A 72,089-nucleotide genomic window follows, 5' to 3' on the forward strand; every position below is an offset into this window, starting at 1 on the left:
ACAATAAATTCACAGAAAGAAGCTCTATCTAATTTATAACAATTAATACTCTGGGTTAATTAACGGAAGCAAATAGTGGAAGCAAAATAATAGAAGCCAATCAAATATAGACAATAACACAGATATACCCAAGAAACCCTAGCTTAGGAAAAAACCTGCGACTATTGGATCGCCTATTCAGCCTAACAACAAACTTTCTCTTCCACAAATACAATAGAGTTTGCTACAACAAATTTACATATATAGAGCCCTACTGCTTTACTTAACAAGCAAGGAAAGAAACTTCCTTTACTTAGCAAGCAAGGAAAGAAACTTTCTTTCTTTGCTTTCTTTGGCTTTAAAACACATGAAATCACTCTTGCTTTATGCAACCTCACAAACTCACAATTATCCTATTTAAAGAATAAAGAACTACAATTGTTGCTAAACATCCAACTCGAGTTGCTTTAAAGCAACTCCACCTTCCAAGCTACATAGAAAAACAAAACAAAGAAATCAACACTCCCTCTTAGCAAGGAAGGTGTTCTACACAACACCTAGCTTATCCCTGAAGAACACAAACTTATTCTTCACCAAAGCCTTTATCAAAATGTCTGCTATTTGTTCTTCTGTAGGAATGTACTTGAAGTTTCACTATCCCCTTCTCCACACAATCTCTGACGAAGTGGTACTTGATCTCAATTTGCTTGGACTTGTCATGGAACACTGGATTCTCAAAAAGTTTGATGCAACTCTAATTATCACATTAAATGACTGTAGGATCTAGCTTCTGATCAAAGAGCCCAACTAGAAGTTTACAAAGCCCAATAGCCTCATATTTAGCCATACTAGCAGCCATACACTCAACCTCTGCAAAACTTTGTGCAACTAACTTTTGTTTCCTATTGTACCAAGAGACAACTCCTGATCCCAAATTGAAACTACACCCTGAAGTGCTCTTCATGTCAACTATGTTGCCTACCCAATCTACACCAATAAACCCCTCAAGCTTCACTCCATCCTGGTGAACATATTTCAGCCCAAAATCAACAGTGCCTTAGAGATATCTCAAGACATGCTTTGCAACTATCCAGTGCACACGTTTAGATTCCACCCTAAATTGACTGAGAGAGTTCACTGCAAAGAAAATGTCTGGCCTAGTGTTGACCAGATACATAAGAGAGCCTATCAACTATCTTTATAAAGTAGGGTCCACTACTTCTGATCTGGAAGTATCAATCTTCCTCCAATTTGTCACAAGTGGTGTTGACATGGGCTTGTAATTCTCCATCCTAAATCACTTCAAGCTATCAATTTAAGTATTTCCTATGTCCAAGGAAAATCTCTCCCTCTTTCTACCACAACTCCAATCCCAGAAAGTAGTGCATCAACCCCAAATCCTTCATCTCAAACTCTCCTGCAAGATCTCTCTTGCAATGTGATATGAGCTCCTTTGCATCTGTAAGAAATAAGTCAACATACAATAACAGTATGAGAAGTTCACCCTTCACCTAAACATAGTACAGGTTTAAAAAATAGTGAAAAGGAGATGCAATAATGTAGTCATTACTATGATGGGTGAAATTATGTTGGAACATCTTGTAGGAAGGCATAATGACAATCATATGGAAAACAAAAGTGTTCCCAGGCCCTACAATTCCTTTATGGAAAACCTATGGACTTCAAATGCCATGGCTAGGGCATTAACCAAAACACCAAGAAGAAAAGCTATTATCTTTTAAAAATAAGATCTGTTTGGAAAAGTTTAATCATATGGGAAAAAAGAATCAAATGAAGGGGATCAACTAGTAAATGCAATTCCCCATCCCACTTTCAACCCCTATTTTGTTGTATCAACAAGCAACATAACATAAACAGAAGTACAAACACAAGGTATATACATGTTGAGCCTATAGCCTTGGTTCACATTGTGCACCTCCACTTACATGCTAAAGTAGTAGTGTATTCGTTTCTAACTTATGTATGCTTTCTTATTTTGTATAATAATTGTAAACAATTATGTATTATTTATAAATTATATTAATAAAAATCAAAAAGCATCAAATAGTAGCTCTGACATATATATAATCTTATCACATTTTGTTTTTGACTTGCTGTTAGGGACCAAGTGTGCACCTCAACTTTATGCTTGTAGATATTTCAAATTATTCAATTTTGAACCGCAATTTACTTGTCAAGCCTTCTACTTAAAAATCATTTTCTAGTTCACATGGTTCAATATGACACTACTTCAATATCGATTTACATTAAGGTGTCGTAAATAGTCCATAAAATAAGTTTAATAGTTATATGATAAATCATGATTAATGATGCACTGATGTGATGTCACATAATTGTGGAACTAAATTATTATGATGCTTGATCATTGATCAATGTCAAATGCCAAAAGCAAACATTAAAATTTGAAATACTGATCATTGTTCTTTTTTCACAATTCTAAAGAAAATCATCACATCCAATTACTGAATTACAAAATGAATTACTTTGGTCCCGTGAGGACCCACAGGGCTAGGCATGGCCCCTACACAGACCATTCTATGAACCAGGACCCATTTCGCACCCGGACCCCATTCGAGGGTCTAAGGTGTGAACCCATGACATAGTTATAATTTAAAATAAGTCAAAGTCGTCATTATTCTGATCCACCATGAAGTTGCTTTGAGCACAAAACAACAATAATGCCGCCAGTAATAGCTTATGAGGACAATCCAAAGTGACTAATCTGCAAAATTTAAAATACACCCAAATCATCATTAATCTGATCCACCCCGGTGTTGCTTTGAGCACAAAACAAGAGGTAACAATAATCCCTATCCATTAAACAGAACCAGAGGCTTCAGAAAATCTGCATTTCGATTTTTTACAGGGTAATATGTTCAAGAACTCATTCTTGACACAATCACAAACTCAGAACAAATCAAGATTTCACTGCTGAGATCAGACAAGGCATCTCTCTTTTTGAATACCTTAAAGACCTGCCAAACACATCACATAAGGTTATATATTGGACTAATACTGAAGACAGACCAGAAATGTCTAAAACCAGAGTACATAACAATACATATGTCAATTTGCCAATAAGACCCAGCAGAAGCATCGAAAGGTTGAACTTTATTGAATTTGAAGGCCATATTTGCATTTATAAATGCATGTCATTTTTACATATCAAAGGAGGATCCTTTTCAAGAAAAATCTACATATTTGGCAGATTTCCTGAATCCAATCATTACTTGAGGTGAAAAGCCAATAGATATTCTTCCAAAGGTCTGTAAGTTCAAGCTGTCGCCATCAATTGTTGCTGCACACAAGCTTCATGTCCTGAGGTTTTTGCCAAGTGCACCTTAGCAATATAGATTTCAAGTTTTATACTTAGCCATCTAATTGAGACTAAGTAAACCACAGAAAAGCAAAGTGCAGGATTCTTCGTTCACATTGATCAAAATAAGCAATTCCAGCCATTTTCACTTATCGTGCCTGTATGAGGTGAACTTTAACTGGTTAGAGCATTTAACATCTCCAAGCCAAGAAAACTTCAAAAGATAACTTTGATGACTATGTTAGTCAAAACTGTACATATGAAACCTGCACAAAGAATGAGCAGTGACAAATCAGTGTACATTGTAAACCTAAAACCTGCATATAGTATTAAAGATTATTCCACATTATGTCTCAAAGCTAGTATAATAAATCTTGAAAGATTTCAATCCCACATCCATTTTTATTCAAAACATTCAAATTATCTCTAGAATTTGAAGACATCATTTACCAGATTGATACCATTCAAAAAACTAACATGAAATTAAATTTTAAGTCTAATTGGCGTAACAATAAAAATAAACAAGATGAAGCACATCAGCACTAACCACAACACACTTTAATTGTCCTGTGCCCCCAAAGCAGTATCTTTCATATCCATGGATTCAGGCGGCATATTTAAATCAAACGAAATGCCTCCATTATTTTCTCTCCCAGCATTATCTTCCCGAGAACGCTTTCTACTTGATAAAGAACAACTAAATACTGGTGAAGGATCTTGATCACTGTGTAACCTCTTTGACATTACTTCTGTACCTGCATGTCCATTATAATATAAAGAAATTGAAGAAATGGTTTCTAATATTCACTACCAACAATGCATACTGCACAAAAAAATAGCATTACAAAGCATTTATATTACTGTGATGAAAATCAAGATCGACGAGCTAACAGATTGCAATCAACATATTATTAACTATGAAACAAGACATGCTTTAGAATATAAAACTCAACTTGCAAGACTATACAATAACTTACCATGTATAACAGGGGTATGGCTGCAAATAAAATAAGCAACAATTTGATTCAGTAGAATATTTGCTATTTTCTTGCATTAACTGAAAGGATTTTCCTAAATAGATATTATATTTTCTGTGCTCTTTTGTTTGCTTTCAAAGACTCTTATAGATATTATATTTTCTGTGCTCTTTTGTTTGCTTTCAAAGACTCTTTGAAAGGGGCCCAAAACTATGAGATACATTTCAATGGACTGGAGAACATCTCAAATGGTTACTCATAATCCTTATGGAGTTTTAAGTTTAATTAAGTATATAGCATTGAACTCGGCTTCTCGTCTATTTGTAGAAATTTCAAATAACTTTTCCACTGGAGAACATCTCAAATGGTTACTCATAATCCCTATGGAGTTTTAAGTTTAATTAAGTATATAGCATTGAACTCGGCTTCTTGTCTATTTGTAGAAATTTCAAATAACTTTTCCAGGTTACTGTTCATTTTGTTATAGGTGTTAACATATATTTAGGACCCTATATTAGCCTGATTTAAAAATTTACATAGACCTCTTCCAATTTTAAGATTTGAGTCATCACAAAAATTAAACACAGTGCACCATTCCTACTGTGTCACTATCCCTAAAATTGAAGAAACGCATCTATACATTATTGAACGCCAGAAACCAAGGCAACCATTTCATTTTTTATCAATATATGATGATAATGACAAAACTGAGACAACCATCCTATAAACAAAAAAATCCATAATAACCATGACAACTAGAAGCAGGGAGGCAATGAGGCTAAGAATAGGGAATCAAGGGACCTGTGATTTTGCACGCCTTTGATATCCCAATGATATTGCATTTGTTTGTCAAGTTTATTGACCTTTCCTTGCTTAGGTTGTTTACTCAAGGATCGGTTGGAGTACCTCATACAACAGAGTAAGAGTGAGATATAGACTCAATTGTAATGTAAAATCTCTGCAGAAATGACATCTGAGAAAAGTGGAGAAGGCTAGTGTAACAAGAAGTTTTAAATGATACAAGTGATGAAAAGCTTTGAGACGGTAAAGATAAGAATGAAATATATAGGATAATTGTAATGCACCCTTTTAGGATATAGCTAATTTTGCCCAAAAATAAGAATCCAACAAATGCAACTCATTTACATATAGAATTCTATAGTAAAATTACAAAATTGTAATGCCAACTTACAGAAAATCCTAATTTAGTTCTTTTAAACAATATGTCAAAGCACTAAAATGAAGAATCTACGTCCATATTCAAAATAATCTATTGAAATCAAAGTGTACTAAAATCATTCATATCTATTTCATAGCTTATTCCTATTCTCGACCACATTAGGAATCTGATGGGAAAGCTTGATAGGACACCCAAGCGACTGTCATTCTCAACCCAACCCAAGGGCACACAATGAGCCTCCAAGTATTCAGCCCCTGTGCCATACAAGTATGGCACGGCCTTCAGACCATCAATCTCTGGGTGATGTGCTTGATGAGGGAAGACAAGTGCTGCTGCATCTTCCTATATAGCAGTTCACATTGATTCAGAACATGATTGCTTGATGGAAATCAGGTAATTAATTACTTATCCTATATTCCTTGATAGGACGTCAGTAGGTTATCTTCCTCTAACAAGCCCGAGGGAGCAGAATGAGCCTCCAAGTCATTAAGCCCCTTAGCCCACAAGTACGGCAGGACCTCCAGTCCATCCATCTCAAAGTGGCATACTTGATAAGGAAAGACCAGCACTGCTACATCTTCCTATCATTTTCCTTAATATTGTCTCACTCAGTTTAGTTTCTGAATTATTATCCAATTCAACTTGATTATTTCATTTCACTTGATTGTTAGATTATTGTGAGTGATCGATAATTGTATGAAATGATTGATTGAATGAACAAATTCCTTTGATTCTATGCTTTGAGGCGTTGGCGAGTAATGATTAAGTGGTTTTTTCTTAGGATTATTGATGACTGACGACATAATTAATGCTGGTTTGAAAAATTTGTGAATGATGATTGAATGAATCTTTGGATTCATGAGTGATGATTGATAAGTGTTCCTTGAATGCTTGAAATGACTTATGCTTTATTGGTGAAATTGTAATGTCCCCAGTTCAAAAAACAACAATAAACAGCACTTGGTTGTCCTTTCCTTCAATTACCCAAGAGGAAGTGTTGTCGTGTAATATTGCATGTGTTGTCTAAAATGTTGTTAATGTTAATCATGCTGTTGGTAGTTAGCATGACCCATGGGTAGGTAGTTGTGGTCATGAAGGTTCACGCCGCACCCCCTTGGAGGTTATATGTCCACTCCCTCAGATGGAAGAGTGCATCAGTAATAGCATCATTTATCATTATCATTCTGGTTGGTAACATTGTTGTCGATGTAAACTCTGATTGATAATAATGGAATAAGTGGCAGTTCTCTGATGTAAGAATTCAGTCCTTAGCTTGTTCTAACTTCTACTTCTGATGCAGCTTGAGTGAACTAATGTTATTTCTTGGCTGGAGGACTCAAACCCTTGAGTATCCCTGATTTCAGGGAGACATACAGGCTCTCCCTGGTGGGAAGGGTGTATTTTAGTGGAAGAACTACAGTTTGTGAAATCCTACCACATTGTTAATTCTGAGCTGCAAGTATTCATCAGGTTTAGAGGCCAAATTAGGGACAATATTAAGGTTGGAGATTCAAATCTGGGAACACTGGCTATTGCAAATCATTTATTTCTAAGTTTTTTGTGGAAGACTGTTAAAAAGCATCAATTTCAGACTTAATGTTGGTCAATTTGGGAGATTGTCGCCACTTTTGGAAGGTGAGCTAGCATTAAAAATATTTTCTGACCCAAATCTGGAAATATTTTTGTATCTCATCCGCACAATGTTTGATGGAAATGTCTAATTCATGGTTCAAAAAATTCTGGATAGAAGTAAGGGTTTTGGTTGAATTCTCTTAAGTTCAGAAATAATCTAAAATCCATATTGTTTTAGCTGCAAAAATCAGATTTGAAATATTGACCAGAATTCTGGGTTCGTCATTAAGATAATTATATGCAAATAAATTTCCAGATTTATGCCCAAGTGTGTAAAAGTTTTTCTTATCAGATTTGCCCTAGTTTGCAAACATTATTGTTTCCTTTTTAGTATTTCATTTGAGGATATTACAATGGTATCAGAGATGCAAGCCTTGGCAGCCTACTGGGTTTTGTTGCATGCAAGGAAAAAGTGGTCACAGACTGGAGAAATTTAAAGGATCAATGGCAGGTTCAGATCAGCCCCCATCATCAAGTGAAGACAAAGCAAAACAAATGTTTCTAGACATGATAAGACTGTTAAATGATAAGAGGTAATAAGAGGAGCAATAAATTGTGGGACCCAGTGTTAATAAAACTTCACAATAAAATGGAAAGCTGGAAGGGTAGATGGCTCTCTAATGCTGGTAGAACTGCCATGATTAAATCGGTCGTCTCTTCCATTCCCACCTATCAAATGTTCATTTTACCGCTGCTGTAACATCCCTTTTTTCCAAGGCTTAGCTAACAACTATCACATCATTGAAGACAATTACTATTTCATATTCATGAGCATAAGAAGGCAGATATAACAGCTATATTACATGATCAAATGAAAGAGGTTAACGTTCTTAATCAGTTTAACTGAAATATCGTAACTAATAATTGGAGTATGCATTCAACAAATATGATTAATATAATTGGCATCGTAACCAACTGTTACTTAGTGGAAGAGAGATTTTTTCTACTAATTAAGCTACCTTATTTTTCATAACCACACGTAGACAATTTCACAACTACTTTACATATTCAGATGGAAGAGAACCAATGACTATAACCAAATGACTGGAAAGAAAATAACTGATTAACCATCTAACACATCTTCAACTTGAATTTTGCAAATTCATAAAAGGAAAATACCTATTACTAGAAAATATTTGAATGTGTATCATATCTCTATCTTGTGCAACTCTTGGCATCTGATGGAGAGGAGAAGCATTGCAAAGGGCTTAAACTCCCAACCGCACACCTTTAAATATCCCCACACAATCTCTACTGCAAAGGCCCTTCCTACCCTAAGAATTAGGCTTGGAACACCACTGTCCAGCCACTGAGCATCCTAGTGTTAAAACTGTCAACCCACCGCTCAACTAGACAACAAGACCTATACAATTGACTATCATGAGCTGACATGGATTTTTAAACAAATCATAATTACTTGCTTGAGTTATTAATGGTTCTTCTTTTTATCATGCAGGAATAAACCATAGTTCAATAATTGCCATTCTACACCCTTCATTTTGACCATGTTGGTCTTCCTAGATGATTCAATGGGTGGATGTATAAACATTTATAATTACAGCCAATGTATCTGTTGAACTGGCCTTGGCATTCTTTAAAAAAATCTTAATGTTTAGCATATACACATGCAAGACAATAATATCCAGCATTGGCATAAAAGTTATCCGAGTGCTAAAGCATTTACTTGTTCAAGCATTATGTCTGCCTTACTGGAACTAACATGGTAAAATATAAATGAATGCACTGCCCTTGCATCCGCCACTTGGGCGTTGGCATCAACTAAAAGTAATTGAAATTAAAATAATATCATTCTTATTCACAAGCTATTATTGCTTATAGATAAGCAATAATAGCTTGTGAATCAAAATGATATTATTTTAATTTCAATTACTTTTAGTCGATATATTGAGAAAATGCCATGATTCTAAATTGTTCTTACAGGTGTGCAAAAAGAGAGAACTATTGTTCATATCAAGATTGATTCTAACTTATGATTTCATGAACGGTTTCAACATGCCTCAAAATATTATTGAAAAAGAACATAGCCAATAATGATAATGATTTCATGACCTGAGTCAATGGTTGGCACCTAAGTCACAGGGTTCGCCGGATTTCAACCATGAAGTTCGAAATTCAGCGAACTTCAAAACTCTGCTAAAAAATCGCAAAAATTCGTCGCAAAATTCGAGAGGGTACAGATTATTTAAATAAAATATATTAAAAAATCATTTACGCAGGCCCTTTCATGTCAAGCAGTGATGAAATGTTCATCGGCGAATACAACAGGTTTCAATGTTGAACGGCACAATGCGAATGGTAGGAATGCCGACCAGAATAAATATTTCGCAACCCATTTCCATGTCGAATAAGTGTAAATGATAACCTGCACAGAAGCTCAAACTCCGTCCACGGAAATATTCAGGCATAAAACATCTGATTAATGATTCGGCTCCTTTCTGAAGGTTATAATCTTGCTCGATAGATTAAATGATCGTCGGCTTCCTTTTTGACTCTAAATATCTAAATTAAATTCAAAGTTCAAACATTTAGATTTAATTTAAATATTCAATTTTAATTTTAAAGTTTTGTTTTCTTTTAAATTTGTTTTAAAATAAAAATTTAGCATCTTCCTATTAAATCTTTAATATATTTTAGAATTTAATATATGACCTGAATTATAATATTTAATATTTAAATATAAATTTATCTACCTTAATTATATTTTAAATTATTAAAACATTTATTTGATTTGTATTTTATTAAATATATTAAAGTTTGATATTTTAAATATTTAGATTATAATATATTTATATTAGTATAAAAAGTTCTAATATAACTCTTACAATATATTAGTAATATTTAAATTAAGTTTTTTAAATCTATATAATATGAATACGCTTTAATATTAACTCTTATCATTTATTAGTAATATTTAAATTAAGTTTTTAAAATCTTATAATAGGAATATGTTTTAAAACGTATTCATATTATATAGAAATTTAACATAATATTTTTTATTTTTTAGATTTAATATTTATATTTTTAAAAAAAAAGAAATTTATATAAGGCGAATTTTTTTCGATTTTTTTTGGCCTCACCGAACTTTTTTCGAATTTCATCGTTGTCGAACTCGAATTCGAATTCGAACCTTGTGACATAGGTTGGCACTAGCACAGCCTCAATAGTTAATGGCAAACCGGTTGATCAACATTGATTGTTAACAAAACAGGGGAAGCACGATCAACTACTGTCGTTGGAACTAGTGCTTTGAAATACTTAATTTGAACTGAACTTTTCTGCCTGAATAAGGTGTGACTAATTGCAAGAAAGGATTGCTGGGTAAGAACAAAACAATAGAAAAATTATGAATACGGTGATGGTTTCCACCAGCGGCAAGAATGTTATATTAGAATGAGCTTTAGTATCATAACTACGCCTTCTCGGCTGCATGCTCAGTTACGAGCAAGATTGCGAAAGTGGCAAGGAGTTACAAGGTACACGGTCATCGGTTCAATGTGGCAAATAAAATAAAATTTATGTGGCCACCCAAACAAAATAATATAAGGCTGATGGAAAACATTATAGAAATATAGCCACTCAAGATGAAAGATAAACTATTGCCAAAAGTTGAAAATAATACAAAGGGTTGATGACATGAAATAATATTAAACCCATTGTGTTACATCCCAAATTTTTGACCTAATTTTAAACTTGCTCATAACCATTGGATTTAACGGATTTTTCTTTCATGATCATGTGAAGTAGGTAGTTATTTATATCCGTTATATTAACTGTTAATGAAGATGGCCATTTACCATTAACTGTTATATGATGTTAGCAATTGCTTGATTTTGGAATTATGATTAATAATGTAAAGTCTTTTAAAATGTTTATATGAAAATTATTATAGAATTGTTATTATGGCGGAAGTGTTTTCATGGGTGATTGTAGGAGAAGATGAAGGGGAGGAAAGCATTGCTAAACGGGATCATCGGAATGGGATGCTCGCTTAGTTCAATCATTAGGATTGACAGGTATGACCTTAAACTTCTTTGGTAAGGACCCAACGACTTGAACACAAGAGACATTTGTGGGACCCACATGAGCTATTAAATAAATAATCTAAGAAATATAAAATAATCTAATTAAAATATAAAATGTGCCTCAAAGGACTTTAAATGATCTTTCATCATATTATTATAATATATTTATATATACGTACATATAGATATAAAAATAAAATGGCACCATTATATTATGATCACTTAATAAAATGATGTCACCCCATTGATATATTTACATGAACGTAATTTTAAATGATCTTTCATCATATTATTATAATATATTTGTATATACGTACATATAGACATAAAAATGAAATGGCACCATTATATTATAATAACTTAATAAAATGATGTCACCCCATTGATATGTTTACATGAATGTATGTAAATATATATTATAACAATAATCGAATTATAAATTTCCAACTTTTCTTCCATCCTTTTTAATCTTTTCCTTCTTAATTGTAACTAATTAAACATTTGGAAAAAATTAATTGACAAATAATCTTTTAAGTTTGCAGAAGTCAAGAAGTCACGACCATTCTTCTTATTTGAAGCCGTGTGTAGAAGGCGGATACTACATATTCACACCCAACTTCTTGTATGCTATGACTTAGATCTTCTAGTATTTTTTTCCGCCCTTCATCACACCCAATTTCATATTTGTTCTTGTGACGTTTCCCTACAATATCATTTTTTAAAGCTTTGTTCAAGCAGCCCATTTTGTACGCCCGGCCGTACAAGTATTCTTGTTGAGGATAAAAGTTCATATACACTAAGGTGACATCTTCAAGCAATTGGAGGGAAACTGATTTCAAATCAATTTGCAAGTTTTTAGACAACTCTGAATTCTTATCAGGTCATGAGTTATCATTTCAGATTTGATATTCCAATGTTTTTTATTCAATTTCTATAGCAGCCAGTTAGGCTCAAATATTTCCTTCTTATACATGATCACGTTTTAAGCTTCCTGAAAATTTTACGTCGTTGGTACTGATTTTCTTCTTAACTCTCATAGTTTCCTGAACCATCATAAAAATAGTCGAATAGTATCTCTTAAGGAAGAGTTCTAAGTGCAATAAAACCTAGATAAATGATACTAGTCTCAAGAACATATTTTATTTTGTCACAGTTCATGATAAGATATACAAATCGATGAATCTTTTTAAGAAACTATGCCGAGAGTAGATTGCTCATAACACTTGGGATTCACTGGCAATGTAGCCATGATTGGTGACGAGGTAGAAAGAGTATATTGTTCATAATATTCCAAAACACCTGGGATTCACCAAAACTATGCAGCCGTGAATGGTGAAGAGGTGGAATGAATCTGCCAGAAAGCAGAAGAGAAATCAGACATGATTAAAATAAATTAAATAAAACATACTTAATCACTCATGCTCATCCCTATAATGAAACCTGTTGTCAAGTCAAGTAGTGGTGATCGGGTTGATGAACCCATCTGAACTCCTTGGCCAAGGTAATTTAAAGGCATATTTGCCATCTAATAATCACTTGATGTCAGTGGTGCCAATTATGCAAACATGTTTGTTTCATAACTGTGCGAACATTCTAAACACCAGATGCTCAGGCAGCTGGACTAAGAACATCCCAAGCCCGATCCTCAGGTAGGGAGGGTCTTTCTAATTCAATAGAATGTGTGAGGATAAGTATGGTCCGAGGTTGGGTGGTTAAGCCTATGTCAATGCTTCTCCCCTCACCAAAGTCGAGGCTTGCACGACCAACTAAGAACCCTTCGGATGATCCTTGTATGTTCTTTTCTTCTTTTCTTGTTAAGCATTTACCTACTTGTATGTTATATTCAGTTGATCATAAATACAGTTATTTTCAATTGATCGTTAATCTAGTTATTTTCAATCGATCATAAATAAAGTTATTTTCAATTGATCGTTAATCTAGTTATTTTCAGTCAATCATAAATAAAGTTATTTTCAATTGATTGTAAATCTAGTTATTTCAATTGATCCTAAATACAATTATTTCAATTAGTCGTTAAACTAGTTATTTTCAAATGATCTTTGATACGGTTATGGTTATTTCAGTTGATTGTTAAAACAGTTAATATCATATGAATAGGATTTTCAGTTATCTATCAATGAATGTTGGGTAATCTTTATTAAAATTGTATTTGTTTTTTGATATGAAAAACCATTTGTTACACATTGCCATAAAACGGAAATAATAATAAAACATTGCCTTAGGATGGAATAATAATTTTACTCATGCTTTTTTTATAATTACTTACTAACATAAATTGCAATTGTTCTTAGTTCACTCATGCTCAAGTGAATACTTTTATTGTCTTATTAAATGTGTTGACCCAGTTAGCTCATGATAGTCCCCCCTACTTGCCAAGTCGTTTTCCCTTAGCCATGGTGGTCAAGACTCATACCTATTGGCTCAATGGTAGGTGTTGCCCCTGTGTCCAATTCTTTCTCTGGCAATGCATCCCCCCCTTCACCACATTACTGCAAGTGAAAAAATTTATCATGGTAACAACATATTGCTCATCATTTTATGAAGACAAAATTATCATAGCATGTGATCATATTAGCCATCTATTTCCAATTCATATATCGCCATAACGGTTAACCAATATTCCAATTGCCCATGAGATCATAACGAGTAACCATCACTTCATTTTCACATGAAACCATAACAAATAACTAATTTAACCAATAACTCAACTTCGCTTGAAGCTTGAATGGCTCTAAAGGAACATTTAAAAATTGAGCCAAAATAACAACTACCCTCTTCTATCACCAAGAAACTGAATGGCAAACTTATAAATCTCTTCTGACAAGGCACATCAGAAAAAAAATTTTAAAATTAGCATTAACCAAATGGGAACACATTTGTAGACCACTTGAGAAAGGAGGGCTAGGTATCAAGCATTTAGTTGATCAAAATCTTGCCTTAGGAGCGAAACTTATTTGGAAAATGCTATAGGAACCTAATAGGAAATGGGCAGCCATATTGGTTAACAAATACATTCTAAACACAGACCCCATTAACATGTCCCAATCTAAACATCATCCTACTGGATCCCGAATCTGGAAGTTTATTATCTCCTGCAAAGTTATTATTAACAAGTTAACCTAGGACATTGGCAATGGTAGTAAAGCTCTCTTTTTGGAAGACTCATCGGTTGGTTATGAACCATTAAATTCTCTCCTAGTTGATCCTAACATTAAAACTGTCCTTAAACAAGAATGGGGTGACAAACTTTATGAATATATAGAATATGATGACATATCACCCTCATTAGGATGGAAATGGAAATCTCTGGAGTGAATACCCCTCTCAAAAGAACAAATAACTGTTTCATCAAATTACTTATGCGTAGATCATTTTCCCTAAAAGATAGAAAAGACAAAATCATTTTGGGTTGATCCAAGAATGGAGAATATAAGGTTAAAGATGGGTATAAATTAGCTCAAAAACATATTAACAAATATAGATAAATAAGTAGGAGATAATTTCCACAGCAAGTCAAATTGTGATATTGCTATCAGGATTTAACTGTGTGATTTTGAGTCAAACTCATGAAACATGGGTCAATGAGTTTGACTCAAAATCACACAGTTAAATCCTGATAGTAACATCACAAATATAGATAACCCAATAAACCTTTTGCTGGAACAAAGCTTGTCTACCCAAAGCTGGCACCTTCCTTTGGGCTGCCTTGCAAAAACAAATTCTAACAGCAGAATAGTTCCATAAATTAGATTAAGAATGACCATCAACATGTGTACTTTGCAAACACAACAAAAAAACGATGGATCATTTATTGCTTAACTGCCCATATGCCTCAACATGTTCGAATAACATGTCATAAACTTAATTGATCAACAACTCACACTTTTGAACTTGACAACTTTCCCTTTTGAACTTGACAACTTTTTGCAACAATGGCCCTTCAAGAATACGATGAACCTTTACAAAGATATTTGGACTATTATCCCCTCTATAGTATCCTAGGAATTGTGGTAAGAGTGAAATAGAAGAAGCTTCCAAGACAAAATGCTTTCATCAGAATCTCTAGGTAATAAAATAGAAGCTTGTAGTTGAAACTCTTAACAATAACCTAAGAAACTCTAACCAATCAGGAGTGTTCACCCAAATGGATGGTCTCATCTGCAAAAACTGGACAGGTTTAATTATTCCTCCCGAATTTGGTGAGGGAGGAAACCAAAGTAAAGAGGCAAGACTTAGTTGCAAGTGGGAACCACTAACCAATGGTTGGTTTAAATTGGATTTTGATAGAGCCACAAGAGGCAACCCTAGGAAAGTTGGTGTAGGTTGCATCATTCACAATTGGGAAGGTAAGATGGTAGCTAGATTAGCAAAACCCATTAACAACTCTACAAACGTAGCAGAATTATCTGCTCTGACAGAAGGGATACAGCTTAGCAAAAAGCTCAACATAAAACAACTAATCATATTAGGAGACTGACAGATTATTATCAATGCACTTAGAACAAGAAAAAACCCCAACTAGAAAATGAACTCATTATTGGAACGGAACTTAAACCTCCATAATGCATTCACAGATACTAAATTCAAACATATTTACAGAGAGGGAAACAAATTAGCCAACAAAGGGGCGGATGGCTTATTCGTCAAAGAAACCTATCTTCGTTTACCCCATCTTCACTTCTTTTCACTTGTGGTCACCTCTATATCTATAAGGTACCCTAAGTTTTGTATCTTTCTCAAATACACTAGCAACCACCAAAAATAATATCCACTGTGTCACCTTCTATAACAAAATGAACAAATATACTTCAATATAGGGAATTAAATTATAAACAAGCATACTAATAAAAAAGCTTAAATAATATCACACTAAAACATTCATATTCCTACTACTTTAAGCCTCAAAGATAGCAGTAACCAATCTTTAACTCATCTCTACCCTATCTGTGCACACCACAGTTCCCCCAAATCTCTAATGACTACTAATATATACCATATCACAAACCACTGTTAAATATAATATCCAAACCCAATACTTGGTGTTAGGTCTGGATCTAAGGTAGCAATATGCTCATCTTATGCCTGCTAATTCGAGGCACCTTACTCATATTCATATCTTACTGGAATACTTAATGCATATATAAATGCTCACTTTCTCTAATCATTTAGACATATTGCATCTTGTTTTAAAGGAGTGACATCACGACACACCACTCTCTTTTTCCTAGTTTTGCTTCAGTTATCATTTTCAATATTTCTTGGCACACTAGCATATGAATTTGGCAAAGGCCTTGGCAATATTTGATTTTTTATATCATTACTTTATAGCACTTTTTGCATTGTTCCTTATTTTATTTTTGGCATTAGTCAATTCAGTGATTGTGTCTCCTCCCCACCTGTATCATTAGATCTTGCTCGCTCTACTTTCGCCTTCCCAATAGCATTAGCTAATTTCTCTTAGAGGTTAGATTTTACTCTTTGTCTGGGCTAGCTTTTTTAGGTTTCTAATATTTCTGTCCTCGACATCCTTTGCTCTCCGCCCTTTTTTCTCCTATCCCCTATTCTCTCCCCTTTGATTATGTTTTCATCCTTGAGGTATAATTTTTTTGTGTCATCTCCTCCTTTGTTTGTTAGCTCCCTTTACTTTTTTCTTTGCTCTTTCCTTCATTTGGTTTCTAGCTCGCCTTTTATGTTCCGCATATTTATCCTTATCTCTGTCTTTCATATTTTTGCCTCATTCTTCAGCTTTGATCTTTATCCTCTTTGGGCAACTCCAACATAGTTTGTAGATCAACCTAATCATACTCACTACTTTAGTATGGCTATTTTTCTCCACATGCTCAACAATACATTTAAGCAAAGCTATGTCTCTACATCGGTACAATAAACCAAACATTAATCTTCAATTTATAGTTCATATTAAAACTAACTACCCCAATTCTTTCTAACAAATATCTTAGTGAAAGGATGCATGCAAGAACTAAATGCAAGTAGTCAAAGAGGGATCAGCAAGTAAAAGGCCCATATTATAAACACAATAATACCTAAATATCATAAGGAGAGCAAAATACCATCTTCAAAATAGAATCATTGTAACTTATTGGTATCTAAAGTAAGGAGCTCTGTAAAACAGGAATATCATTCTACCTTATACCCTGCAAATTGGGTTTTTGTAACATAATTATGGACCATCACATTAAGCATGTATAAAGGGGGGTATACCTTCCAAAAACCCTGGCAAGGGCTTGATGTATAAAATATATTTAAATTTGTAAAAGAAGGCTGTCTTAAAGTCCCTATGATTTTGATGGGGCAATTGTATTCTCTGAAACAAGATTCAGGTCCCGGGCTTCATTGGGGGTTTTCTTCCCCATTCCTTTTCCCTGATGCCCACACATTGAACAGGCTAAAAAATGTAAAATTTGTAAAATTTTGCCAAATTAATAAAATAGGGCATTTGTATTTTACCAATCAGAAAAAAACTGAAATGCAACACACAGATAAACAAGAAACTCAGAAAAACAGTCCTCTTGAGGGTGAAAAACCCAAGCCACAAAATGATGATCCCTTTACTTGATATCAAAATAGTGATTGAAGATTTTAAAAAATCAATCAAATGCCTTATTGTTAAATGACGAGATGCACAAAACACTTTATGATCTCACAGATACACACAGTCTATGTACAATGGAGAAGTTGATCACATATGATATAAATTTAGCATTCAATAGAGACATAACACTTGTCCCCAAAACACTACTATCACTGTACTGTGTATTGTCACTGAAGGTCTGCTAAAAACATGATAACTTTTCTCTGTCCCGAGACACTAACACAATACCTTCACGATATCCAACAAGAGTTTTCTTCGAAGATATGCTAAGGTCAGAATCCCTAGGAACACCAAAAATTGTTGTAACGCCATAAGAAAAGCCAACAAAACAACAGTTACCAAGCACTTATCACATCGCATAGCCCTGGAAAAAGACTGCGACTGCATAGAGATGAACACATAGTATTGAACAAACATTACATATGCAAAGCATTAAATGCAGAGCATAGAACATAGATTAAATTTGCATAGTGTTAAACACATAGTATATGATTCATTATAGAGTAGATGTCTATGAATGCTACCCAAAATAACGCACAAAGCTTATTTACAACATTAATCATGAGCCACCCCAACAAAATGGTGAATAGAGACAACACAATCATAACAAAACCACTCTAGTGTTAATAGAAACCTTGACAAAACCGCTCGAACTCAATACATGTGTTGCAAGAAAACAATATGGCATGGATACAACTTGAGTCCAGGGCTCTCATAGAGAAGAATGCATTAACCAGAGATTGCACCTCAAAATTCTCCCTCACAAAGAAGAGCTTCTCCCTCACAAAAGAACTCATTAACAAGGGATTGCACCTTGAACTTATCCCTCGTAGAGAAGAACTCATTAACACATGTAAACAAATTACTATAGCTGAGACTCTCTCAACAAGAGCATCATTCTCCACAATACCAAGTTTATCTCAGGAACAAAACTTCATTCTAGGAAGTGGCTTAGTGAGAATGTCCACTATCTGCTATCATGTGCAAATCAACTTGAGCTCAACAACTTTCCTTTGAGCCTAAGTTGCAGATTCGGCCCCTTTATGCTGCCGTTTCCAGGTACGAATCGTATCAGAAACAGGTACGATAAAAATACATTCCAAATTCGCCATGGATGCGTTTTTTGCTAAGCTAAAACGTTTCAGTGAAAATCCCACCAAATCTGGTTGAATCCAATATCTATTCGGAAATTTCCAAAACGAATCTGTTCGGATTTGAATGATTTTTAGGAATGTGTTTTTTTCTACAGCGACTCTGGGAAGGCTGCACAATTTTGGGAATGATTTTTCCCAATTTGATAGCCGTAAAATAGAACTTCTAATTCGCTGCAGCAGGATTTGATAGTTAAATAGACATCATTCTTAGAATTTCGCCACAACACAGGTCGTTTGCATTTGCAGAGGGCTTTTTAATTGTTTGCCATTTGCAGGATGAAGGGCAGCCAGACGGATCACGACTGTTCGCCATTTGCTGGAGGACGAAGGGCAGCCAGAGGACGGGTCACAGCAATAACCAGACGGAACGGAGGTCACGACAGTGATTGTTGGTCACAGCATATGTGTTCGCAGAACCTGCGATCAGCATTTTGAGTTTTGTAATATTTTTAATTTTTGTTAAGAAAGAATAATATGAGATTATTATTTTGTAGTTTAGTAAAGTTTTATTCATGTTTTTTAAATTTTGTAAAGTTTTTTTAGAATAATATTTTCAATATTAAGAGTATTACCGTATTTTTATTTTGTAAAGGTTTTTAAAATAATAGGTAATAGTTGAGTCGTTAATGAATTAAATTTATAAATAGTTTTAATTAAACTTACAAGTTACAAAGCTAACAATGTTTATTAATTTATATTCATATATAATGAAATTTAATATGTCCAATTAATTTATATTGTGTTTCAATATGTTTTTTTATCTATAAATTATTTTTCAATGTTTATTAATTTATTTTCATATATGGAATTTAAAAATGTTAATTTAAAATATTTATAAACATAAATAAATTTTAGTATTTTACACTATAGTAAAATTAAAAATTACAAATATAAACTAAATTGTTTTTTGATAGGGACTAATTTATTATATTGTATAATAATATATTAATAAAACAATTAAAATATTAAAAAAATAGTAATAGAAATGTTAAAATTTAAATAAATAGTAACATAAATCTTGTATTATAAATTATAAATTATATTTTGATAACTGATCAAATATTTCACATTTATTATTTAATAATTGGTTTTCGAAATCTTTGTTAACAAGATTATGGCAACTAATGTCAGCTCATCCACCTTCAAAACCGATCCAAACTCACCTTTATGGAAATATGTACAAATGATAGAAAAAGTAAAAGGTGGTGGAACATTTGTATGGATATGCAATTTTTGTAACGTGAGGTACAAAAGTTCATACATTCGTGTGAAAGCCCATTTATGTGTGATTCCCCAACAGGGTATCAAAGCATGTCCTGGAGAGGATGGTAATGGATTATAACCTCAACAAATCGCAGGATATATTAGAGAGTAAGAGGAAGCAGATGCAAGAGTTTCACGTGGCACAAACCATCCTTTGAGGAAAGGGAAGAGATCAAGTAGGCAACCTCCTCCATCTCATGACTTCCCTAATGTTGTAGTAGAGAGCCACCCATTTTTGGATAGAACTAAAGAAGAACATGTCGAGGGAAAGAGAAGCAAGGGGCCATTAGAGAGAGCATTTAAGAATGATGCAAGAGAGATTGCAGATCAAAGTGTTGCAAGATGTTTATATGCAAATGGTTTGTCATTTAATGTTGTACGATCACCATATTGGCAAGATATGTTGAGAAAAGTAAATGAAGCTCCAACGGGGTACATGGGGCCAGGATATGAAAAGATGCGTAGCACCTTACTAGCAAAGGAGGTAAAAGGCATAGACACTACCTTGGCTCCTATTAGAAACTCATGGAAACAAACAGGGGTGTCAATTATTTCTGATGGGTGGAAGGATGCCAAAAATCGGCCATTAATCAACGTGATTGCAGTGCGACCTAAAGGAGCAATGTTTCTTAAAGCTATGGATTGTGAAGGGCAAGTAAAGGATGCACAATTTATCGCTAACATCCTTATACAATGCATTCATGATATTGGCCCTCAAAATGTTGTCCAAGTAATAACAGATAATGCAAAGAATTGTAAAGTAGCAGGGATGTTGATTGAGACGCAGTTTGATCACATATTTTGGACACCTTGTGCAGTGCACTCTCTAAACCTCATGCTACAGAAGTTGGGTAGGAAAATAAATTGGATCAAAGAAACCTATGCAGAAGCTGAAGAGATCGAAATGTTCATCACAAACCATCACATGTCACAGGGCATTTTTAGATCATTCTCGCAGTTGGAGTTACTAACGGTAATTGAAACACTTCAACTTTTGAATTTTGTATTTTACTTTAGTAAGTATGCATTTAGATTTTAAACTTGAATGCATCTTTGTATTTTAATTATAATTTTTTATGTTGATTAGGTTGCTAAGACCCGATTTGCATCAAACACAATCGTCTTGAGGCGACTTGTGAAGGTGCAAGAATCACTTGCTAGCATGGTTATTAGTCAAAGCTGGTCACTATGGAGGCAATCCAGTACTGAGAGGGCAACAAACGTAAAACAAATGATCCTAGATGACACTTGGTGGGAACGAGTGGAATATCTTCTTAGTTTCACTGAGCCCATCATGAGTATGATTCGTTATACCGACACAGATCATCCATGTTTGGGAGAGGTATATGATGGAATTGACTCGATGCTTGAGAAAATGAGACACATCATAAATCAAAAGGAGCAAGATCCTGAAGAAACTTTCTTCAAAGAGGTGCAAACAATTTGTGTTGAGCAGTGGAATAAAATGACCACCCCACTTCATCTTCTTGCATTTGCCTTGACTACCAAATTTTATAGCGATGAGATTCTTGCTATGCCATCAAGGGTGCCACCATACAGAGATGTGGAAGTTAGTGAAGGATGCAAGAAAGCACTTACAAAACTCTTCCCGGATCGTGAAATGGAGAATATAGTTACGAGTGAGTTTGCTGATTTTGTAGCTTCCAATGGTCAAAGTGCTTCAGCTCTCCGTGACAAGTATACTAAGGATGCTCATGCTTGGTGGTACCTTAATGGCCATACATCGCCGCACCTCCAAACTCTTGCAATCAAAATTTTATCACAAGTTCTTCTATTTTTATAGCACCCTATAAATTTTTATTTATATTGTTTAATATTTGTAAAATTGACAAAAAATATTAACTTTATTTTGATTGACAATTTTTTATGGCTCTCCCTTTGACCCAATAGGTTGCTAGTTCCTCTTCATCTGAGCGAAATTGGAGTACATACTCCTTTATTCACTCAGTGAAACGCAATCGATTGGCAGCAAGTAAGGCAGAAGAACTAGTTAATGTGCTTTCCAACTTGCGCCTTCTAACTCATAGTCACAATGAGTACAAGGAAGAGGGCATAAAGTATTGGGATGTAGATCCAGAGAGAACTGATTTGGATTTTTCAGCTGCAACACAATCTTTACTGGACGTGCAGACGGATAGCAACTGTCCTAGTGCAAGTGATTGTGGGGTTGCCTGTGATTCTAATCTGCATACATCATCTATTGTCAATGATGATGTTGATGAACTTATATATGCACAGTTAGTAACTACAGTGAAGATTGATGCTGCAGTTAACTAGATGAACAACACCATGCATTCAGTCAGTCACAAAATTACCGGCAATTAGGAATAGCTTTCTTTAGTCTGTTTTAACTTTTATTTAATCTTCGTGTTGTCTGCTCCATGCAATAAGGCAAATTGCTGTTTCCAGCAGTTATTGGTCATCTTTTACTTACTGTTAGTTAGTTAAACCTCAGTTCATTCCCTTCATTAGTGTAGTTTTTACTTAAATTTCTCCTTCCATGTGAATGCATACTGGGCAGTTCAGGGGTGAGAGCATTTGATTGCTCTTCTTCATATATTTTACAGTCTTATGCAGTTCAAAAGATGTAATCAGAAGTTCAAAAAATAATAAATCCTATTTTTTTGCCTCATAACAGAGTATGTTCTCTTCCGAATTATGATTTCTTTTTTGTTTTGATTCTTGAATATTGATTTGGCATTATTGTTTTTCTTTTCTGTGCATTGCTGCTTTTCAGTCTCCACAACTACTAGATTTTAATGTTGACCCAACAAACATTGAATTTCAATTCAATATATCTATCATAAAATTCAAGTTTTGACATATTGATAGTAAAGTATCATATTTTGAATTAGTAATATTAAATTATTAATGAAAATTCTGAGTTTTGTTTATCAAATTATCATGCATGACGTGTTATTCTAATTTTTTAAGGCTTCAAATATTGATATAATTATGATTTTTTATTTTTTATTTATTTTTCTTTATTAGCATATCCAAACGTACCTTACCTCCCCAAAAAAATGTGGCATACCAGCATACCGTACCCAGGTACCCGTACCTGTATCCGTATCGGCAACTTAGCTTTGAGCCATATCTCTCAAGTAGTGATATTTGATTTCCACATGCTTGGTTCTATCATGAAGAACAAGATTAACCGAAAGCTTCACAAAACTTTGGTGATCATGAAGAAATGCTATAGGTACCAAAGACTTCTCAAATAGTCCTGCAAGTAGTTTGTGGACACACATTGCTTCCCTTGAACCACACAAGTTGCAACTTATTTCGCTCCAGCAATTCTCTGGGCAGGATTGTTACCTGTGGCACCAAGATATAATTGCTGAAATTAGACTAAAACAATAACTTGAAGTACTCTTCATGTCAAGCACATGGCTTGCCCAATGTGAACCAAAGAACAACTACAAGTTTAGTTCTTCAAAAGAAGAATGTTTAAGACCATATCCCACTATACCCACATATATCTCTCAATATGTGTTTAGCTGCAACAAGATGAATCTTTCTTGGTTCACACATGAACTAACTTAGTGTTAACAACACGACATATATCAAGCCTAGTACTAACTAGGTACCTTAATGAACCAATTAATTGCTTGCACATAGTAGGATCAACTAAATCTGAAGTGGCTGCAACCTCATAACCTCATAGGTGTGTATAACCATGAACCTACAAGCTAACACACCAAACCTTATTCAAAATATCTATAGCATATTTGCCTTGACTCAAAATAATCTCATTTGGTCTTTGTCATACTTCGAGTTCAAGCAAGTAATGCATAGGACCAAGTTCTTTCATCTTAAATTCAAAAGCTAACTCCTTACATTTAACAATGAGACCATCTTCACCAGTGAGAAACAAATTATCAACATAAAGTGCTAAGATTAAGGTTTTATCCTCAGTTACCTTAAAATATAAATTATCAACATCATTCTTTAGGAAGACCAAGCTCAGTAAGTATTGATCAATTCTCTCATACCAAACACATGGAGTTTGTTTAAGGCCATACCAGGCCTTTTTCAATCTGCATGCATGTGATTCCTTTTCATGAATCGCAAAATCCTCTCGTTGTTCTATGAAAACTTATTCTTCAATTATTCCATTCAAGAATGTTGTCTTCACATCCATTTGATGAAATTTCCACCCCTTAACTGTTGCAACAGCTATAACAATCCTGATAGAAGTGCAATGTGCTACAGGTGCAAAGGTCTCTTTATAATCTATATCTTTGTTTTGGAAGAAAAAAAACTGAGCTACAAATTTGGCTTTGTATTTCTCTATAATCGCACAGCTGCATGTTTTATTTTGAACAGCCACTTAGAAGAAACAACAGATTTCCCAAACATCATTCTTGATTATTGATTGACATTCCTCCATCATGGCATCCCTCCATACATGTTGATTTAAAGCCACATCATACCTTGAAGTATCGAATGCTATAATCTGACTCATCAAAGCAACATATCCTGAAATCTTATGAGGTCTTTTACTTTACTGGAAAGTCTCATATAGGGTTGCATAGGTTTCAGCCTCTTGCATAGTCTGTTTAGCCCACAATGGTCTCTTCTTATCACCTTAAACATTACTTGGACCAGAAGAAAGTATCTATAGGATCAACAGGATCAGCCGATTCTTCTATCTTTGTAGTATCTCTTTGAATCCCAGAAGAGGAATCTGGAACAGCCATATCCATATCTTCAGAAGGCTCAAGATCTTCTCTTAAAATTTCAATATTAGAATCTTTAGATCTTTTGCTCTAAAAGGAAACATCTTTGCTAATTTCGATTTGCTTTGACCTAAAATGTATTTTGTATGCTTTTGAGGATTCACTATAACCAACAAAAATAATTTTTTTTTCTGAAGGTTCTAGCATAATCCTTTTGTCTTTGGAACATGAATGTAGATAGTACATCCAAACATTATATATGGTTTACAACCTATGAATGCTTCTTCCAGAATCATACTGTCAAGGATAGAATGTGGACTACAATTCTCATCATATACCACTATCCTGCAAGCTTCTACCCATAAGAATGTATGAAGACCTCAATCATGAATCATAGTGTTTGTTGCCTCGCCAGGAGACCTATTCTTTCTTTCAGCTACATCGTTTTGTCATGGATTATAGGGACCACAAAACTCCATATTCACTTCCACTATCAAAGCTTAAAACATTATCTTCTTATTTGACAAGTTTTCAACAAGAAGTTTAAATTCTTTAAATCTAACAGAACTTCATCAAACTCTTTACATTTTAGAAAATAAATGCATGACTTATGAGAGAAGTCATCATTGAAAGTAACATAATACAAAAAGCCACTTAAAGAAGCAACTAACTTAGGGCCACACAAATCAGAATGGATCAGCTCTGGAATATCTTTTGTTCTGTTTCCAACACTAATGAAAAGAACTTTTAATGTTCTTACCTAGAGCACACCCTTTACAGACGCACTTTTGATCTTGATTCAACTTTGGAAGGCCAACTACCACCTTCTCCATTGAAGACAAGGTTATGAAATTTAGATGAGCAAATCTCTTGTGTCACAGATCACTTGAACTTATTGAATTGTGTGCAAAGACTTGAATAGAATGAGCTAATAAGTCTATAAAGGCTGTCATGACAAATACAAATCTCTCATGTTGTCTTAATGCTCATGTTCTTCCATACAAGGACTTTTCTGTCAACAAATGCAACATTTTAACCATTATCTTCCAATGCAACAAACAGAACATCACTCAGATGAAGTGGAACTCCTATACTCTCGCTGCAATGAAGAACTGGCACCCTTCACAGTGTAGCAAGCATCATCACCAATAATAACTTGTGAGTTTTTGCCTTTCAAGATAGAGAGATGCTCATGATAACTTATAATATGAGGAGAGGCTCCGCTATTTATAAGTCATGTATCACTGTCAAAAGGAACATTACTTGAAAGAGAAGAAATAAATAAGAATCTGAGTTTCCACTTCACTCTCTAAGGGGAGAAGCATTTTCAACATTAATGTTACCAACTTGATGCTTGGGTCTAGAGATACAGTCTCTAGCAAAAATGACCATATTTATCATACATGAAACACTGAATCCTAGATAGATCTCTCTTCTATTTCTTGGATTCTAGAGCTGAATCAAAATTCTTATCTCTAAACAATCTTGAAGTTACCTTTCTCCCCTTTAGCTTTAGAAGTATGGGCAGCAAATACATGATCATCTTCATGATGAGTCTTACGTTCATTACCTCTAGCTTCTAACTTGCATTCCTCGTAAATGCAATCAGCTCATAATCGAACAAACTTAGGGAGTTCAGCACTTCTACTATTACCCTGAATGAAAGATCCTCATGAATGAGGAAGGCCATCCATGGCCAACATAACAAGATCTTTGTCCTCAACAGAACATCCAATAGTGTTGAACTGATCCTTTAATTCTCAAATCTTCAAAAAGTAGGACATGACATACTCTCCTCTAGCCATCTTAATATGCAACAAATGGAGTCTCAATGCTAGAACTTTGTTGCCGTTGTTGAATTCATACAAATTTTTACCACATTCAAACATCTCCTTGGTTAAATTCAATTTAAAAATAACCGGAACCAAATAATCCTTAACAGAATCAATCAGAATCTTTCTTATGTTGTTCCTTCTCAATTGCGCTTTCTCAGTATCATAAGTATGCGCAGCCACATCAAACTTTACATTATTGAGATCATTATCTTCGAGCACATCTAGGCTCCTGAATTTCCATGAAGTGAAGTTATATGTTCCAGCCTTATATTCAAGTTTTAGACTGTTCATCATTGCAAAGAGCTTAAACAAACAGAATTGAAAGAAGAAAAGTAACCTGTACTCGACAATTCTGGTTCTGGATTGTTTCCTTAGACCTGCTCCGATACCATGTTAAAATTATGAACCAGAATATAACATTTTCAAAATTTGAAATGCAACACAGAAATAAACAAGAAGCTCAGAAGACTTATCCAGGGAAAACCCTCCACTTGAGGGTGAAAAACTCAGCCCACAAAACGATGATCTCTTTATAGATATTAAAACAATTACAATGATAATGGAGAAGTCTAGTATAATGGAGAAGTGGATCACATACAAATTTAGCATTCGACAGAGATATAACAATTGTCCCCAAAACATTGCTATCACTTTATTATGTATTCTATCACTAACGCTCTACTAAAAACATGATAACTTTTCTTTGTCCTTAGACACTACCACAACAACTTCATGATGATACAGCACAATGCTATGAGAACCGACATCCAACAAAAAATTTCATTATGAGATACGCTAAAGCTGGAACCCCTAGCAACACTAAGATCTCTCATAATGCACATAAAAAAAGCCAACGGACAACAGTTACCAAGCATTTATCACATCACATAGCCTTGGATGGAGATTGCACTTAGCATTAACCAGATATTACATATGCAGAGCACTGAACGCGTAGCATAGAACGTGGATTACATTTTCAAGTGATAAACACATAGAATTCAAATGTCATAAATGATTCATCGTATAACAATGTCTATGAATGCTACCCAGAATAACGCACAAAACTTATTCACAACATTAATCAAAAGCCACCTCAAACAAAACGGTGAATAGAATCAACTCAATAACAACATCACTCTAACGTGAACTCAATATATGCGTTGGTACTAAAAAATATGGCACAGATACAACTTGAGACCAGCAAAATCTCAAATGGAGCCAATAACAGAAGATGAAATCTCATGGAAAATAAGCAGCATACGATCCCTGCAGACAATAAGGAGCACAAAAGAACAAAAGAGCGCAGCTTCTTATTTCAACAGGGGCTACCCACAACTTCATTGATGCATCCTATGTGAAGATGTGGGATTTGAAAATTGGGAAGCATGAAGATTGTCGTGTGAGAACAGAAAATGGCATGTTGTGTTGTGCAACTCTTGTTCCACAGTTGAGCATGGCATTGGGTAATTACACCCTTATGGATGACTTTTATGTGATTAACACTGAGGAGACCAAGGCTGTTTTGGGAGCTAAGTGGTTGCATACTAACTTGAACATGCAATTGAGTTTTAAAATGCATGGTAAAAGGGTAGTATTACAGAAGTTTTCGACATTCAAAGGATGAGTGGGGAACACAATGTTTTATGTAATATCCCCTCCAATAAGAGAATCTAATATCAAATCATAACTAATATTGTAATGAAATAACAAATTGAATATTAGATAATCGCTAATAATAAGAACATACATATGTGTGTGTGTGTGTGTGTCTGTCATGATTAGACATTAATTGTATAATATGAATAATATTGAATAAATAAATAATATTAAACAAATAAGTAAAATTAACCAACTATTAAATAGGCAATTGTAAGTATAAAAACAATAATTATTAAACAAACAAACAAAATAACCTAAGTAATTTTAAATTAATAATTTATAATGAAAAAGGGCATCTCAACCCATACCATGTGAAATGGCGCCAACATGTACGCAGTCGGGATCAGCATATAAATCCACGCTTGGACATCGTATAGAAAGGCCCCCACCAACCAGCAAGGATTGAAAAAGACATGTAAAACAAATCATATAAAGAGGAGGGACAATATTGTAAATTATATCCGCCCAAAAGGTAAGCACATTAGCTTGGCTCATTCATTAAAAGGAATAAGTGGCACGTGAACCAAGGGTACTATTATGTCCTTTTCTATATACTAGCCAAGTCTATTCGACATATACCTATTATTAATACAAAGGTATGTAGGGATTATTATAGTCGATAGCTATACTTGATTACTAAATTATGAATAAGGTTAATTTCCTCATATTATTAGAGTAGAATGAATCCCTAATACTACTGTTATGATTATTGTGAATAAAAACTAAGTGTTCTATTGTAGTATAAATATAACTAATTTTTCCTATTATTATTGGAATGATAAAAATAATAGAACTAAATTGCTATATATAATGGCAACTAAAATTATCAATTGGAATTAGGGTAATTTCCTATTATTCTAGGACTAACTTATTATTATTACAAGTAAATATTACTGTTATTTGATATGTAGTCAGAAGCATAAAATGTTACTAAGGAGGGGCTTGTATAAATCCAATCTAGCGGATCTTATTATAGTAATTAAACCATATTATTTAAGTATGAAAATTTTCATCTCTTACCCCGTACAAAGGTTTTTTTGGATAGGGAGTTTGTGGAAGGGAAAGGTGGAGTAATTTAGGGGACATGGTAGATTATCCCAATGCTAGGGTTAGGCCTTGATGACACTACACGTAGTCTGTTTCATGCGTCCTTTGCACAGTAAACCTACCATCTAAGAATGACCTTAGTAATTAGAGGAAGTAATGTGATTTTCACATAAGACAATTAAATTCAATTAATAAATGCAATTGGTCACGATTCAAAATTGGATATTCAATGATTCCATTACAAAAATAGCCTTAATTGACCATTACAATGATAATAAGTCAAGTGTATAAGAAGGGATCATTACAAGGGCATAAGATCTACAAAGATTATCTATAAGATCTACAAAGTCTCTACCAAATATTATGAACATTACTCATCGAAGCTCATCATGGGACAAGCAATGCATAGCAAGGAGCTAAGAAGCACTACAACAAATCAAGGGCAAGTGGATTCCCTCCTAATGATGAAATCTAGTATTAAAATATAATCAATATCCCCGTTTAACTAGTTGATTGATTTTATATATATATATATATAATGAGATGACTAAGTGATTATGAATGAATCAATATGTATTTGTTTAATTGTCAATTGTATAGTTAACTAATAACAAAATATTAGATAATTAAATTTATTATGTAAATTAATAAAACAATAACAAAAAAAAGGCAATGAATAAAGTTAATAATAAACCATTTCTATCAATATACTAATAATACTTAATGTGGGGTCCTACACTTTCTACACCAACACATCACGACCCTATGGTGGATATAAATAACATAGTAAAGGATCAAAGGTAAACACATGACAATTCAGAATTAAAAAAGTGATTCTCGTTGGTCAGACCATGATGTAAGCAGCATATTATTTAATGCGTGTGAATAGCCTCTCTTTTACCAAAGAACTAAAATAAGTGAAAGCAGAAATTTTAAAAGGGAAAAACATATTAAAAAGAAGTCTGAATGAAAAAATATGGGAATGAAAAGAATATAGAGCTGCAAAAAAAAATGAGCTAGCCATTTTGAGAGGTCGACCCACCATAAACATGGAAAGGAGGAATTAGGAATTAAAGGTATATAGTAAACATATGGACTCATTTGATATTATTTATATCAGCTTTTAAAGTAAAATGTGATATTATAAGTCCTTGGTCATTTCCTTTGAGCAGTCATTCTAGGTGGGATTTATGAGGTAAGTGGAGTAAAAGGTGGTATGGAATATTAAGTAAAGTAATCATGTTTAGTGGGAGAGATGTTTTGTTTAAATATAAGTTATTAGTTTGTGATAATAAATATAATAAAATGGATAAGGAAGGCTATATAATAGGTAATTAAAATATGGAAATAAATAATAAATATGAGAATTAATATACCTTATTATTAATTTTTTGATTAATGCTAAAGATAATTAGGCTTTATCAAATCAATCTAAATGGTGAATAAGTTTATCTCAGCATAATGGGAGGGGTAGTATAATGTTACCAAGGAGGGACTTGTATAAATCCAATCTAATGGATCTTATCCCAATAGAGGATAGGGGTCAGGATCCCGTAAATTGTTGTGAAACAGGCTTGGACCTGTAAACTTTGAGGGAGTCCATAGATGGTGTCTACACAACTTGGATAGCATATATATCCTCTGTTCCTAAATACAGATAATAGCATCATTTGATAACTGAAACATTATTATGAACATTACAATTGATTTAAAGAAACCAATTATGATGGTCACGAAAAGAGACATTACATTTTATTAGTAGTAAATCAATAGATACAAGATATAAAGGATATCATGTTACATACAGGGCTTGTTAGATAAGCATAGCTTGGTGTTTTTAGATTTTCTCCATGGGTTTACCTCTAGATTGTGGTTTTGAGCATGTCATTGAGCTTGTGGATAGCAAACTAGTTTTCGCAGATCCTTACCATCAACACAAACACTTCAAGGATGGTATTGAAAGGACTGTTCGGGAGTTGTTGGATGCTAGACGTATACGACCCAATCCTAGCCCATTTGCTTCTATTGTTGTTTTGGTGAAGAAGAAGGATGGAACTATGATCATCAAGAACAAGTATCATACTCCACATATTGATGATTGATGGATGAGCTACGTGGATCAATTTATTTTCCCAAAAATAGAACTTAGATCAAGCGACCACTAGATTAAAGTTTGGGAGCAAGAAATGCACAAATTTGCTTTTAGGTGCCACTATGGACATTTTGAGTATTTAGTGATGCCTTTTGGATTATCTATTGCTCCAACCACTTTTCAGTCTTGCATGAGTCGTGTTCAACAAGCAATTGCAGAAATTTGTATTGGTATTCTTTGATGACATCATGTGTACAAAAAGATGTGGGAGGAGCATCTTTGTCACCTTGATGAGGCTCACAAGGGAAAGATTCAAGCTATACTTGATTGGCCACCAACGAAGAATGTATCACAATTGAAGGGTTGCATTGCTTTATGCACATACTATAGAAGGTTTGTGAAGTGCTTTTCTTCATTAACCACTTCTTTGACAAATTTGACCAAGAAGGATACCTTTGTTTGGATGGATGAGTCTGTAGGGATCACAGATCATCTTTAAAATATAATGAGTACTTGTCGTGTTTTGGCTTTCCACATTTCTATAAGCCTTTTGTTCTTGAATATGATGCATCTGTTATTGGTATTGGGGTTATTTTGATGCAAGACAAGTATAACATTGCTTATGAGAACAAAAACTTTAATGAAATAGAATGGAGGTTTTCTACCTAGGATAAGGAGATATTGGCAATCATGCACGCACTTGAGAAGTTTCGCCAATATCTTGTGGGCAGCAGATTCAAAGTGAGGATTGATAGCAACAAACTCGGGTAATTCATGGAACAAAAAGAATTGAAAGACAGACAGCAGTGTTGGGTAAACAAGTTGTACGAATATCCCAAAAAATCAGCATGCTTGTAATGTTTTAGAAGGTAAAATAGATGATGAACGATATAAGGTGCTGTAAGACATCATCTATTACAAGGAACGAATCTACCTAATAGCAGAAAGTGACTTTAAATACAAAATTCTTTCTGCTGGTCACAACAATCAGCTGACTGGTCACCCTGGTTCTTTGAAGGCATATAGATGTATTTGTGAAATATTCCCATGGAGGGAATGAAAATGTCGTTCTTAAACATGTGTGAGACTATCTTGATTGCCAAGGAATCAAGGTTGAAACTTTTTTTTCCAGCAGAGCTGTTTGTTTTTGTTAATGTGTGGGTGTCCCCGCGACCTAGCCCAGCGACAACCAATGGCTGGTGCAAGTTAGGGCTAAACTATTCTCCCACTGGTGAAATCAACTGCCCGCAAGATGTCTCACATCTTAAATCCGAGAGAGATTTGAACCCAAGACCATGGGGAACTACCCACAACCTCATGCCAACTGATATAACCATGTGGGTTCCAGCAGGGCTGTTACAACCACTTCCAATTACAAATCTGAAATGGGAGCACATATCAATTGATTTTATTATTGTACTGCCTAAGGGCAATGTAAGGATCATATTTTTGCTACAATGGAGAGATTTACAAAATATGGTCATTTCATCCCTTTACCTTTCGAATTCAAAGCTTCACAAGTTGTTGGCTTGTTTATTGTACAAGTTTTCAGATTGCAAGGATTGCCAAAGAGGATTGTAAATGATAGAGACCGCATATTGATCAATACTTTTTAGCAAGAATTGATGAAGTCATTTGGAATGAAACTTGACCATAACACAAGTTATCATCCTCAGGGAGATGATCAAACTGAAATTGTAAACAAGTGGTTTTAAGGCTACTACAGGAATTATGTTTTTAGGCAGCAAAAAGCATGGGAAAAATGGTTGCATTTGGCAGAATTTTGTTACAATACTACATATAATATGAGCATTGGCATAACACCTTTCAAAGCTTTGCATGGTTCTGAAGCTTCTACATTTGTGGATCTAGTGCTTTATGATTCTAGAGCTCCAAAAGTTCTTGAGTGGGATAAAAAAAATCAAGATATCGTCAAAGCACTCAAGCAGAATATACAAATTGCATGGGTACAAAAGAAGAAATATGTGAATTGTAATCGTGTTGAGGGATTTTTTGAGATGGGAGACTTGGTATTTGTGCATCATCAACCTTATAGCCAATCCTAATTGAAGATAAGTGGGACCAAAAATATTAAAACCAGATTTTATGGGCCTTTCAAGTTGACTAAGATAAGATAAATTTATTAATGTCCAACAAGAGTCCACCAAATGGGTCCAAGGGACTAAAAAGCTTATAACCGAGGAGGCAGCCAACAACAAGAGCACCAAAGGGTGTCTAGGAAAGAGCAAACAAGAAAGCAAAAGAAAACTATCAAGGCAAGGACTAGGGGTCCTTCCTCTAAGGGAAGAAGTCCAGCACTGAAGGATACAGTCTAGGGTGACTGAGAGCCCTGTGCCATCTCTGAGTACCGTTGGATGAGTAGCGTTGCCAAACGAGCCCACTGCGAGGTCTCACAAATCTACTGCGGCGGGAGATAGGAGTATTGGATGACCGCTTCACACCCTAGGCAAGAGAAATGGCAAGAAAAAGGCGGTAATAAGCTGATCTGAGGCCTCACTCTAAGGGAATAGGAGCTGCAGTGTGTGTTCGCGGAGCTGCGTGGTCTCTTGGAGGTAAAGGGCAAGGCATCGCAGATTAGTGTATTCGAAAAAAAAAAGCTAAGGGGGGCTTGTACTCTCTGAACAGACAATAATATCTCCCTCTGATCTCATAGTAGATGGGGCATCAAAAAATGAAGTAGGTCTCAATTTTCACCTCTATCAAGGTACACAGCTGAAAAATCCGGTTTTCTCTATCAATATGATGACAAAACTAAAGCCGAAGCAAGTGGGATCCAACTCTAAAGGAACCCGTAGAGATACATAGGGCGTGGCTCCAACTTTGAGATAAGTAGCATGGACATGCAACAATCCCATCCTAAATATCCAAAAAGTGCTCACCATAAAAGTCCATCCATAGACGTAACTCCCCAAGAGGGTTACTTGAGGTCGTGATAATGTATTTTTTGTAAATATCAAGTTTGACATTCTTGTTTGACTCCTATTGCAAATGAAGGAGGTGAGTGGGAGCATCCAGCGCAAACTAAAAGGAAGAAAGGCAGCCCAACAATGGGCCTAGGTAGCGAGGTCAGAACCAATGACAACAACTAAGGAGCAATAAGCCAAGTAGGAGTATGTATGGCAGCCATCCGCAAAGTCCACAAAACCACAAAGACGGCGAAGAAACCAAATCAAATCAAAGATGGCCCCAAGTCTTAAGGGATGGGCTCTAAACTCTGCAAGAATAACACTATGCAAGGTGGACCGATGACATCTGATGTATGCGAGAGGAAAAGACTCTGGACACGCTCAATCAAGGCCCTATCCAAGTTTAGGAGAGAGAGAGAGAGAGAGAGAGAGACCCCACACTACTAAACCATATAGCAGGTCCAATCTAACTAAGGAGTCAGGAGAGACAACTTAGGCGTAGTGTCCTAAAAGTGATGTCTAAAACACTGCCTCTCCAACATGGCAAGGAAGCCCAACCCTGGGCTAAATAACAGATCTCAAGCTGAAGCTGTGTCCAGAAATCTTAACCCAGAGATAAGTGTATGAGGAAGCGATCTCAATCTCTTGGCCCTAAAAGTAGAAATGGAGATGCGAGGTCTTTAGGCAGTTAAAGACCATGACCTGAGTCTTACCCAAGTTCACTACAAGCTGTTGTAAGTCACAAAAAGAGGCCAACTCATCAAGGAGCGTTTGAAGATCCTCAAGAGAAGAGGCCGAAAGAACCACATGGTCGGCGAAGAGGAGAATGAAGATCGAGATCTGGTGCAAATAACAACCATCGCCAAGGAGCAAGGAATCTCTAAGAAAGGCCTCAAGCTCATTAATATAGATGCCAAACAAGGTGTAGTAACATATGAGCTAGAGCTGTCATCTACCACCAAGATTGACAATGAATTCCATGCATCATGCCTCAAAAAGGCACTTGGACAACATGTGACACCTTCAACTGAGAAAAGATTGAGAAACAAGATAATTTCTGAATATCTTATCAAATGGAAAATCTTGCCTTTAAACAATGCAATATGGGTGGGGAGGATTGTAATGTCCCCGCAGCAAACAAAGACAATTAACAGCAAATGGTTGTCCTTTCCTTGGATTACCCAAGAGGAAGAGGATGTAGAGCATCACTGGGTAAGAAATGAAGTCCTTGGCTTGTTCAAAATTCTACATTTGATGCAACTTGAGTAAACTTATGTTAATTCTAAGTGAATTTAAGTTATCCAAGTCTTTTTATACAACTTAAGTGATGCCTAGTCAAAGACATAAGTTATCCCCTCTTTTATCTACTATAAGTGACATGCTGAAAACATATGACAAAAAGACAAGGTCGGCCCAAAGCTTCAAAGGGTTTCATTGGTGCACATTTTAAGTTTTTATTCTGAAGCATTAGATTAAGAGGTGGACTATCAAGGGTGGAGATTGATTCAACGTTTTATAAGGTGTTATAAAACACCCTAAGGGCTCATTTAGAGATCATTATGTTATGAAGATTTTTGCTTATTGCTGCTGCAACTTGGCTTGAGGATTCAAATCCTTGATTAACCCTGATTTCGGTGAGACATATGGGCGCTCCCTACTTATAATGTTTGTTTCAGTGGAAGAACTACAGTTAGTGAAACCCTAGCACATTGCTAATTATGGGCTGCAGGTATTCATCAGGTTTAGAGATCAACTTAGGGACAATATAAGAGCTGGAGACTCAGATCTGGGAACATTCACTATTGCAAACTATCTATTTCTGAGATTTCTGTGGACAACTGTTAAAAAGCATCAATTTCAGACTTAGTGCTGGTAAATTTGGGAGACTATCACCACTTTTTGGAAGGTCGGCTAGGGTTGAAAAAAACATTCTGACCCAAATCTAGAATATTCTGGCATGTTATCTTACACATTGTTTGATGGAAATGTCTAATTCATGGTTCTGAAAATTCTGGGCAGAAGTAAGGGTTTTGGTTGAATTCTCCTAAGTTCAGAAACAATCAAAAATTCATATTTTGTTTAGCTGTAAAAGTCAGATTGAAATATTGACCAGAATTCTGAGTTTGTCAAAAAGATATTTATATACAAATAAATTTCCAGATTTATGCCCTCGTTTCAAAAAGTTTATCAATTTGCCCTAGTTTGCAAAAATTATTGTTTCCTTTTTAGCATTCCATTTGGAGATATTACATAAATGGTCACCATCTTTCATAAGAAAGGAGTCATCGCCCTCCATTGCTACCTTTTGTGAATTAAAAGCTATTTTCCAAATTGATCTCCCTTGGATGCCTTTCTTGTCACCCTTGCCCACTGATATGGCCCAATTATGACTCTGCGCTTGTGTTCTAAAGCAGCAATTGTATTATCATCCTCGGAGATGGTTCAACAAGTCCGGAAGACCCATGACAGCATATGTTTAAACGGCCCTGTGATTAAAGACCATACTTACATCCTGAACCCCTACAAAATTGCATCTGCTCAGTCTGCCCCCTACTGGAAATTCCTGCACAGAAGCTTCATCCAGGAGCTACTCTCTCCCAAAAGGGTGGATTCCTTCAAATCCTTGAGAGCACTAGACACAGTCTATACTTCAGAATCTGAGACTACACTCAGAAATGCAAATGGTGGAATGAATTCCTTCGCTGTACAGCAATTTGAGGTGTATTCGGTTTAACTGTTTGAGATAACAAATACCCATACTGGAATTAATTATAAAATTCAAGTCACTTATTAGTGATACTCTGCCTAAAAAAATCCCTTGGCATTGTCACAACTAATTTTGCATAAATCTCTGCAATATCGTATGGTAGGAGACTACCAAGTCCCTCCTATAGAATCTTTTGCTTCAGAGTTTGGTAACCGATTATCAGATTTTATAATACTTCAATTTCTGTAGCAATCAAAACTGCTTGATTTATAATATTGTTTGAACACAAAGCAGTACAGAAATTACTTAGCTCTCATAGAGTTTTCTACTTAAAAGTTTAAACTAACACTGCTCAGAAAGACATTTGTTACTTAAACACAAGTGTACCAGAAGTTGAGAACTAAACCAAGAAAAATGCATTAGACTTGCAGTCTGTTATGATATATTGGTACAGTTTTGCAAGAAAGAAAAAAGATGCAGGCAACTTCTAGATTAGTACAGCAGCCTATAGGAGCCTTCTAAACATAAAGTTTGCATATATAAGAAGAAACATAGTGCCAAGTCCAAGAAGAGAAATGTATGTTAGAATGTTATAAGACATAGAATGTTGTCAGCACAGACTCATGTGCAGCAACGTGAAGGAGTTGTTTTGAAAGACAGATGTTATACTATTTTCAAACATCTGTCAAAATGTTCAACAAAAATGCATCTACAAAAAAGACTTCTTAGTCAAGCAAAATAACAAACAGTGGATTAAGTTATGTGCCATTTAATATTATGTGTAGGCAATTAAACAGTAGCCTCTTCAATCTCCCCCTTATGCTTCAGCAAGGCCAGACAGTTCAATAAGAATGTTCTCTCAAAATATACAGCTGAAATTTTTGGACACTTTGTTCAATATTTTGACATTGTCACTGTACAAGAGAAAGTGGTTTCCTTTATAGATAATTGCCCTTTAAGAGAACATGATGTTGTTCGCAGAGTTGGCCTATAATGCTGAGAGCAATAACAGCCTTCCAGCAATAAAACCTTTCTATTCTAGTATTAGACTCGCGTCTAAACATTATTTACATCCACTAAAGAAATTTTTTATTTACAGCCATCAGAGAAATTTCTTATTGTATATTAACCAATACACACACATCTCTATAAATCAGTTGTACAGTCAAAGGATAAGTTTTTATTGATTAATGTAAATACAGTCAAAGGTGCATCCTGGGTGTTACATAGGCATTTCTCTTTAATTATCGTTATTATAATAAAACTAAATGAAAATGAACATTTTTGTTAATTATTTAAGTTATATTGTTCTCTTCAATAAATTTTGTAATTAATATGGAGGGATTTTTTAATTACTTGCTAAAAAAGTCAAATGTTTGTAAATAGAATATATTTTATTCTCGAATCTCCATGAACTACTAGGTTTAATAATTGAAGAATATGTTTGATGTAATGTAAAATTTTACTTGTCAAATGTGTTTTGTGAGATTGTTCTCGTCTGTTATAAATAATGTTTTGACATGTAGAGGTGTTTTATAAATTAGGAAAATGAACGTGTTGATAATGGACTGTTGTGACTTGTCCCCTAGATTGGCCCCTTCCTTAGAGTAGCTTTATATTTGTACAAATAATCAAGACAACAAAGTTTAATCTAGCAAATTATATCACTTAGTGATTATGCCTTCCTAAACATGTTCTCAGATCCACACAAGCATTTCAATCATAGCAAGAGGAATGCAGATCATTCTAGTGAATCAAGACACATTACACAATCAGACTGTAATCCAAAGAATAGACACATATTATTCTTGATGTACAAATTACTGTCTTGAAAATCAAGAAAAGACACCTTATACATTATCAATCCTAACACCAAAGCCACATTCACACATGCAATGCACAAAAAAGAGGGCCAAAATACTAACTCTTGATGCACAAATGTGTACGTCTTGAAACCAAAAGCACACACACATGCAATGCCCAAAGATGCAGACTGCAGATAATGCATTGTTAGAGCCTTTGACAGATTTCCTCAAAAGACAGGTATGGATCTGATCAAATATCAAGAAATTGCCTCCTTGAACATAACGCAATCAACAAATGCAAATACATCTCATAATTGAAGCCTAAAGCATATGTAGCAAGGTATTACCATATGCTTACCAATCATCCAGACTGATATTTTGTAATCAATTCATCTGATAAACTTCTGGACTTTCTTCAAGCATGCTAATTATATGTCAAAGGGACACATAGTTCAGAATATCATTACCAGCAACTTATCACCAAGGGCAAAAAAAAATATCGGGAAAATATCAGGGATAATTCGGCAAATTATCGAAAAAATATCAGGAGCATAAAAATTTGCTTAAATTTAATTAAAAATGCATTTTTTCACAAAGTCAATGAGAAGACGCACCTAATGAGTCAGTAAAGGAGTAAACAAACCAAACAAACTGGGTCTAGATATATATCAATACAAATAGGGTACAAAATCGCTATAGTCTGATATTCTGAACTTTTATGCAAACTTAAAATAGCAAATTGTCTTTGTAAAACTAAATGTAAATACAAGTACTAATAGTCTAATAATCTAAACTCTTATGCAAACTAAAAATAGCAAATTGTCTTTGTAAAACTATATGTAAATACAAGTAGAGCATCAAAATACTCTGCATCTTCCTCTTCCCCTTCCACAGCAGCTCTACTAAAAACTAGTGGAGTGGTAGAGGGTCTAGCCCTAGAAGTCCGTTGTGGCTATGGTTGTGTTTGTGCCTCCTCCCTCTACACAACTAGTTGTGACTCAACCTCCATCCTAAATGATGATGGTGTTGACACTAGCAATGTCTCATCACCATCTATATCCTCCTCAATGTCCTCATCCTCCTTATCGGAAATGCTACTGTAGAGATTGTATAAACTTAGATGCAATAAATTCAAGACAAAATCATTTCTTTTAATTGAATACTTACCTGTGAATCCAATTTTGCTTGAAAAATCTCTTTGAATCCACAGCAAATTGCTCTAGAACACATCAAATTATGTCTTCTCTCCTTCAAACCCTTTTTCCCTCCCCCAAACACCACTTTGTGAATAACAAAATGTTAAATGAATGTTTTTGGGGCTGTTGACCCCTATTAGCATACTATGGCTGATATTTTGGAAACTTGTCGCCAAAATATCGCCAATAAGTTAAATTTTTCTCATAGTTCCTAGACTCGGATTCAGCTCGGACTAGAGAAGTCTAACTCAACTATTATACATCAACAACTCGGCAAAATGAGAAAAAACCTTGAAATTTAGAGATTTAAAGCTTGTTTCATGCACCCATTATTGAATAAAGCAGAGTTATACCAATACTAGGGTACATCAATACGAGGTGAGATTGGGACAAGTTTCCAAGACGAGAGGAAAATGGGCCTCATTTTCTGAACAGCTGGGGGACAACCAGGGGACAACAGCAAGTGTTGGATAGGGTAGGTAGGGGTGTTGTATAGTATATGTATAGAACTTGAAATGCTAGTTATGAAGCGATGTTTCAGCAGAACATACCAAATTAAATACTCAAATATAGCAAAATTGCAACATGAACTAGAACCATTCAACATTCAACATAGTAAAATATTACATACCCAATAGTAACATTCAAAAATCAAAATTCAAATAGAAATGCAGGCACTCATCCCAGCAGCGGCATGGTTATGAAATGGTGGAGGTGAGGTTACTTGGGTACTCAACTACCCAGTGCGGGGGACGTGTTAGGGACGAGTACTTCGAGGCTTGGGAGGGGGTGTGAGTCCCCATGTTACAATGGAATAAAGTTAAAAGTCACTATAACAATCAAATGTAAGCTAAATTGATCATACAAGTACAAACGTAAATCGTAGCTGAATTATGAATTTTGTCAAATGTATATAAAATCCATGAAATCCATGACACCAAATGTTCCCAAACATATGTATAAACAAAAACAAGTCTATGGCTAAGGCTCTCTAGTTCAGCCTCAGCCTCAAAATATTTTGTTTGCCTCCAGTAAAGGCATCAGAGGTAAGCTATGGATGACTAACAAGCCATAGTATCTACATGTGAGGAGCCACCTTGATCAACAATGGGTGCCTAATCATGCTCTATCCCCCTCTACCATAGCCACAACATTAGCCTCTATGTCTGCTTGGTCAACCCACCTATACCCTCCCCAATGTGATTTGTGAATGTCTTGATGCTCTTCTTCCCTATTAGTTGCAAAACAATGCCCTCTTCTTTTCCTTCCTATCTCACTTTTCCTCTATTCTTCTCACAACTAGCAAATAGGATCACTTTTAGGACAAAATAGAAGACATAAGTGACAAAAAAAGGAAAATAACTTTTGCTTATTTTTTTGCTAGCTGAAATTGCTACACATCGGCACAAGTCATGAATAAAGTTTTTTTTATTAGAACAGAAAAATAATATTAAGTTTAAACACACAAATGTTAAATGACATTGTATAAAGTTCAAAAGTCACAATACATATTTCAATGTTTCATATTAGATTGTCATTACATATTGAAATCCAAAAATATTGATAGTTTAATGGCAAATGCTGATACGCAAACGAAAAACAAAAAACAGAAATCTATGATATATATTGCTATGTTTTTATTTATTTTATTTTATTTTGCTTGGCTTTTTTCAACAAAAGACATGTCATTGTCCAAACCTTAAGTGTCCACTAGGTCTCCTTAGATGTTTCCAAGACAAGAGACGAATACCACTACCCGAGATGCATCCCAGGGGTCTGGAGACGGATGTCCCAGTAGCGCTGGCTAAATTTAGTAATATCTGCCCCTGCAACCCAAATGGGGATCTAGTTGTATTGATATCATTAACTTTAACCACCAAAAAAAACCCATGAGATGACAAAATTGGGTGTCCCAATCAACAAAATAATAAAAGATCATATTTTACCACTCCCAAAACTACCCACTTGTAGGTTCTACGCTAATCAGTTGAACCGCCTTACCAACTTTCCATGGGCAATCTGACCCACACTCGCTATGGTCAGCAATTATTGAAACCCCATCAAACTTCGGATTCTTCCACCTTTGAGCCCTCCTTCATCATATCTACATCTCAAAAACTCTAAAAAAATTGTCAAAAAGAGAACACTCTTTATTGCAATTGTCCAAAATTTTACTAGCTCTATCAGACCCTTCAAGAAGATGGGTGGACATCTATCAACCTCGCACCTATGACTATAAAATGTCTTGCAACAAAAGATTGTTGGTCCCAACCTCCACATTGTTCAACATGTCCTCAATCTTCCCAAGAACTTCAAAACCAATATCTCACACAAAGTTGCTACAATTTCCTTACACTCGCCTCTATGAAAGACAAAGGCCAAGAACCTAGCTAATGTATTCATCGTGCCTTCTTCTCCAAAAACTTTATGAAATTTGGTAAAAGTTCAAGCTCTCAAATAGCAATCAACACACTAAGTCACAAACGTCCATCCTGAAACTCCCAACACCTCCAGCCCTTTGTTTTTAATTTTCTTCCAAATCATAGGCTTGCCATCTTTTCCCATGATGTCCATTCACCCTCCATTTGCCTCCCAATATATCTCCTTACCTATCTTTGTAATCATTTATTTGACTGACTCCCCACAGTACCCACCACCAAGGATCCAATTCATTTGCCACCCTAGTTGCTTACATATACATGTGGCTTATCCTGAACTACATAAATTCATTAATTGATTTCTAAATTTGAAAGAGCCACTTCCCATCTCCAATATGAGGTTTGCCCTTGTCTAATCACATAAAAGTTCACAAGGGAGCATTTGTTAGTGTATCTTACTTACATTGTCTTTCTGAGCACATCGCAACCTAATGTAGAGCCATCTAAAATTTAGATTTGTTGTTTGTCCCTCATCCTAAATATTTAGTCTTTGTAGCCAAATTCTACCATGATGGCCTTGCAAAACACAATCGATACCACAATCCCAAGGTTGCCTCTGAAAGCCCTATCAAAATTTACATAATCCCTCGTTTCTCAAATTAACAGCTAGATCAACCCACATGGCCCTATAAACAAGGGGCAGCTTCAGCATAGCCATGATTCATGAACCTCTCCATCCCAATTTGAAATTTTCATGTTCCAAGTTTTTGTTTTCTCGCCACATTATTGACCACGTACCTAATAGATGTTTCAATTTTGGTAACCGGCTCCTCTTTGGTCATGGCTTTATCCTAGAATATCCTTTTGTTGCATTCCTTCCACATTTCCCAAATAACAATGAGTCGTCACCCAATACTACCCAATAGCACTTTTCTTTATAGGGTTAGCCATGATTGAAATAAATCCATGTCTAGTGAAAGCAAGCTTTATCAGAATTGTTTCACCATTATGCTCTTCCAGCATTGGTTTGTAGACTCACTCCTAAGCAAAAAATGGTTTGTATTTTCTTCCTCATGCAAACATGTGTCTATAATGCCTCTACATACCCAAATTGTTCATTTTGTCCAATCATTAGGATTCTATTTAAGAGCACCATCAAAGTGGACGCTCTCGCCTTCAGGAGACAACCTCAGTGATGAATACCTCCACACCTTGTCAATTTTTTAATTTGTCAACAAAGCTTCATACATTAACCAAACTTGCATCTAAGAATGCCCATTTAGTTCCTCACATATCAAAAAATGTATAAAATTTATATATATTTAATGGAAAGTGGATTGATAAATCTCTACCAGTCAAATCATCTATGTTCTTATTTAAATGGTATAAAACTTAACCATTCATAAATGAAAAGTTTAGTCACTTAATAGAGCAACAATTGGCATCAACAATATTGATGAACAAGGATGCACGTTCATTATTATATCAAAAGTACATTTCCTTGTACTGCTTTGCATATATCGCACCTTAACACACAAAATATATGCATGCATTCAAGATAGAATATTTATTGAACCAAGAAGGCAAGAAAATGAAGCCTTATGGAAACTTCCCAATGAAAATAATGGGTTTTAAAAAAATGCATTATTATTAAAATTATGACCACCCATTCTAGAAAATGTCTACAAAATAAAAAGATTACAAAATATTATGGATGTAAATGTTTAACATCTCTCTCTCTCGACGACACATGACAAACTCAATGATTTCTTCTTTTAATAGGTAAACATTTATAGTAAAGGAAAAGCTCCTATTTATCCAAATTATAGAACATTTTCACACCTACTGATTTCATGACATAAACATATATGTATAAAATTTATTATATTTCATCAAATATTTTCGAAATATTTATTTATTTGCTCTTATTATTTTTATTTGCAACCTTTTTATTTCATTTATATTACTTAATAATCAAAGAGAATTATACATATATTTACAAATTATATAATTAGAAGTACAGATTTTTTTTTTCTTTACCGTTTTGCTAAAATATATTTTGTAATTTGCATTGTTTATTAACAACTATATGTGAGTGTTTTATTCTCCCTTAGAAGCTTATGGGAAGAGTACTTTTTAGAAGAGAATAGGAGAAAAGGTGGATGCAATGGGGATTTAAATATTATATGTATGGTCATCTTCATTCCTTAGATTTTTTTCAGCCCCATATTATATTAATATTTAAATTAAATACTCTTTACCCAAACTATATATCCAAAACAAAAATTATGGGGAGTTGAGTTGTTTGACAGACCATGTATTCAACTAGAAAACAGAAGTGTCCACTCCCCCATAATTACAGATTACCATTATACTCCAATTATCGCATCACCTTATCAATAAACAGTGACAAGATAAACTCATATTAGGTATTATGAGCTTAGTTGAACATACTTCAGTAAATAAACTCCTCACTTCTGCTGTCTGCCCCTTTTTCTCACCAAACTGAATGATATATATAACATTTTCCATTGTTACACATAAAAGACTGTGGGTGGGACCAGTTTCAGCTAATTACATTTGACCTTGAATCCTTCAAGTTTTCAACACCCTTTTATTCAAAGTTAAGATTTTACTTGGATTCTTTTCTCACAGAAGGAAAGTTACAGTTGACATTACCATGTGTACTCATCTCAAACAATCAAAAACCCTATAATTTAGGGATTATCTCTCCAAATTACCATTGGAGAGAACAACAAGCTTCTTGGCCACCAATTTATCGTAGTCATAGAAGCCATTATAGCCCTTCACCAAAATCCTTAGTGATTCTCTTGAGTGAGGCTTATGCTAGGACAGACTCCCCCTCACAGAAGGAAAGTTACAGTAGACATTACCATGACTGCTCATCTCAAACAATCAAAAACCATATAATTTAAGGATTCTCTCTCCAAATTACCATTGGAGAGAACAACAAGCTTCTTGGCCACCAATGTGTCATAGTCATAGAAGCCATTATAGCCCTCCACCAAAATCCTTAGTGATTCTCTTGAGTGAGGCTTATGCTAGGACAGACTCCTCTGAGCTGAATCCTCATCATCCCCAACCCTGCACTAAATGATAAGTAGATGGGCACCCTGTTTCACTGCCAGGTTCACTGCTTCTTGGAAGAGATGAGAGTGAGATAACAAAGAATAAGGTTCAAGCACATCAAAATAACTTATATATTGGATCAACTTATCGAGCTCAGCCCATGCCTACAGAGCTCTGTGCAACCCAGTCACCAGAATATCAAGCCGAAGTGATAAACTCGCCACAATGATGGTTTTCCAGCAGCGTAAACAGGCTTTTGAGAGTGGATTTCTCTTCTATTGCAAAATACGAGCTGCAGAAGATTTTAAAAACAAGGTTCTTGACCAGAGGCAGCAAGTTTAGGGTTTCCTTGCCTTCCCACTCTTGTTGTATGTGCTGTTTGATTATGGAACTCATTTTGGGCAGATAAATTTGCAGGGCTGTGGGGCTGAGGAAGCCCCCTCAAGCAGATCGAACAAATCTGTGCTCTTTTCCACTCTTCCCCTCAACTGAATTCTGACCCAGCAATTTCAGTAAGCCTTTGGGACATGATATGACCACCAGCTTATTCTCATTTGACAGCATGAAGCTATTTCCCTTTTGGCCACACATTACTACAGTTGGATGCCCCAACAATGATGTTTTGAAGACATGGCCAAATTTTGCTTCTCTCCGAGAAAAACTGCTGGGCCTTTCTGGATCAAAGTGCCCGCAGAAAGGGAAATGTTTCTCCGATCAAAGAGAAACCTCAATTTCCAGGAGGAATATTTAGGCACAACTAGCTTTTCCAATGGAGGAAGAACAGATAAGTTAGTAGAGTGGTTGATGCGAGGGTGATGAAGAGAGTGGAATTGAAGTGGTTTTCATATTAAAATTATGTAGAAAATTAAAAGCAAAAATTTATTTTTATATGAAAACTAGAAAAACCAAACTTACATAAACTAGTAAGAAATATGAAATTGAATCATTTTAAATAAAGTTCAAATATTTTTTATTATGTAATCATTTTAAAATATTTTGATACCCAAACTAAGAATTTCATGTTTTTATGTAGAAGTGGAAAAAAAATTATAACAAAAATATAGTATAATAGTTTAAACATAATATAAATTTTAAAAAAACATTTTAGATTTTAATTTTTCATTATCTAAATTATTTTGTATTTTTTCAAGCATCTAAATTTATTTTATATAAATAAAAAATTATATACTCAGCTAAATTATCTTATATTTTTCTCAAGCATTTAAATTGATTAATATAAATAGAAATTAGATTTACATGTTAAAATTTATTTAAAATTTTATTTTAATTTATTTATATGTGAAGAATAATTTTCATTATCTAAATATTTTATATAAAATAAAAAAATATTTCTAATGTTAATACTTAATTCTCTAATACTAATAAACATACTTGATTACTTATAGCATTGTAAATTGAATATTCTCCAATATTTTAGTGCAAACATAACCTAAACTGTAAGTGCATATGAACAGAATTACAAACCACAAAAACCAAAATATATATTATAATGTTAAATGATTAAAGAAGATGAATATGAAGTATTTGAGAATTGAGCGATAGTGGAGTTTGAAAAATGTTTTAAAAACTTATTCATATTTATGTCATTAATTATTAAGAAGACTCAGTGGAAAATAAAACCATTCAGTTTATTTGGTGGAAAGTAAAGGGCGGACAATAGATTGTGCACGTAAAATGAGCGGGCGAGGCATTGAACAGATACATAATCAATCTGACAGTGCAAAGAGAAATGGCCATAAAAGACCAAAATGCAGCTGATTAGATAATTTATTTATATTTATTAGGTAATCTAAACCAGTCAGGTACATCCATTCATCGCATCTTTTTAAAATGGATGGCAGAACTGACAAGAAAATTAGCAAATGAATATTTTAACAGACATGATTCACACCCCAGTCAAATCCTGCTTGAGATTGTTTTGATGGTAGTCATCTTTCCGAACAATTTCTTACCATTGGATGGAAATTTTAGCTCCTCTATTTCAAATGAATAAACACCTACAGCGTAAATATACATTTAGATTTTTTTTCATATTTAATAAGTTTATTTGACTATTTAAATAGAAATGATTTTATATAAACTTTATAAGTTACGAATGTTTTTAATTTATATTTTCTTAAAACATCAAATTAAAGGCATTTATACAATTAAGCCATCATAAACTTTTCAAATACAGGTAAGGGTAACAGTCAAATTTCAAGTCTGGTCATATGTATCATTAGAGAAGGTAGATTTAAAATGATGCACAACAGAGAGAAAAGAAGAACTACATGTTTCAGTTCTATATCCACTGTGTGTTTTCCTCCTTCCATTTATCATCCAAATTCAGGTCTCTTCCGCATCACTTGGAATTACCATAGGTCTTGAGCTTGCAGTTTCAATTCTTCTGAACATTGTAATTGTCCCCACTAGACATAGAAACCATACTTGCAGACTTACAAGAATGGATGAGAGTAGACCAAAAACAAAAAAAAACAAAGAGTTTTAATGTAGAAAGGCAAACTAATATCTAATTCTCTAACGGTTCATTTGGCTGCCGGAATATAAAAATGGGAATAGGAATATCTATTCTGGAATACTTATTCTTGAATAGGAAATGGAGTTACGTATTCCTATTCTTGTTTGGTTCACCCAGAATTTGATGCGGAATTCACAGACTCAAAAATTTATGTTTTCTAAAATTAAAAAAATTGGAATAGGAATAAGTATTCCAATTCCACCTATTTAGGTGGAATAGCAAATGCTAATTTTTGGGCCAAAATTGGAATAGGTATTCCAATTTGATTCCTATTCCAATTCTGTTTTGGTGCATCCAAACATAGAATTCAAATTTTCAAAATATGCATATGCCTATTCCACTTGTATTCCCATTGCCAAACGGGCCCTAAGCCCTGTTCTATTCTTAACACTTTTATCTGGATTTAAAACTTTCATGAACAAAAGAATAACACCAATAATAAAGTTTTGTTATAACTCTTAAAGTGGAAATAACTTGAACAAATGAAGAGTATGGAGTGAGGTTTGCACCACAAAATATTGTCTTCTTTAGCAGTCATTAGCATTAAACCATGCAGTGAAAAAGAATATTCTAAATCTGACTTTATGCAAGAAACTAATTGCACCTTGAAATAAGAGATCCAAAAGTGAAAAAACAATAACACAACCATCTACTAGTCAGTCTGCGATCCTCCATGCACATTCAAGCTTTGTAGGATAAAAGCTTTTCAATCTAACTCATGGTATCCAATGACAAGCCTAAACAGTAAAATAGTTCAAACTTGCCCTTGAACACAAAATATCAATAAGTACAAACGCTAAGTCACATATTAGAAAGTTTAATTTGAATAGAAGATTTAGGTATTGTAAAGAAGTTACCAATGGTACCTATTATATAGTGAAGATTGATTAAAATAGATAAGAAATTGTATGGGAGGTACCAAGAAGTCTCAATGTTAACTGTCACATAGAAAATATTAATTTGTACTACAAATAAAGTGTGAAATGATTTATATAACCCATGTATATGTAGATGATGAACAGACATCAAAATTTAACAATACCTTTCCATATAAGTACATTAAAAAGTACATCAAAATGCACAAAACAAAATTTATTTGATATTTCCAAAATAGTTTTTGAATCTGTGAATTTCCTTCAATTTTATTATCTCATTATATTTAGGTTTTTTCAATGCTTGTAGAAAATCCAGATCTAGGTTTACAATTTACATAAGATTAGCTTTAGACCAAACATTGTCACAATTTCAGACGGACCTTACAACTGTCGCTGAAAGTTGTGATTGATTTGACTTACCAATTCTTGATGATACTGAAGATGCTTTAAAATGCACATCGGCATCTAAAGTAGTTTTAGTACTTGATGAACTTGGATCGGGGTCTCTATGATCTACTAGCTCTGATGCCCTCAAAACACCCATAGAATTGTAGGGAGCAATATGATGTGTTGTCAGTTGTAGAGAACCCAATAACTCATTTTCAATGCAATCGTACCTGCAAGAAAAAATCATAACATTAGGATGACCCTCGAACACAAGATTTTAGACAATTCTACAAGACAGCAACAAAATAAGTATACGATATAAGCTCCAATTTAACAGCTTACATTTTTTTGCACAAAGTATCATTAAGAACACTCAGATTGATAACTTGCATACGGATTTCTGAAATGCAGTTTGGGTCATGCTGATTGAAAGGACCCTCAATAAACTTAGAGAGGCGTTCTACTGCACTCTCCAATTGTTGTTGCTGATCCTCAAAAAGATTCTGTTGCAGTGTCCTCTGATCATCTGTCATCTCATCCGTAAACAAATCACCTCCAAACATGTAATAAGCAAAAGGATACGAGTATGAAAGGGCACGCCTCGCTCTAAACAGCCTCTGCAGTCCATTTGTTAGCCAACTGTAATCTTTTATTCCAGATTCTGCCTTTTCTAAATCTAGTATTGTTGTCTGTACTGATTCCCTCTGTTTTGCTTCAAGTTTCAGAGAATCCATATGTGCCTTCCAGCGTGAATGGTAATGTATATATCTTTTCAAATCGCGTTCTGCCTTTTGTGACTCCTTTTCCCTTTCTTCTTTATATCGACCACAACTGTGCCCTTCAATGGTAGTCCAGGTATGCTCACGACCGGTTGCACTGCCACATAACCAGCTAAAGCCACAACAATAAGAAATATTTCATCAGCACCAAGATTAAAAAACGATTCTAGCAAAAGAAAATACAGTGATGGCCTGTAAGAACCAGATAGAAATGACTAATAACTTCTACTGTCCCTGGAAGGCAGAGAATAAACATTGGATTTTTTAATGAGTTAATTGGAACTTTCTATAATTTCTGGTAAAATTATATGGATTAAAACCAGGATGGAAACATCTATTAACATCTACTATCCATGGAAAGCAGAGACATTAAGACATTCTACTTGGATTTTTGAATTACTTAATTGAAAGTCTTAATAATTTATAATTTCTGGTTAAATTATATGGAATTAACAAAGTTGGATGGGATCACATAACAAATCATAACCCATGCTAATTTGATTGTACCAAATACAAAAATTGCATACCATACACAACATCAACAACCCAATACACAGTGCTATTTGTTCTCACAAGCTTAAGCACTTATCAATAAATCATCATATTGGTAAAACTGTGTAATATTCACAGTATCTTAGAATGTTTCTGGATTCAATTGTGTCAATGATTTTCGCATTCAATGATGCAAAAATCATTGACACAATTGAATCCAGAAACATTCTAAGATATATGTGGATTGTGCAAATCTGCTCTCTCTTATTCACAGTATCATCACCAAACTTTACAGTATGTTTTCTTCTCACAGGCTTAAGCAATTATCAGTCAATCATTACTACTGTTTATAAAGTTATAACTAATCCTCAAGTGACATTACAGAAGTCTACAAAGCATGAAGCATTAAACATCAAAAAAATCTACTCTATCATTCATTGCAACACAACTGTAAGTGATACATCCACTAAAATGGTTTTCATTATTAGTTGTGCTTACCAGAAAGCTTGGCCACAAATGCAACTCACTAGATTGCAACCACCATTCTTTTCAACAGGCTTGTGACACTTAGGGCAAGGCTTCGTGTGAACTGTTAGCCAGTTAACTGTTTCTGACTCGTCCTTACATTTTTTGTCCCAAAGCCCCCACATGATACATGAACAAGGAGAATGAGCTTGAGCCAAACAATTAAAACAAAATTGCTGTGCACAAGTGCATTCAACTTCAATGTGCACATCTCCTTCAACACGTACAGCGTTTCCACAGTTTGGAATACTAGGGCACCATTTCACCTTCCCATTATCTTCAATATACGATTCTAACAAGAAACGCTCAAATCGTTCAGCCTGTTCAGGATCTATTGCACTGACAAGATTTCTAACAACATCTTCATCACAGATAGCCTGGCATTTGTGTGCCATGCATCTCACTCGCCTACTCTTTCCTTCATTTATCATAACAACAAAATAATTTGTCCAACCTGACCATAGTCAAAGACATAAGACATACAATTACTTAAATGTTTTAAAGACATAGAACTGGTGGGACTATTAGAACCTAATACAGTAGATCTTAGCAAAAGAAATCAACATCTCTTACATTCATTGCAAAAACAGTGACCACACTCCATCGTGGTAACTTCTTCCTGCACTTTGTCATCCATGCAAATTTCACATGAAACAATAGATGGCGGGGAAGTAGAATATGAGCTTGTTGGCTCTAGAACCATAACACCTGCTTCTAAAAGGCATCTATCACTTCCTTTATCTACAAATACAGAGAGTAACTTCTCAACATCCCAGCGGTGATGAATCAAGAGTTTCCGAGCATGCTGCTCCCTTAGTTGAAGCAGCTCCATCACTTTATGTAAATCTTCTCTCTGCCAATTCATAATTTATCAGGTCAAGCATTTAAATGCTAGAACTCAGATTATAATAGTAAGTATATATTATGACAAACACGATATATAAACACTACACCAAATTGCAATTAAAACATAATAAACATTTGAACAATAAGACCTTACAATCTTAGTACAAAAGCTTGACAGTCATTTAGTACCTGTGCTGCCAATAAGGATGCTTTTGTGATCACCTGAAAGTTGAAACCAGTTGACAGCAGGTTAATCTCAACAATAAAAATGTAGGATTCTAAGTGAAGACAACTGCCAATAACAAGCAAACAGATGAAGTGTAACATAAAAGAATACTGTATTGTTGTGGCTTAAGAAAACACAAAGAAGTTGAGAATCCTTACAAATATGTGTTTTAAAGTTTTTAAGGCAAAACTTGTTGGCAAAACTGTCATCGCTCCCCTTGGGATTCGTGACAAGGGACTAACCACCTCCTATGCATTCTATAAGTTTAGTGGTTGTATCGGCATTGATAGGCTAATCTTTTGGTGCAACGGCAACCACACATGTAACAAGTGTTCTCTAAGCCTGGTCACATGTTCGAAACTCCTCAAGTAACGTTGAGGGAGAGATTGTTGGCAATACGGTCAGTGCTCCCCTCAAGATTCATGACATGGGACTAACCACCTCCTATGGATTATATTGGTGGTTCTTTCGGGCATTCATAGATTGATCTTATGGAGTAAAGGCAACCACACATGTAACAAAACTATGATCTCTTATTGAGTCACATTAAAGATTAAGGGAAAATTGCCCAGAAGGTAACAGCAAGTTAAATATATTAGCTGAGTTCTTACTACATTAGACCACCAGGGAGAAAAAAACCCAAAGGTCATTGGACAATGAAAAGTAATTCTGCAATTCTGATGTTCTGCAAATTCATGAAAGAGGAGAACATGTGTCCAATAAATAGTAGACCACAAGATACATCCCAAAATCCACATGCACTCCAAGACCCAATGAAAGGTGATGGTACATTACTCCAACTTCAACTACACCTGATTTATTCTTTAATCAATATAGATGCATTGTTTATTTCTATTTTAACCAACCATTTGAAGGACAAAACAATAGAAATATCCTTGATATGTATGCTCTGATAATGGTCCAACCGATCAAGAGCCAACAAAAACCATGGCCTTCTATTCTTCGTTGAAAGATAATAGATATTAGCAACTTGACACCATTAATGCCAAACACAGCCGCAGAACAAGCAAATTTCACCGGTACCATACAAATATGCAGACAAAGCAACAAGATTCAACTTCCAAAATGAATGGTCCAGGGTGCAGTGCATTTGCAGCATAGGGGTTGATTAGTACAGAAAGTAACCATACTGAAGCCCCCACAACATGATAAAGTGATTGTTAACTTGGAGGACATGTCACCAAGATTGTCGAGTGTGAAAATCAGGGTAAATAAGGTTGCGGGTATTAAAATATGGGGTACATTTCTAAATATATAATCGTGGTTCAATCCCAATCTGCGGTAAAGAACACATCATCTTTACCCCATGCTGCAATGAAGAAAACCATAAACACAGTACTCGGCTAAGAACCAGAAAACAAATCAAGCTCACAAGTTGATCAAAGCAATAGATGCAGGATGAAAATTTTATAACAGAAAAACCAAACTCCACCATTCACACATTATACTAACAACTCAATTGGTGCCAAAAGAAAACTACCTAAAAACACTACATAATATTATTATCCAACATAAACAGCAATTACCAACACGAGAAACTACCATGACAAAGCTAGTCGAAAGTTCCATACATGTTTTGAAATCCATAATTGCAAGTAAGACTTGCAAAACAGAGTAAAATTAGAGCATAAAAACAAACTAAACCCATGAACACACATTGATAATTACCGAAAACAAATTACTAAAAGACCCGACATCTTTAAATTAAACCAACCAACGAACAACCCCGCCAAACAAAACCATAACCATAAAGAATGTTGAAACTTCCAAATTTGAGGGTAAAAATTGAAGGATGCACAAAACTAGGGCACAAAACAAACTTGAACCCAAAATTCAACACCACACCCTACGACATTAAAATACCCTCAAATAATCACTCAATCAAAACCACGACTTCAAACTAACGAACAATCAACGATAAGTTTCAAAATTTCAGCCGGAAGATCCTAAGAACAACAAAGAAATCCACGTTTTGCACCATTAAAACAACAAAATAAACCCTTGGAATCGAACAACAAATCAAAAATAAATTGATGAAGTTTTTTTTTTAAATGCTTTTACATTACTTAACCGACAGCAAGTTTCATAAAAATAATGTATTGGATCAAAATGGCTTCCTTATTTTCAATCAGCGCAGCAGAAAACCGAACCCTTCAATTGAATTGAAGCATGTCACCAGTATTTAAATTGCTGAATGGCAAAAACATAAATAAATAAAAACAAGCATTTGCATTACCTTGATGGAAGGTGGTGGAGTTGCCGCACAACTAACTTCGACATCGTCAACGTGGTCGATTTCGGCATCACTATCATACTCATCATCGCTGCTCATGTAGTCATCCATGGCCGGAAAAAGACCGGAATTGACCAAAACCCAGCTAAATTTAGCAGCCCTACTAAATCTTTGGTAGCACGAGGGTTTCAAATTCACAGGGTAACAATGCAATGGTCCGATGTACCAATTTTCGCCAAATTTTAAAAGCCCTCTCAGAAGGAGAGTATCCTCTGAATGACGGTTTGAGTTACCTGCAAATTGTCTGAAAAATGTTTCAGTACACTAAATTCAACTGTTATTCTTGGACGAGCCTCGCATATTTTGTTTTTATTTTTTTCAATTCGCTCGGATTTCAAATTGCAACCATCTTAGCAATATAACAATTTTGGCGTCCAACCAGGAAGCGTTTGGGCTTGAAATGGTGAAATTATAAGAACTTACATGTCCCTACTTATCAACTTATCATCCATTTCAGTTCAATTTTATAAGAAAAAGATCAGCTTTTATTAGTTAACAATGTTAAAGTTAATTTCTAATTTTTATTTTCAATATTTTTTATAAAATTAAAATTTGTTAAAATAAGGATAAGAATTAGATTTTTTCAAATATAGAATTATTAATATTGTGAGAATCAAAAAAATCTTAAAGCTTTATTAATCTTTTTCTTCTTCTTTTTTTCTTTTTTCCTCTCTCGAGTTCCTACCTTCTTTGCTTAAAGAAGAATATATATCTATGGTAAATTCTAGATAGGGATTAATTTTAAGGTCCTTATATGATAGAATGTTGTTCTAGAAATCTTTTCAAAAAACTTAAAGTTTTATTTGAAAGAAATTAAATGGGTCATGAAAAGTTACAAGGCTTCACACTTGAGACATTTTTTGTACCTCAGAAATTTAGGGTTTTGCATATGAGACATGGTTTCTACCCCCAAAATAATTAGGGTTTCCCACATGATCCCAAAGATTATTGTTGGAGTTTTATTAAGTTTTTTTGATGAAGTCCCATCATTTGACTTTGTTATCCAAAAAAAAAAAAAAAAGATATACTAGTTTGTTTGGTTAATTGGAAAAGGTGTGCACACCAAAAAGTCCATCCATGAGCTTTGTATGTTATATGTGTTGTGAATAGTTAAAAATCTTGTATTTTCTTATGTGGTGTTTTTTGAGTGTTTGATTCATGAAGTAAGGTTTGGTTGAAAGTGGCTTTAATATAGTATATAAAGACATAGAATGTAACGCCCCACTCGAGAACCCAAGAGAAATTAGCCTAGTATGTTACAAAGTTTACTGAACTTTTTTTTTTTTGAAGTTTATACAACATCAAAGTAACAATACAGAAGCAATATACACAAACACAAGATTTACACATACAATTACAAATACAATTTCAATTCCTCAAGGGTTCCTTTATGTTGAGTCACATTTTTTAAAAAATTATTAATTATTTAAAGTATTAAGTACAATGTCCATAAACGTAAAAATATAACATATACATAATCATATAAGCAAATGCATAAGTACAACTAATAATATGAAAACACGTCTAATGAATAACATCCACTACACATGTCATAGGATATGTGAAAATAGATACAAGTACATCAATATACAATACACTATCCCGTAGGATCTCAAAACACATGTATATAAATACATCAAATGAATAGAAGCCTTCAAGATAAGAATGATGATGGTATCACTGTAACGCCCACCCATAGTTTGTTTTTCCATTATATTTATCAAACTCTTTTATGCCTATTTCGTGGATGTTTTAGTTTCAAGGATATTATTTCATAACTTGGACTAGAGATTTATCAATAATGATTACTTAGTTGACTATATTTCATGTGTTGTTTATGATTATAGTTATTGATGCATTAATGATGATTACTTCATATTTGTAACGATACATTATTTTATGATCATTTAATTGTTGACTTATAATTATTATAGCACTTACCCCATACTTGCATGTGTATGGCGTGTGTGTTTGTTTTACTTTTACTTTTATATTTGTCATGTTTGATATGGTTAAGGGAGGGAGTCATAGTCACCTACTAGTCGAGATCTACACGATGTATCACTCCTTGTCATTGCTTGTTTAGTTTGGATATATTTATATACATATACATGCTTGTCTTTTATGCAGAATGTAGGTACCGGACATTGACTTACCTAAATTGTCAGGATGGGTGCGCCCTATCACAATAACTCAATGGTAAGAATGGAAAGATAATGTTCAAGTCCAATCCCAGCCATAGCCTAAATACTTGTCTTGCAAAGAGGATTCATAACTGACTTTCCACCCTTTTTAAAACCCATGAGTTTATCTTTGTCCATGTTGTTTGATTTTGAACTTTGGTATGTTTTGGTAATGTTGCTTTTTATATAGATTTTGCTATGTGATTTATTTGATAGAGGAATTAATTATAATATTTGAGTTAACTGTATAATATTAAGAATTATTAAATATTATTTGATTTTAAAAAAAAATTAGAGCATGAGAATATTTAATTAATTAAAAAAACTAATTATATATGTGCTTTAATTTAAAAGTCTTAATTTAGAAGTCTAAATTTAGAAAATTAGTTAAAGAGAAATTAGAATATGATGATTTTTTTATTTTATTTTTTTTATCAGTAAACGGCCAAAGCCTTGATCTATATTATAAAATAAAGGCATTACACCAGCATATCTCCGTTCAAACGGGCACTGGTAGGAAAGAACGGAGAAGAAAACCTCTAGTCTTGCCCGGGACAATTTGTCCTATATTATTACAACTTTAAAGGGGCATACCCCAGTGAAATAGATTACCTATTGTTACATTTATACCTGGGTTATATCCTTGGTAATTTACATTTTACAGAATTCCTTTGTCTCTGTCCAATGATGCTAGGATGGCGAATCATAAAAGGTTTACAATCTCCCATATTTCCTGCCTGCATTCAACTATCAAAAATACTATACACTTCAAGCTAAGGTTAGTAACATATCAGAAGAGGGCTAAACACCTAGCAACCAAATTAGCTAAATAACAAGTATAAAACACTAGCTAACTAATAAAGAAACTCAAGAAAAAAAAGGAGTCAGAAGTGCAGTGCTCTATACTATTAGTTAGGTATTATCTTAGCAACATACAAAATGACCATAATGTTGTAATCTAAAAATAAAATAACGCTATTTATATAATAGGATATCCTCCTTATGATTAAGCAACGTGAAGAGGGGGAAAGGAGGCCTGAGCCGAGATTCCACTTTTCGGACATAACTTATCCCATAATTGCAAATCATAATTTAATCAGAATAGAGACAAAGAACCTCTTTGATGATATCATCCAAAAGTAACTGATGGAATCAGTATTCATAAAGATGGAGAGACGGATTATCAAACGAAACAACCATGCTAAATCCATCCGCTTTTATTTCATTAGTCTTAAGTAGGGTAAAGGTGTCTTATCCCAATCAAACCTGGATTACATAGATTACCAATCACAGAAATTTCACCCGATTTGCTTAACTTTAGAAATTTACTAAAATTGGGAGTTGTTGGGTATCCATGAAAGCAATGTAATTATCAATTACCTGTGCTGAGACATTTCTAGCTTGAACCACCGCCAGATTAATTATATCATTTTTGTAGTTTCCGCATGCTAACACTTTATCTATATTAGTTACTTGTGAATTTTTAAAAGTCTGAGAATTTCATATGCTTAATTCTAATCTTAGAGATCTCTCATATATAGGTGATGTAAAAGTAATAGCAAAATGAACCAGAGTAAATTGGGCTTAGAGCGACCACACATGTAAACTTTAAACACAAGCCTCCTCCAAAGAAAGGAGTAGAATTTTAGTCAACTCAGATGAGAGTATAGAACATAGCAGAGCATGAAATACACAATGCTTAGTACTAATAACCTTTATATATAATTCATTGTATGTTGTCACTTTAGTTTACAGCAGATTGTTGATCATCACTTACATACCAACATATATACTATTACCATGTTGATTTGCAGACTATATACTAAAGGCCAATTCCGAAGGACAAGCATCTAGGCTAGATTATGCATAGTATCAAAATCGCTACCAAAATTAACATTAAGGATTTCTAAAATATACTCATTAACCAGAAGCTAGCACCTATCTAGCCTGACCCCTTCCTTCCTTCCAAAACACCATAATCACATCCACCATGTCGTTTGGATGCTCGACTTGGAAATTCAGAGGAAATATGTAGTCGTGTTTCATCTTGCTTGATTTCTCTGAATTTGGAGTGATGAATTCCAGATCATTCAGATTGTCAAAAGACACCCCTGGCTTGATATAAGCGTTTAAACGGTGAAGGTAGCTGAGGAGCCAGTCTTTATTTTCCTCTATGATGATCCCTCGCCAACGTAGAAGAAAATGCAAGCTTGCCTCCATTTTTGGCCATTCTTTATAGAAGGCAAGGTTTTCCCGGTTAAATAGGGACTGGCGACGAGGAGCTGTGATAAGGTCCGGGTGCCCTACAGGAAGACTCATGTATCTTTCGGGGAGGGGGATCCTAAACTTGTCATCTATGTTGAATACTGCTTTTTCTAGACCCTTTCTCCATGATGGGACTGTTAGATTGTGGTGACTGATCAGGAAAGTACTGTACATACTTCATAAATAGTGGGGTTCAAAAAAAAATTTGGGCAGTGGCCGACATGGTAGCTGACATACGGTCGACATATGGCCGACATGTTATAACCCTAAAGCAGTTTAATACTTGTATAAAAGGGCTTAGGGTTGGTTATTTTTCATAATGTTGTGATGCGAAATTGGTTCTTGCGGCGGTATTGAGCTGTAAGGGATTACGGATTGTAATCAGGTTGTAATCACTGGATTGTAATAAGATCAAACTTGTTGTTTGGTGGACATAGCCCAGGGATTGGGTGAACCACGTTAAATCTTGGTGCCTTGTGTTCATTTTTGTGTGTTCTATTATTTTCTGTTATTAGTTATATTTGCATGTAGTTTTTATTTCTGTCTGTGGTTTATCCTAACAAGTGGTATCAGAGCCTGGTTTTGGCTTGGTCATGGGTTCAAATCTCCCCGGTGCCTTCCCGACCTGCGTAAGCACCTGGTATGCGTGTCGAGGGGGAGATTGTTGGGTGATGCAACGCGCTCCCCTGCCCACAGGTGGTTAATTATGTGGTGTTCCATGTTCACTAACAGTCATGGCTTTTGGTGCAACGACAAGTGGGCCCCACAATCACGGTTAAGTGGGAGTCTCACAATTGAGTGGGAGCGATGGCAGATGAGGGTAAGCTGAGGGTTGACAGGTTTAATGGGCAGAACTTCCAATTATGGAAGATGCAAATGGAAGACTATCTATATCAGAAGAATTTATGGAAGCCGTTGGAAGGCACAGCCAAGAATCAGGGAACTATGTCAAAGGCTGAATGGGATCTCTTGGACAGAAAGGCACTCGGAAGCATTCGGTTATGCTTGGCACCATCAGTGGCATTTAATATTACAAAAGCAAAGACGACAGAAGATTTGATGAAAACCCTAGCGACATTGTATGAAAAGCCCTCCGCTTCAAATAAGGTATTTCTCATGAAGCGTTTATTTAATATGAAAATGGCAGAAGGTGGATCTGTTGCAGATCATTTAAATGAGTTTAATACTATTACTAGTCAATTATCTTCTGTGGGTATCAATTTTGATGAAGAAATTAGGGCTCTCTTGATTTTGTGTTCTTTGCCTGAAAGCTGGAATGGCTTGGTAATGGCAGTGAGTAATTCTGTTCCTGGATCTAGTACCCTAAAATATGATGATGTGATCGGTGTTATTTTAAGTGAGGAAACTCGTAGAAAATCTTCAGGTGGATCTACATCAAGAAGTGCTTTAAATGCACAAAGCAGGGGCAGAACGACTGAAAGAGGAAGTAACTCTCGAAATCGTGGGAAATCAAGAGGAAAGTCAAAGGGGAGGAGATCTCAATCGAGAGGACCAAATGATTGCTGGTACTGTGGGAAACCAAGGCACAAAAAGAAAGATTGTTGGAATCAAAAGAAAAATGAAGGAGATAAATCAGATGGAGACAAGGAGGCAAATGTGGTAAGTAACAAATCCGAAGAGGATGCTTTGCTTCTGTCTTTAGAGAGTGTTGATGATTCATGGGTTTTAGATTCTGGTGCTTCATTTCATGCTACACCTCATAGAGGTTATTTCATTGATTATGTCCAAGGGGATTTTGGGCTTGTTTATTTGGGGGATAATGAACCTTATCAAATTGTTGGAAAGGGAAAAATTAAGATTAAGTTGCAGAATGGGAATCATTGGCTACTACATGAGGTAAGACATGTTCCAAAACTAAGTAGAAATTTAATTTCAGCATGGCAACTCGGTGATGAGGGTTGTGTAGTTACTTTTAATGATAAAAATTGGAAGGTTTCAAAAGGTTCCCTTGTAGTAGCAAAAGGTGTGAAAGTAGGCACCTTATATCTTTGTATAGGTCATATTGTTCCTTCTACTTTGATTGTTTCAGAGTAAAATGAATATTCAGGAACAATTACTGCAGTTGAGCAGGGAGAACAAATAGCTGTTGTAGATTCTGATACAGCGTTGTGGCACAATAGACTTGGGCACATGAGTGAGAAAGGTATGAAAGTACTTCATTCAAGGAAAGTTTTACCAGGTCTGAAATGTGTGAATATGGATTTCTGTGAAAGTTGTGTGTATGAAAAACAAAAGACAGTGAGTTTTGTAAAGACAGGGAAGGAAAACAAAAAGGAGAAATTAGAGCTTGTGCATACAGATGTATGGGGACCGGCTCAGGTATCTTCCCTTGGTGGCTCTCATTATTATGTTACATTTATTGATGATGCAACTAGAAAAGAATGGGTTTATTTCCTTAGACAGAAATCTGATGTATTTCAAACTTTTAAGAAATGGAAATGCTTGGTTGAAAATGAGACTGGTAAGAAATTAAAATGTCTCAGATCTGATAATGGTGATGAGTATTGCAATCATGAATTTGAAGATTATTGCTCCACTAATGGTATTCGTAGACACAAAACTCTTCCAAGGACTCCACAAGAAAATGGGGTGGCTAAACGCATGAACAGGACTATAATGGAGCGCGCAAGGAGCATGAGGTTGCATGTTGGGTTGCCCTTACACATGTGGGCGGAGGCTGTCAATACTGCAGTATATTTGATTAATAGAGGTCCCTCTACTCCTTTGGGCTGTGGTATTCCAGAGGAAGCATGGACTGGTAAGAAGGTGAGTTATTCTTTTCTCAAGACCTTCGGTTGTGAAGCTTTTGCTCATATAGACTCTAAAAATAGACCAAGCTAGAAGCTAAATCAAAGAAATGTGTCTTTGTTGGATATGGCATTAATGAATTTGGTTATAGGCTTTGGGATTTTGAAAATCTTAAAATTGTTAGAAGTTGGGATGTCATATTCAATGAGAAAGTGTTGTACAAAGATCTGTTGCAGCAACATGAGAAGAAAGAAGATGATTATGTAGTGTTGGATGATACTCCAAAAGCTGATGTTCCAGCCATTCCTCATGATGTGCAACAACTGCAACAACAAATACCACACACACCAGTGAATGTTAGATGGTCAACAAGGCAAATTAGACCTCCACAAAGGTTTTCTCCCTCTTTGTATTCTATTTTACTTACTGATGCTGGTGAACCTGAAAGTTATGATGAAGCTGTGCAGGTGGATACTAAGATTCAGTGGGAGTCTGCAATGAAAGATGAAATGGACTCTTTGCTGAAAAATAAGACATGGGATTTGTGCAAGTTGCTTGCAGGTAAAAAGGCTTTACAGAATACGTGGGTTTACAGGTTGAAAGAAGAGGAAGGAGGTAAGAAAAGATTTAAGGCCAGGTTAGTTGTAAAAGGATTTGCACAGAAAAAGGGAATTGATTTTGATGAGATATTTTCTCCTGTTGTTAAAATGACTTCTATTCGTACTGTTTTAAGTCTTGTGGCTACTGAAGATTTGCATTTAGAGCAGATGGATGCTAAAACAGCCTTTCTTCATGGTGATTTGGATGAAGAAATATATATGTCTTAGCCACAGGGTTTTGAGGTCAAAGGTAAGGAGAACTTAGTGTGCAAATTGAAGAAAAGTTTATATGGCTTGAAGCAAGCACCTCGGCAATGGTATCTGAAATTTTACAGTTTTATGCATGAGCATGGATATAACAGGTGTCATTCAGATTATTGTGTTTATTTTAAGAGGTTGGATGATGATAGCTACATTATTTTATGTCTATATGTTGATGATATGCTTATAGCTGGGTCTAACGTGCATCATATTAAGGGGCTAAAATGCCAGTTAGCACATGCATTTGCTATGAAGGATTTGGGGGCAGCAAAACAAATCCTTGGTATGAAGATTTGCAGAGATAGGAAGAATAGAACATTGACACTATCTCAAGTTGATTATGTTGAGAAGGTGTTGCAACGTTTCTCTATGGAGAATGCTAAATATGTCGGCACACCTTTACCTGGTCATTTGAAATTGACTAAGGAGATGTGTCCCAAGACATAGGAAGAGGAGGATAAGATGTCCAAGGTACCCTATGCTTCAGCTATAGGAAGCTTGATGTATGTTATGGTATGCACTAGGCCAGATATTGCACATGCTGTGGGAGTCGTTAGCAGGTATATTAGTCATCCAGGATTTGAGCATTGGAATGCTGTCAAGTGGATTCTCAGATATTTGAGAGGAACATCCAATAAGTGTTTACACTTTGGGGGCTCTACTACTGATTTACAGGGCTATGTTGACTCAGATTTGGCTGGGGATATTGATACCAAGCGGAGTACTACAGTTATGTCTTTACTGTTGGTGGGGCAGCCATGAGCTGGGTTTCTAGGTTACAGAAGATTAATGCTCTCTCGACTATAGAGGCAGAGTATGTTGCTGCTACAGAGGCAGCCAAGGAGATGATATGGCTTCAGTTCTTCTTGGAAGAATTGGGACATCCTCAGAAGGATAATTATTTGTTCACAGATAGTCAAAGTGCCATTCATCTTGCTAAGAATTCAGCTCTGCATTCTAAGACCAAACACATATAGTTGCGGTACCATTTCATTCGGTCTGTTTTGGAGGATGGACAGTTAAAGCTGGAGAAGATACATACCAATGACAATCCAGCAGATATGTTGACAAAGGTTGTAACAAGGGAGAAGCTGAACCCCTCTTCAGCTTCGGTTGGTCTTTTAGACTAAACATGAATAAAAGAACAGTAGAGTCCAGGATGGTTTGATCTAGTGGGAGCCCCATGTGGTAGTGGTATTGCTACAAGATCAGTCTCCAAGTGGGAGATTGTTAGATTGTGGTGACTGATCAGGAAAGTACTGTACATACTTCATAAATAGCCCCAAAAAAAATTTTTTGGGCAGTGGCTGACATGGTAGCCGACATATTATGGCCGACATGTTATAACCCTAAAGTGGTTTAATACTTGTATAAAAGGGCTTAGGGTTGGGTATTTTTCATAATGTTGTGATGTGAAATTGGTTCTTGCGGCGGTATTGAGCTGTAAGGGATTACGGATTGTAATCAGGTTGTAATCACTGGATTGTAATAAGATCAGACTTGCTGTTTGGTGGATGTAGCCGAGGGATTGGGTGAACCACGTTAAATCTTGGTGCCTTGTGTTCATTTTTGTGTGTTCTATTATTTTCTATTATTGGTTATATTTGCATGTAGTTTTTATTTCTGTCTGTGGTTTATCCTAACAGGGACAAACAGATTACGATAGAGACTGACCATGTCGTTCGCCTCTATTTTAGCTCTTACCAAACATCCGATGAAGGACCCGATAATGTCACCATTGGTCCTCCAGGTATATTGATAATCGAACACTCCCTCTCCCAGAGCTCTGCAAATAGCAAAGCGTGTCATGTCATCCACCAGATTTAAGAGACGGTTCCACCTTTCTGGTTTTACCGACCCACAAAAGGCCATAGTCTAATTCTCAGAGACATGAAATAGGTGAATGTTGGATTCCATGATTACACCGGGAATTTGGGGATGGGAATAACTGGCAAAATTACCTATAAATAATCGAGGGGAAACTTCTAGACGAGATCATAAGCTATACACTCTCTTAAGCCTTTTAATGAAAAAGCTGAAGCTTACCTATGCAACGTACTTGACACAGAATCTTCGCTTAAGTGGAGATCATAATACAAGATTGTGATCTACCAGCATGCTACGACTTACACAACAATGATGACAAGGGTACCTATATCATTCAGACTATACTTCATATACTCGTGATACCAAGATAGGTTACCTAAGATATTAAAATTAATAAAGCGGAGATGACTAAAAAGGTTCTTTAGTGCGGTCACTAAAGAAGGTGACAACTAAGAACTATTGATTGGCATACATTAACTATGGAGACTTAAAATATACCCTTCTGTTAAAACAACTATTAGTTCTCATTTGAGTATTCCTTATTAATGAGCAGGGAATTGACTCCATCTGCTCCTAAATTAGCTAGCTGATCTGCCAAATGATTACCTTCCCTATAAATGTGACAAATCCTATATTCTTCCAACTTATCCAATATAAGGAGAATATCTTCTAGATGCGAGTTTAGGATCCAGTTAGGGGTTGATCTTTTCCTAATAGCGTTTAAGATAATTTGAGAGTCACCTTCAATGATAACTTTGGTTAAATTAAGCTTAAGGCATAACTGAATCCCTTGGTGAAGAGCCTCCAATTCTGCTATATTATTTGAGGTGGGTTGGATAGGCATAGCTTTTTTGGCTATCCAAGTTCCTGCCTCATTGTTAATGATGCATCCAATCCCAGCTATACCCGAGTTACCACGCGCAGCTCCATCGAAATTCAGCTTAACCCATCCACTCGGTGGAGGCTCCCATTTGCAGATTTTCCTAGCCTCTAAACTTTTCTTAATGTAGGTAAGGGGGGGTTAATCAATTTTGACCATCGCTTCTTCATGAGGTCATCCCAATCTAAAAAGGAACCTTCCTCTAGTCTTGAATTACTTAAGTGGGAGTTGACCAATTCTACTGTACTAGCTTCAATTTTGACAATAAGTTTTGTCGGATTGAGTTCCAAGTTTTGGAAAATACATCGATTCCTCTCCTTCCAAATTTCCCAAATAATGATGGAAGGGGAAATGTTCCAAAGTTTACTATAGACTCCCTTGACCATATTCGTGGGCCAGCCAAAAAGCAAGTCAGCCAAGGAATTCGAAAGAGGTGTAGACCAGCCTAGCATCCACCTAATCCATTCCCAACAACTTTGAGAGAAGGAACATTTAAACAAAAGATAGTCAGCATTTTCAGCATTACATTGGCAAAGGGTACACCTGAAGGGACCTTGAAATCCAAGCATGTATAGTCTATCCATAGTTAGGATCCTCTTTTGGATAGCTAGCCAAAGAAAAAATCCGGCATTAGGTAGACAAGAGGGATCCCAACATAGTTGTGATGGGATGTCCACAAACTCTGGTTGTTTCGCTATGACAATAACCCTATAACCATTATTGATAGAGTATTGTCCATCATTGGCAGCAACCCAAATTAAGGTATCCTCTCTATTTGTTAGTTTGATATTTCTACCTTCCAATAGCTTATCAAAGCTTTCAGAAATATCATCTTCAAAACCTAACCCTTTGATCAATTTCCAAGACCATTTTGGTGAGCCTTCTGATTCTACCCGAATTTTGTAATCTTAACTCTATTGCCCCATAGAGTTTTTAATTTATTCTGGAGGGTCGAGTCATTGATTTGGATAGCGAGAGGTGGTTTACCATCCCAGGAGTCCTCCCAGAACAGGGCTTCATCACCCGAACCTACATCCTATGTTAGAAATTTATGAACTAGACTACGACATCTTAACATAAAGTTCCAGCATTCTGACCCTTTAGGAGGAGAGACAATTCTAAAAATTGAAAGCAGATCCTCTGGGATGAGATATTTATTATAGAGTATCTTAGCCCATTTTCGATTATATTCTTTGTAGAGACGCCAAATAAGTTTTGCTCCCAAAGCTTCATTTTGCCATTGAAGGTTTTTGACCCCTAGACCCCCAAGTTCTTTGGGTTTACAAAAATGCTCCCACTTGATGAGAGCCCACTTATTGTCTCCATCCCTATCGTTCCAAAGAAATTTCCTCATCTTGGACTCAAATTTCTTAAGATTCTACTTAGAAAGAGGGAGACAAGAAAGCGGGTAAGTAGGAATGGCTGACAGTACTGCCCTAATCTTGGTGCGTTTGCTTGCCTTAGTTAGCCATTTATCTTTCCATGTATCTAGCTTGGAATCTAGTTTTACTAAGGTATTATCCCACACTTTACTCGATTTAGCACCTTTCTCTAAAGCAATACCAAGATATCTGCAGGGGAAGGTTCCTTTCTTATAACTCATGAACCGGCAAATTTGCTCCTCTACTTCTTTCTTTGTGTTTATAAAGAAAATTTTAGATTTGTGATCGTTGACTTTATGACCTGAGGCTTCCATATACAGGTTAATAATGCTTTTGAGTGATCGAGCTTCGGCAGTCGTACTTTTCCCAGGCAATATAGTATCATCAGCAAACTGTTGATGGGTTATATTAGATAAATTTTTGGAGGCTGTGATACCTGAGATCTGCTGACTATTATATGCATCCTGAACAGCTCTTCCAAAGGCTTCCGCCATAATAATAAACAGTGAAGGGGATAGGGGGTCCCCTTGTCTAATTCCTCTAGATATGTCGAAAAAACCTTCTGGTGTTCCGTTAATGAGAACTGAAATTTTAGGAGTAGAAATAAATTTTAAAATTAGGTTAATCCACTGATGTGAGAACCCAAATGCCTCTAATGTTTTACATAAGAACCTCTAGTCTACCATATCATATGCTTTCTGGATATCTAGTTTCATAAGCATACAGGCTTCTTTGTTAATTTGTGCAGAGTGAATCGTTTCTTGAATGGTGATGATGCCATCTAGAATGGATCTACCCGGCATAAAACCAGTTTGTTCCTCCGAGATAATCTTAGGGAGGATCTTTTTGAGTCTGTTTGCTATAATCTTGGAAAAGATTTTATAGACAGTATTGCATAAAGCTATTGGTCTATAATCTCCTGGAGAATCCGGATCAGACTTCTTAGGGATCAATGCAATGAAGGATTAGTTAATTTCAGCTAGGAGAGAGCCTCCATTTCTGGAAGCTTCGATAGCTTTCCAAAGGTCAACACCTATGATATCCCAACATTTTTGGAAAAAGAACGCCTGGAATCCATCAGGACCCAAAGATTTATCTGGATTCATGTTGAAAACCACATTCTTGACTTCTTATAAGGTGATAGGTTTGTTCAGATCAATGTTATCCTGCTGATCAACAACTTTAGGAATGACTTTCAGAAGGCTAGTTTGCGCTCTATAGTTTGAGCCATCTGGTTATTAAGTAAGTTTTTGAAGTGATTAACTAAGATGTCCGCAATTTCTCCTAGCTTTTCAGTTGAAATTCCTTGCTTATTTTTGACACTCGTGGTTCTGTTCTTTGCTCTGTTGTAAATGGTTGAGTTATGGAAGAATTTAGTATTGCGGTCACCTTCTGCCAACCATCTTTCTCTCAATTTTTGTCTCCAGAATATCTCTTCTTTGGTTAGAATTTTTTTTGTTTGGCTAACAATTCTTTTTCGAGGAGATAACTCTTATTATCCATACCTTTTCTAATCACTTCCGAGTTAAGTTCTTTAAGTTGGTTTTCTATATCCAATTTTACTTTGAAAATGTTGTTAAACTGTTCTTTATTCCATCTTAGGATATGTTCCTTAAGCATTTTTAATTTGTTAACGAAGATGAACATTTTAGACCCCGTGAAGTTCTCTTGGTCCCACCAAGATTTTATGTTATTGAGGAAATTAGGATCTAGGAACCACATCTTCTCACATTTGAATGGGTTTCTGACCAGTTTAAGGGGCTCTATGAATTCAAATCTAACCGGAAAATGATCTGATCCTGTAGAAGGTAGAATAGTAGAATGAAAATTAAGGTTGTAGGAATCAAGATCCCCTTTAAGCAAAAATCTATCGAGTTTCTCTGCTATGTAAGCAAAGTCTTTTCTTCTATTGTTCCATGTATATATGCCATTATTGGTAGGAGTGTCAAATAGGTTATGATCGATACACCATTCTTTAAATGTTTTAGAAGCTTGCGATAGCATCTGAATACCACCTACCTTTTCGTTGAGGTTAAGGATGGTATTAAAGTCTCCTCCTAATAAAAACAATTCCTTATTATGACTATGCAAGAGTTGACCAATTTCTTCCCATACTAGTTTTTTATCAATATTACTAACCGGACCATACACATTAATGATAATGAAATTAAGTTTTGATTTTAAGATTTGTACTTTACCACTGATCCAATTATTGGAGCTATTAAGGATGCCCAAACTAACCTTCCTGGGATCCCAGAGGATTCCCAGTCCCCTTGATGCCCCTGAAGATTCTTGAGACTTAGACCGCCAAACTCCAATCATCCTGCTAAACTTATCTATTTCTATAGACTTTCATTTAGATTCTTGAATAAGAACAATATCCGAGTTAAAAAATTTTAGGTTATGTTTTAATAACCTTTTTTTGCTAAGGGCGTTGAGACCCCTAGCATTCCAAGCAGTAATCTTCATACCTGACCAGGAAGGTGCTTCCCCTTCCCATTGTGGAAAATCTGATCAATCTTCTACTGTTCTTTGCTCAGGCCTTTTGCTTCTCGAAGTAATCTAAGAGATTTCCTGCCTCTTTTACCTTTTATTCTGCCACAATTTCGTGATTTAGGTCCTTCTTGGAACATTTAGATACCTAGCTGATCCAGGTTTACTTCCACTATCTGTGTTGTATCCTTTTTTCCTCTTATGGACTGATCCAGCTCTTTTGGTTCGACTTTTGATAGAATCTGTTTAGCTAGACTCTTGTGATTGACGAATTCTATTGCCAAGTCTTCCATTTGAATATCTATTATATCTCTTCTGAGATCTACAGAAGTGTAATCCTCACCCCCTAATTGTAAAATTCGCTAAATAAGCTCTTCCTTTTGCTCTGTTGTAGTATTGTCACAATCTTCAGGGCTGAAAGCTAGGACTAATTCATCAGTGAGCTGATTAATCTTCTCCCCTTCTTCCTCTGACATATCTAGTGCGATGTTATATGTATTTGAGAAATTTTCCTTGTTCAAGAATTCCTGAAATTCTTTGATTGTTAACCCAGCTTCTTTGTCACTGTCTTTATCTTGATCCTGAAGTCTATTGTTAGGAGTGAATGGAGAGCTGCAGGTAGCTACTGGAGTTTGCCAAAACTTATTTTTTTCTTTGGGCTTCTCTGGAATACTATCCACAATCCTTGGCTATTAGGTTTTGGTGAGCTTACATCCTTTTGAGGTTCTTGAATACTGCTATCCCTGCACGAAGTGAATAGCATGCAGTTTTCTATCTCTTCTACTTGATTTTATTGGAAATCTTCTGGATCATTTATTTTTTGAGGATCATGGATCTTTCCCTGTTGACAATCTTTGCTTTCTGTGGCTATAGTTCTCTTATAATCCTTGTGTTGTTTACCAGTTGGCTCTTCCATTTCTTTGTTGCAATTCCTTCTGACGCTTGAAAACTGTTTCTTTAAACTGTCAGATCCACTTTTATTAGTCTTGTATTTCTTTCTTCGAGTTCTTGTTTCTTTAAATTTCTTGTCGGTTTTAGGGGAAGCACCCTTCTTGATTACCCTTATATCCTTTGTTGGATCCTCTTTTGAGGCTATTGGTGAGCTTACTGTCTTATTTGAGATTATACTTTTCAATGAATTCCTCTACCCTGTCTGAGGAGCTTGAACGATCTGTAAATCTGGATGTTTGATTTGTTTTTCTTGATTTTTGTTTCTGTTGACAATCTTAGAACTTAGCTTTGGAAAATTGTTCCTGAAGTCCGTGTTGAGGGGAAGGACCTCAGCGTTGTTACTGTGTTTACTATCAGATTTCAATATATCAATGATTTCCCTTTATAAGCTTGAAAGCTCATAACATAGGAGGCTTTCTTGGTAATAATTTTCTTTTGAAACTCTGAAGGGTAATTGATATACAGATTAATGAGAATTTTTACACTGTTGCAACTAAAAAAGGAAGCATCAATAGCAATAACTTTACCTATTGCAGAGCCTATCTCAATAATAATGTCAACATCACATAGCTCCAAAGGGAGAGATACCATGGAGAACCATAATGGAATCATGCAATCCACCCTATCTATATGGAAATTTGGAAGCCATTCTACAAATTTTACACAGAAACCTTTAAAGAAACATTCAGAGACAGCAATAAATTCTTTTTTAATCGATTCTTCTTCACATTTTAAAAAAAAGTGTTTTCATCGTGGTGGAAAATACTTACCTGTTCCTGGCAGTTACCCGATAGCAAATCCATTAGGGGATGGATATCTTTGGGAGGACCAATCCAAATTGCAAAGATCCCTTTCGATTGACATTCGGACCAAGAATTATTGATATCTTCAATGGTGATGTGAATAGGTTTATCAAGGGGGTTTGATCGCAGCGTTTCGGGAGAGTACTTGCAGATGGATGATTGGGGATTCTGGGTATGTCGTTTGTGAGGAGGTATATAAGATGAAGGGAAAGCTGGTTTCATATCAAATTCGTCAAATGAAAGGCCAGAATAAGATACGGCGTTCCTTTGTACAATTTCGGATACGGATGGGTTTGGATAAAAATACTTTGTCATATTAAAAATACTGATCTGTTTATCAAGCTTATCTACCGTAAAAATAGGCAATTGTGGGCGACTTCCATGTTGATCTTTGCAATCAGAGGGGGCTTCCGTATTGGTTTTGGCTACTGGAAGCCCTTCTTCCTGACTCAAGTTAATTGCTGCCGCTGTAGATTTGTCCAGTGCCCTAAATCTGTTGGTCGTAGGGACCAAACCTTGCATCTATAGTTCCAAATTTTCTGTAATGAGTCTTGCTTTGGTTCGCTGGAGAGCACCCTTGCCTAGTTATTTTGATCGCATGAGAGTTCCTAGGGTGTCTCCTTCCATCCCTCTGTCCTCGATTTGGGCCTGAATGAAGGATTGGAGTTTTCGTTATCGGCATATTCGCAGAGCAAAGCATTATTTTTTTATTTTTAATTTACTTAACATATAGAATATGATGATATTTAATTAATTATAAATTAATTAAATATGTACTTCAATTTTAAAAAATTAATTTAAAATGTTTAATTTAAGAAGTTAGACAAAAAGAGAATTAAAATATTAAAGATTTAATATTGTTTTATTATAATTATTTTTTTAATAATAATTAAATTAGAATTGCATTTAAATAATGAGCTTTGATTATTATTATTAATTTAAACATAAAGTTATAGTTCTTATTGTGGTGTAGTTATATTTATTTAATATAACGATAATTATTTAAGAGTTTAATTTTAATAATAAACTCTAAATAATGTTATTAATTAAATTAA

At 35.1% G+C, this 72,089-nt stretch overlaps 1 protein-coding gene across 2 annotated transcripts; it reads right to left on the reverse strand.

The window, feature by feature from the left end:
* Positions 1-3,092: 3,092 nt before the first annotated feature.
* ARI2 (RING/U-box superfamily protein) lies at positions 3,093-55,087 on the reverse strand. 2 transcript variants are annotated; one of them, XM_089826747.1, is made up of 8 exons: positions 54,565-55,087; positions 52,271-52,303; positions 51,809-52,088; positions 51,209-51,689; positions 49,782-50,330; positions 49,473-49,669; positions 3,864-4,071; positions 3,093-3,582 (listed from the first exon to the last, which is right to left on the reverse strand). In XM_089826747.1, the coding sequence occupies exons 1-7, from the start codon at positions 54,670-54,672 to the stop codon at positions 3,875-3,877; spliced, it is 1,845 nt and encodes a 614-aa protein (XP_089682873.1). In that variant the 5' UTR covers positions 54,673-55,087; the 3' UTR covers positions 3,093-3,582; positions 3,864-3,874. The 2 variants fall into 2 exon arrangements, with proteins under 2 accessions (XP_089682873.1, XP_089682874.1); XM_089826748.1 differs by having other exon boundaries at positions 3,093-3,474; positions 54,565-55,059.
* Positions 55,088-72,089: the final 17,002 nt, after the last annotated feature.

Source organism: Cupressus sempervirens, chromosome 4 (assembly GCF_028749045.1).
Source record: "Cupressus sempervirens isolate cs-2001-9-10 chromosome 4, ASM2874904v1, whole genome shotgun sequence".
Taxonomy (NCBI): Eukaryota; Viridiplantae; Streptophyta; class Pinopsida; order Cupressales; family Cupressaceae; genus Cupressus; species Cupressus sempervirens.

Bases quoted from the DNA above. Each gene is read 5' to 3' on its own strand.
- ARI2 (XM_089826747.1), bottom strand. From the start codon at position 54,672: ATGGATGACTACATGAGCAGCGATGATGAGTATGATAGTGATGCCGAA. The intron at 51,690-51,808 runs GTAAGAGATGTT...GACTATGGTCAG, and splicing joins TCACTGTTTTTGCAATGAAT to GTTGGACAAATTATTTTGTT. The intron at 50,331-51,208 runs GTAAGCACAACT...TTGTGGCTTTAG, and splicing joins ATTTGTGGCCAAGCTTTCTG to CTGGTTATGTGGCAGTGCAA.